Source organism: Chenopodium quinoa, unplaced genomic scaffold (genome assembly GCF_001683475.1).
Source record: "Chenopodium quinoa cultivar QQ74 unplaced genomic scaffold, ASM168347v1, whole genome shotgun sequence".
Lineage (NCBI taxonomy): Eukaryota > Viridiplantae > Streptophyta > Magnoliopsida > Caryophyllales > Amaranthaceae > Chenopodium > Chenopodium quinoa.
This window is the reverse complement of record NW_018743977.1, coordinates 1,233,285-1,295,174: the sequence shown is the minus strand read 5'-3', so window position 1 is coordinate 1,295,174 and position 61,890 is coordinate 1,233,285. Positions and strand designations below refer to the sequence as shown.

The window sequence follows — 61,890 nt, the reverse complement described above, 5'->3', positions numbered from 1 at the left end:
ATAGTACCAAAAAACACAAGTACTTACGTAATCCGTGTTAGTTCTCTCTGGCAGTGCGCGACTCCCATGTGATGACGCAACTGGAGAAACACGAGGATGAGAAAATCGGTACAGCCACTGCATGTAACCAGGACCGACCGTAGCAGCACCACCACCAAGCCTGCTGAAATGACTTAACACCACAGTGAAAGACGCACCAGGGACAAACCGAGTCCACATCACAGATGTCATCTCTGGCGGAAAGTCCATTCGATACATCTTCAAGTTCGTCGGTCTCTTCGCCTTCTCAGGCCTGATGATGGCTTGCGGAATGCCCTGGACGTATCCAAGTTGTCGAACCACTCGATCAGGCATATATGGCTCAATGATGCTACGGTACTGGATGCAGCCAATGAATAGAGTAGCAGGCACGCGCCGTGCTGGATCAACTCCGTACGGTAGCCAGTTCACCTCATTGTCAGTCAGATGATCCAACCTAGCATGAAAAGCGAGGAGGCGCTCCATGCTCTTGTTGGGGCACCCCGATCCGACATCCCAGGCAGACGCACGAGGAACAGTAAGCTCTCTGGTCAAGGTCCCCTGCTGAGGCCGAAAACAGGAAAAGTACCCGTAGATCCAAGCCTGCAGAAGCGTAAGACAACCAGCGATAGAATCGGCATCTCTTCGTGATGCTGTACCCAACTGCCGATACATATATGCTAGCACAGCAAAACCCCAGGAGTACTCAGTAATCTGAACATCCTCAACAAACAGCTCGTTGAGGAAGGAAGGATGAGTACGGTTGCCACTCTTGTCCAAAAACAGACATCCGCCAAGTACTAACCACAAGTACGCCCTGTAATGGACACTGAAGGGCCTCTGCGACTCCAAGGTCGACTCCATTATCCTCTCAGTGAGCACCCCACTACCCTGCCATACAGTTTTAGTACCCGCCTTCTCATTTAGCTCTTCCGCAGTCATATCCATGGTAATCGAGCACGCGTCCCGTAAAACGTCCGTGCTAGGAGTAGTGGAAACCATGGAACCGTCGACACGGAGCCCCAGAATATGATACACATCATGCAGCATGATCGTGATCTCCCCAAATGGCATGTGAAACATGTTCGTGTCTGGCTGCCATCTCTCAACAAAAGCAGAAATCAGGGGCCAGTCAAATCGCCGGAACATGATCCCGGGTAAGTGAGATAGACCACTGCCATCAATCAGTTCCTGGTGCTCCTGCGGAAGACGAGCGCGCCAGTTACCCAATTCAGTACACAACTGTGTCCTGCTCAAACACCGCAGAACATTTCGCTCCCGCCCAGCCCATATATATGCAGCCACGTGACCCCCAAAGCTAGAAATAACAGTACCATCCTCAGGCCCACCTGGCATCGGCTCCTGTACTACCCACGTCTCTGAGGAGCTGGTAGAAGGTTGCCCTGGCTCACTACTACCAACAAATCCCCCATGCTGAGCCCTATACACGGTACGATAATCCTGAGGGTCATACTCTGAATCTCGACTAGCATGACTAGCTCGCTCGTCGTCCTCATCGTCAGATACAGGCACTCTACCCGACGAGTACATGGGGGCGCTCCCATCTGACTGATGCTCCCCCGACCAACTACCAGCAGACCGGTACTGCTGCTCATGATGAAACGGTGCCCCGAAGGTCCTGCACCACCTAACTCCCTCCGAACTGATGCATTCAAACGTCTTGATCTTGCATGTCGAGCGCCCGAACCCTCAATCTGCATTAAATAAGTACAAAATCAGATTTCATTAATACTTACACACACAACTATGATATCAAACTTGAATCGCTAATATTCAAATTCAAAAATATCATTTCAACACTATGACAAACCAAATCAAATAAACAATAATAACAACATTACCAACGATCAATAATAACTGATAATAATTTGACAACAATAACAATAAACCAAATCAAAACAATAATAAACCACAAAATCGGCAACATTACAACACAACAACAACAACAACAATAATAACAACAATGGTAATAACAACAACAACAATAATTTCAATCCATTTTTTATCAAATTTTAATCACGAAAAAATTACATAACAACAATACATAACAATAACAACAAAAACAATATAATTATATTAGTAAAAAAAAAAAAACATATCAATAATCACGAGGAAAAAAAATTCCGAAATTAATATAAACCATAATACATAATAATTACACATAACAATAACAATAAAAACAATTAAAATTATATTACTCAAAAAAAAAATTACATATCAATAATCACACGGAAAAAAAATTCCAAAATTCATAAATAACATACACATAACAATAACAATAAAATTATATTACTCACAAACAATACAAAAATCAAAAAAACAAATCGACAAAAAAAACAAATCGACAAAAAAAAACAGAAAAACAAAAAAAAAAAAACAAATCGACCAAAAAAAAAAAAAATTAAATCCCAGAAAACCCAGACTTCCGCTTGAAATTTCCGGAAGTCTGGGGAAACATCCGGAAATTTCAGGCGGATGTGGGACTTCCGCCTGAAATTTCCGGATGTTTCCCAAGACTTCCGGAAATTTCAGGCGGAAGTCTGGGTATTTCGTAACTTTTTTTTTTCCCAAAATCTGAAACAAAAACAACGACCAACCTGCTCGCCGCCGCTAACGCCGCCCCCACGACCACCGTAAGTCATCCCAACGCGTCGCCGGTCCGCCATACCCGGATTCAACCTTCGATTGGTGTTAGTTGTTCTTTGTTTGATTTTCAAAGTTTGGGGTTTTTTTTGAAAAAAAATTTCTGATTTTTTTTTTTAAATTTCTGACTTTTTTTTTTTTACAATTTCTGACTTTTTTTTTTTTACAATTTCTGACTTTTTTTTAGAGAGAGAAAATTTTAGAGAGAGAGTGAGTGGGTTGTGAAATGACTTGTGAGTTTCGGAACTGAGATTCCCGAGTATTTATATACGAGGGGCAAATTAGGAAATTCACGTAAAAAATGCGAGCGTCACCTAGTAATTTGCGAACGACGTTTAACAACACCCTAAATCAAACCCATTCACCCTTTCACGCAACTACACAGTATACTCCGCAGGTACCTAGCGGTAATGCTTCCCCTGCTGCGACCCCATCGCGGACCTCTTGGCCACCCACCACTCCAGCCACGTCCCCTCCCACATACAGCCCACCCCCATGCGTGGTGTTCCCCCCCTTCAACCCATGCGCCCACCACCTCCCTCACCTCGAATTACCTGTAGTCACCACGGGATATATAAGTCAAACCCAAAATACAACCAAGCCAATATTGTCACTTCGGGTCCACCTCTTCACAAATCACATCTTTCGAAAAATCATAAACAGGCCTTAAATGACCATAATTGAAATGTGGCGATAAATGATGAGTATAGTGCTTTAAATAAAACAGGGACATGGGATTTGGTGCCTAGGCCTGCGGGGGTGAACATTGTCAATTGTATGTGGCTCTTTAAACATAAATACAAGTCTAATGGTGACCTTGAAAGGCAGAAAGCTCGTCTTGTATGTGATGGCAGGTCGCAGGAAATTGGTGTGGATTGTGATGAGACTTTCATTTCGGTAGTTAAACTGGCCACTATTTGTACTGTTCTCAGCTTAGCTATGGCTAAAAAGTGGTCGATTCATCGATTAGATGTCAAAAATGCCTTTTTACATGGTGATTTGCAGGAAACTGTTTATGTGCATCAACCTCCGGGTTTTGTTGATCGGAGAGCACCCTCTTATGTATGTCAGCTCCGTAAGGCTCTTTATGGTTTGAAACAAGCTCCCAGAGCTTGGTACCAACGATTTGCAAACTTTCTCATCAAATTGGGTTTTGTCATTGCTAAAAGTGACAACTCTCTCTTTCCAATAGGGTGATGATATGACATATTTGCTTCTATATGTTGATAATATTATATTAGCTACTTCATCTGTCAGGTTGCGTGCAGGGATCATATCTCAGTTGCAAACTGAGTTCCCTATGACCGATTTGGGTCCTTTGAGCTACTTTTTAGGGATTGCGGTGACCCGTACTCCCTCTTATTTGCTACTTTCACAGGAAAAGTATGCATATGAGATTTTAGAGTGTGCAGGTATGGGTTCTTGTAAACCTGCAGCTACTCCAGTTGACACTAAGTCCAAACTTAGTGCAGATGCAGGACCACCTTTTCGGGATCCTACTTTGTATCATAGTTTAGTAGGTGCTCTTCAGTGCCTCACTTTCACCAGGCCAGATATTGCCTATGCGGTACAACAAGTGTGTCTTTTTATGCATGATCCCCGAAAATCTCATTATAATGCTTTGAAACGCATTTTGCGCTATGTTCAGGGTATTATTGATTATGGCTTACATTTATATCCGTCTGCTTCTCATCGTTTGATTACTTACACTGACGCTGATTGGGGAGGTTGTCCCGATACCCGTCGTTCCACATTGGGTTATTGCTGCTTTCTTGGGGACAACCTTGTTTCTTGCTCATCTAAGCGTCAACATACTTTATCTAAATCGAGTGCAGAAGCAAAATATCGAGGCGTCACAAATGTTGTCTCTGAGGCATGTGGGCTCCGTAATCTTTTACTTGAGTTACATTGCCCTCTTCGACAGGCTACTATTGTTTATTGTGATAATGTCAGTGCCATCTGCCTTTCTGGCAACCCGGTTCAACACCAACGCACCAAACATGTGGAGATGGATATTAATTTTGTCCGAGAAAAGGTTGCTTTGGGACAAGTTCGGGTTCTGCATGTTCCTCTTAGATATCAGTTTGCGGACATTTTCACGAAAGGCTTGCCACGAGACTTATTTTTGGATTTTAGATCTAGTCTTAGCGTACGACCTCCTCCCGCTATGACTGCGGGGGTGTGATAGATATTATAGTCATGATAATATTTGTCGCAGATTAGGATAATATTATATATTTTGTATCCTTATTGTAATAGGTTTACAATAATTGTAAAACTCTATATATATTGATCAATGATACACATTCCACATTAGTGGAGTCTTCCCGAATCTAACAAAAATTACAAATGTGATCGTCCATATAACCATATTTCATTATTTTGTGATACCACGACATTCTGTTTTTAACAAAACTTCCTTAAATATTGAATGATGACTGAGGAATTACACCTATGCAAATCATTTTTTTTTTTTTTAAAGACCAAAATAAAATAAAATAAAATAAAATATCGCCGTCTGTGGGGATCGAACCCACGACCACGTGGTTAAAAGCCACGCGCTCTACCACTGAGCTAAGAAGGCTTCATGTCTTTGATCTTGTGAGTAATCCATTAAAAAATCGCATAATTCACCTTAGCGGCTTAGCCTTCGTAGTACACGCATCAAAATTTCATGGGCCGTTTGAAGATAAGTTAATACTTTAAAATGGGCCAACATAGATTAGTCCAAGCCCAATTTATTAGTCGCATCCAGCCCATAAAAGACGTGACCTCTATCAAGGTTAGCAGACTACTTCCAATAGTCCCATTTAATTAAGATAATTCATTAACTTTTAATTTCTTGCATTATTATTTAAGTTGCAATGTTTTTTTTTTTTTTTTTTTTTTTTTTTTTTTTTTACTCTATCATTAAAGAGATAAATTGAGCATTGTAACAAAACAAACAATCTTTAATAATTCATGCTTCTTTCACTTCATCTTCATCGTATGTTAAGGTGTTTTGATTTAACTATTTAAAGATTTGGTCTAAATCTTTGATTTGATTCAATCTGAACTGTTGTTCGTAATAGTTTGGTACAGTATATTCTAGTCTAACCAGAAAAATAACACATGCTCTTTCTGTTTTCTTTTGATGTACTTGTTTGCTAATGACTCTTGAAAAAGTTTAGTGAATGTAATAATAATGTGGATAAACACAAATGCTAAAAAGGTTGAAAAGTGCAAGAAAAAAGAGTATGGTACTCCATATATGTGAAGTGAACTCGTTTGCTAATGACTTATGATGCACTTTCTTCACCTTATCTGACTTGATTTCTTTTAACCTTAATTTATATAAACTTATTTGATATGCTTGTAACAAATTGAACCTAGTTGCTAAAGAGTACTCCCTCCGTTTTTTTAAGTGTCCCGTTAGGAGTTTTGGCACTATTCATTACATCTACTTTGACAATGTTTGTAAATTATTCATAAGAAAAAATATAATATTGTGGGTACTAGTCGGAATCGTCTCAATGGGTAGATTATTAATAGCCAATTGTTATAATTTGTAATTATTGATAATTAAAGGTATTATAGATCAAAGTTACATCGACATGTATGCCATACCGCTTAAAAAAAACAAAAACAGAGGGAGTCGAGTAAACCTAGACTTTTTTTTTTTTCCTTCTGTTGACCCTATTTTCATTTAATAATGGATAAGTTAATGAAGGTGAAAAATTGGAGTAAATAGGATTTGCACTTTGCAAGGAACCCCAAGTGAATGGCTGATATTGTAACACACCAAACGTCTGGATTGTACATGACCCCTATCATCTTCTTCATCATCTCTTTCCTCAAAAATTCCACTGAAAATTTATAAACATTTTCTGCCACCAGTTTAATTCCAGTATCAAACTCCATGGCAGCATCTCTTCAATCTCTTACTTGTTCTTCTCCACTTTCCCACTGCTCCTCTCACAAATCTTCTTCCAACCCAGGTATTTCCTTTTCTTTCTGTGATTTTTTCCTAGAAATTTGCAGCATTATATTATGTACTTATGCATTGCATTGCATTTTAATTTCTAGTTTTAAATTGTTTGAAATGGGAAATTTCCCAATTTTATGAGGTTGGTTGTTTTTGTTTAGGATGATTGGAGGTGGGAATTATGTATAATTGTATTTCATTGAATTTAACACAGGAACAGTAGTTTGTAGAAAATTTCTTTTTTACACACTACTCCGTATTAATTAATTTAATTAGTTGGAATACAAAAATGCAATTCAAATTCAAGATTCTGTATTTATGGCATTGGTAATTGAGGGTTTAGCTAAGTGATTAAGGTTTCACTAGATGGTTATCAAATTTTCATCTAAAACAAGTTATATGATGGAAATTTTGTTGAGAACAGAGGAAAGAAAGGTTTTAGTTTAACACTTTGTTTGGATAGAAGGAAATGGAAGGAAAAGAAGGGAAGAGAAAGGGAGGGGGACAAACTCTCTTGTTTGGATAAATGATTGGGGGAAGGAAGGGAAAGGAGAGGGAGGGATCCATTTTCCCACTCTCTTTAATAAGCATAATCCCTCCGAATTTGGAGAGATTTGGAGGGAAAATGGAGCTCACTTCCCCCTCCCTTTCTTCTCCCTTCCCTTCCTCTTCTTTCCCTCTCCTTCCTTTCCTTCCTTATTTCCTATCCAAACAAAGCGTAAATGTTTAAGTCCCATAGGTTCAAATTTATGTGAATCTATTGTAATGGGATGATGGCTGATAAGTTCATGTGGAATATTGAGGAAATTTGAGGGATTCAAATGTGCAAGTTCAGTTTGTTTGTGAGGTTGTTCTTTCTTTTGGAGGGTTTTGGATGTAATGGGTTTATTGTATACAACACACTTAGTCACCCCGAATCATGTAAATTTCGTAATTGCACAAGGATGACTTTAATATGTTTTGGGGTGGATAAGTTTGATGTATATAGTGCACGGATACACCTGTTGTATACTAGGCCTACTATTTTTGTAATGTGGAGGTGGGTGGTTTGGGCCTTTGGGGTGGGAGGTTTGAAATTCTTGTTTTGTTAAATGTTGTAGACTCTTGAGTCGTTTTACTGACAAGGCAACTATTACATAAGCGTAAAATCTCAATTCTTAATTAGTTCCTGCTAGTTGTTCTTCTGATTAAGGTTTAGAAAAATGAAAAAACTTGGCAGTGACTTTAAATATTTTTTGAATAACAATACTCTAGAGCATATGAATTTTAAGCTAGTGTTCTATCTCAATTTAATGATTAAAATTGATTTAGTTTTCTCATCTTTTAGGAATTTGTGTATTCTCTTTGGCTACTCCCCAGTGTGTACACTCTTCATTCAATGGACTTCAGTTGAGGTTGCGTCCAATGAGATGGGCATCACAAAGGTCATTTTCTGCACCGGTTGGTCAGATAGTGATGATGGTTCAACCAAAAATTCAGTTCATCCAAGGCACCGATGAACTTACGATACCAGATGTGAAATTAACCAAATCAAAGGATGGGACTAATGGCGCGGCTATATTTAGATTTGATCAGCCCTCTGTCTTTGACTCATCAAAGGAAGTTGGTGATATAACTGGGTTTTACATGATCGATGAGGAAGGTGTTCTTTCTTCCACCAGTGTGAATGCAAGGTTCGTTAATGGGAAGCCAGCAGGGATAGAAGCAAGGTACATCATGCGCACCCCCCGAGAATGGGACAGGTTCATGAGATTCATGGAACGCTATGCCAACGCTAACGGTTTGCAATTCGTCAAAAGTTAAGGCAATGTACATCCTTTTTTTCCCATAAACCCGATTTTAGCATAATTGTGTGAGTTGAGCATATCTCAAAAGCTTGAATCTTTACATTAAGATAAATGCTGCTTTGTTGGTGCTCCAAGTGTTTGATTCTGTGTCTTCTCTGACCATATTTGTGATTCTTTGAATAGATCTGATAAGGCTGGGTGAGTGACATGATTATTCTCTGTAGCTCTCTGTAAGGCATGAATTTTGAAATAATACATAATATATTTTTTAAACTCTGCATTCATTAATATAGTACCAGAATAAAGTACCAACATAAATGAAGTAACCTTGTACTTCAAAGAAATTCTATCATAAATTTGCGTCCAAAGCTCAGATAACATAAAGAACATGTTAGATTTCCTTCTGAATCAGTAGCAAGTCAGAGGAATGTACTCTGTACCCTAGAAACTGTGACATAGTAGCTTCTGCAATAAAATCATCAATGAAAAAACACATTGGTTTGTCTCTGCTAGGCGATCAAGCTAGAGAAACATCCTTCAATTATGATTTCTTGCTTACCCAAGACACTGTAATTGGGCTTCTAACCTTGTAAAGGTTTCGATGTGAGTGTACCCATATCAGTTCTCCTTGAGAAAAGCTAATCAGCTTTGCTCCTTTCTTGGATATAACATAGACTTTGTAGCCTAATGTTTGATTAATTCTTCGAAATACTAATCGCTTTGGCTTGACTACAATTCTGACTCCTTCTGGAGCTCTGACTTCCACTGAGTAAATGGAATTTGGTCTGCCCACATTAGTTACACTTCTGCTGATCACCTTAACTGTCTCCCTGCCTTTGAAAACGGGAGTAATTGAAGGGTAATTTAATTCGAACCCCCTGCTTTTCTGCAGTATCGCTTTGCAGCTTATGTTTCTGCGACTGATTGTGAAAATTTCAGATCTCATGTATCCAAGGCTGCACAAATGTGTGATGTAATCCGTTGGTCTGACGTCATAGATTAATCCTGGATCAACCGCTTTGGCAGGGTTGATATGTCCAGAACCGATTGCAAAATGGTCTGCCGGAATGTTTCCATCCATGATTGGCTTCCCAAAATGGTCAGTTGCATCTGCTGTTGTCATCATTGCAGACTTAACTGCAGCAGGGGACCAATTTGGGTGAGCAGAGTGGATAAGAGCAGCAATGCCACTGACATGAGGACAAGCCATGGAAGTTCCCGACATGACAGTAAAATTCACCCTTCTAGAATCTCCTAGAAGGCCAGAAGGGCCCAAGTTTTGGGGCCAGGCAGCTATGATGTTTACGCCTGGTGCGATCACATCTGGCTTGAGGATTGAAGGGTTGTTCAAACTTGGCCCCCTGGATGAAAAACGTGCCACGGCTGGTGCTCTTGATCTTCCTATAACAGTCCCTACAAAGTGGATCTTTGCAGTTGGTCGTTTTGTAGAGTTGATGTAACTCTTTAGTTGAACTGCTTCTGAAAAGCCAATCAAAGTAGCTGGCAAGACATGAGGATCGACTGAATCTTCCTCGAGATTTATCTCTGTGTTTGTTAGAACCATTGCAGCTCCTCCAGCTCTTTTCACAACCTCACCTTTCTCTGCTCTTCCATTTACACCTCTATCACATACCACCATTTTCCCTGCAACTTTTTCTCGAGGGAGGGACCCTTCTAGACAATATTCACTTCCCATATCGCCACCTGTTATGTAGACTACTTCAAGCTCTCTTGCAGCCCCTGAGAAATGATTCCCCGGGAACATGGACTCCCCATAGAGGTATCTCCCAGTTCCCATTCTGACAAAAGCGGGAAATCTCCTATCAAGGGTACTTGCTCCCACAGTAGTGACCCAAGGAGCCTCATTGGCAACTGAGTTTCTGGTAGGACCGTTGTTTCCTGCTGCACAGATGACAGAAATGCCTTTTTCTGCAGCATGGAAGCTACCAATTGCAACAGTGTCATCATAGAAAGGGATTGGAAATCCTCCCAAAGAAAGAGAGAGGACGTCGACACCATCTCTTATTGCTACATCCATTGCAGCCAGTATGTCAGAGCTGTAGCACCCATTAAACCAGCACACCTTGTAGATGGCAATGTGGGCTCCTGGGGCCATCCCTTGTGCAATTCCCTCCCCATTGCCAAGCAAATTCGCCATTGGGACCGGTGATCCCCCAGCCGTGGATGATGTGTGGGTCCCATGCCCAGAAGAATCACGGGCAGACACATACTCAGGGTTTATTTCTGGTGATAGTGGTGAATTAGCCACATGATGACCTTTGATAAAAAACCGAGCACCAACGAGTTTCCTGTTGCAACTCGAAGCATTGAAGTTCTGCCCTTCTTGACAAACCCCTCTCCATTTCCTAGGAGGTGCTGGCATCCCATGATCACTGAAGCTCGGGCTCTCAGGCCAAACACCAGTATCCAAGACACCAATGATCGACCCCCTCCCAAACTCGGTCCTAGACCAAGCCCCTATTCTAGGAGCATCAAGCTTTAGAAACTTGTAGGAGTAAGTAGTATGAAGCTCAAGCCTCCTATCAGGTCTAACCGCAATGACATCATGCATTCTCCTTAAGGACTCTACCTCAGAATCCGAGAGAAGAGCTGCAAAACCTTCTATTGCTGAACGATAAGAGTAAAGAAGGCGAGAAGAATGATCAGCCTCTTCCTCTAAAGACACCGTTCTCTCGAGGAAAGAGAGGTGCCAATCAAGCTTAGAAGTATAATAAGAAGCAGCAGTTTCACTTTGTGGGTGTAGTTGTACAATGTAGGTTTGGAGGGGTAAAAGGGCATTATTAAGAGAAACCAAAGAAAGTAAAAAGGTTGATAGAAAAAGCAAAGTTTTTGGTGGTGATGCCATTTTCGTGTACGTTTAAGGTTAAAACTCGTGTTGGGGTTGTGGTTCATGGTGCTTAGTGGTGGGATTCCGGGGGGTATTTAAAGGGACCGGTACGTCGAAAATTTGAAAATGGTGCAGAGAAGAATATGAAACCCGTGAAAGTACAAGGAAGAGCAGAGCTCTACCTCACGAGGATCTTTGGGAGGGAGCTGAGGTAATAATCTAGGAATTTTGCTTAGGACTTTCACGAGATATTATGGTTTGTTTTAATACCTACATGCATAAATTTGTGTTTGAAATGTTATGATAAAATGCTTCACATTAATTAATGTTGAAAATACCTGGTTTTGAATTATTGGTTGGTTTGATATGAAAGAATTCATATTGATAAAGAAAGAAGATTGAGCTTATTTATTTATTCATTTATTAAAAAGTTTTTAGTTTTTATTTTTATTTTTTATTTTGCATTTATTTTGCACGCTCTTGGAAGACATTTGCATGGCTCCTTTGGCACGTGCGGCTTGTGCCTTTACTTGGGGGACACAAATTCTTAGCTACACACAGCTAAGCTAAGCTAGCTGCACCACTGCACCCATATATGAACATATAGTAATTCAAAAATAGACATACCTTTTTTTTTTTTCCTTCTTCTTTATATCTCAACTCTCTCTCATCTTCTTTCTTACCTCTATTAATTTTCTCTCTCCTCTGTTTTCTTCTCAATCAGAAATTTTCTCTCTCCTTTTTTTTTCCCTTTTTTTATAAGTTAATTTTCTTTCTTACCTCACTTTCCTTCAATCTGTATACTTCTTTGTCCTTCTAATTCGGATATTCTCCAATTTGTCACCATTGTAGCATCCTCCATTATCATCATCATTTTCGTCACGATCGTGAAACTTGAAGTAATTTTGAGTTTTTTTTTGAAAAAAAAAATATATATATATATAAATATGTGAATGTTGTAAAATTGTTGATTTTTATCAATTTTGCATTTGTGATTCCTAATCTATTATGTTATAGATCGATAATTATTGTCTCTATATGAACCAAGATTAGATTTAAGGTGGATATTCAAATTTTTAGAATAATTACAATTGAATTTGTGTTCTGTAAATAAAAAAAATGAACATACAGTACTTTAAAATTAAACATTTTTTACAAAATGAACATTTAGTATACTAAAAATGAACATTAGTATATAAAAAATGAACATAATTTAACAATATATTTTATCTTTATTTTTTGTTAATTTTTATATACAATGAATTTGAACCTATATGAATATATGAAAATCATGTTCATTTTTAATATACTAAATATTCATAATTTTTTTTAATGCGTTTATTTGTTTACGTGTTTATTTTTTTTATATATGTATTCATATATTTTTATAAAATGTTCATTATATTAGGTATGGTCTAGCTATTCTATGATTGTATGATAAATGTTCATTTTTACCATACTAAATGTTCATATTTTTTTTTGACATGTTCATTTTTTATTACTAAAATTCATTTTTTTACGTGTTCATTTTTTTATTACTAAATGATCATTTTATTTTTACGTGTTCAATTTTTTTTTTCTTTTTTTTTTTTGACTAAATGTTACATTTTTAAAGTTGTGTCCATCAATTTTATGATTATATGATAATCACGTTCACTTTTAATATACTAAATAATCATTTTTTTTTAACATGTTCACTTTTGAATACTAAATGTTTAATTTTTTTTTTTTTTACGTGTTTATTTTTTGAAACTGAATGTTCATTTTTTTTACATACGTGTTTATAATTTTTTTTACTATATGTTCATGTTATAAGGCATGGTGCAGGCATGCAACTAGGGTGTAGCTAAGACTTATTGCTTAGGGGAAAGTAATTGATTCATACTGTTATGGGCCGTTGAGCCCTTTTAGTAAAAGTCTTGATTTTGGTACTTTTTGACATTTTTTGAAAAGAGGTTCATGAATCATGGGTTTGAAGAATAAAATGGCTCCAATTTTTAATTTCCTATGCAACAAGATGGCACGCACGGTAAGCCCAAATTTTAAATTTTTTAAAAAATATTAATTATATAAATAAAGTTTGATAAAATATACATGTCATTAGAGGTGTTATATCGCAAATTTTAAGCTGGTCCCGAGATCAACCATAGCTGGCAAGTCTTGCTCAACAAAAATGAACATTTACTAGAAAAAAAATGAGCATTTATAATATAAGAGTAAAATAAAGAGATTATGAAACTAAATGTTGTTGCTTATTCATCAATATTTTTTTAAACTTCAAGTGAAATATCTTGATTTGTTCAAATCTCTTGAATGGATATTTTGCAATTCGCTAAATTATATGATTTAATAACAATTAAATAAATCAACAATATGTTTTTTTAATTATGAACAAAATGCTAATGTCAAACATTATTAATGCTAATGTTAATTGAACATCCTTTACTATAAAAACGAACATTTTATACAATTGAACAAACACAAAAATTTGTATTAATTAAAAAAGAAAATGGACATTTATTTTATAAGAATTATTTGTCATATCGCAGGTTTTTGTTTGAGTTTACAATTTTTTTTGTAGTTATCATTTGCCGATAATCTTAGTTGCATGACCTTTGAGGAGAGAATTATTTGTCATTAAATGAGTATTAACAAAAACAAAAAAAATTCAAATATTAAAACCAAAATAATAATTAAGCACTTGCTCCGGCAAAAAAAAAAAAAAAAAAAGGGTTAAATGTCACATTTGTTAATTTTTATACCAATTTTTCATTGTTTGTTAGCTTTTATACCAATTTGTCGCCGGTGTTAATTTTTATATCAATATGTCATCAAGGTGCTAACATTATACCAATGTGGTCAATTATACTAAAACTGTAACACCCTAGAAATTCCTTTTCTTTAAAATACCCATTTTGCCTTTTTAAAATACGAAAAAGGAAAATCTAAGACATTACCGCCACCATGAAGACAACTAAGGCAAATATCAAAGACTCACACACAGTCAACTTGAAAACCATTTAAAAACAAATCAACTTGAAAAAGTCAAACCAAACGAAAGTAAAAGTCAAACTAAGTCAAACAAAGTCAACCTACAACTTGGAACCATTGTAAGCCCTTAAAACCCAATCAATATTTAAAACCTTAGCTTTAGTTTCATGATCATGATAAAATAAATAATATTTAAAGCAAATAAAACACATCATATTCCTACGAGAACTAAGCATGATTCGTTCTTCACTCATGCCCCTTCATGAATATGCTTCATCACCTGAAAAGCTTCTCTCTACTTGTCCCCACTACACACCATTAGAAATGGGTCGTCGTAGGGCCAAGGTAAAGACAAGGCCGAACAAACATACAAACACAAAATCAGCAAAGCTGAGTACATAAGCGTAATAAAACATACTAACATGCTTTCATCCTAACATCACACAACTTACCGTGTTGCACCTGTTTACAAGGATACAAAACATTCAACACCTAACTAGACCAATACCAATGTTCATTTAATTTTGGTTACACATCGAACGAGTTTCCAACCAAATCTCTGCATCAAATAAATTGAGGTAAACTACATCGGGAGCTAATCGGGTAGGCAAATGTCACATAAAGTGACTGGACGTCCTGCGCATATAAAGGAAAATACAACGTCTTATACTCCCAGTAGAAGTCATGGTTAAATATAAAACTCCATAACTCCCCCCCATATGCTCGTACTCAAGGTATATACGTTCCAAGAGTTTTGATGTGTAATCTCTTTCACTTTACGTTGCTTACATATTATTATACTTGGTGATGACTCTCAAACCATAGCACAATCAAACATTATAATTCATTCAAGCAATTAAACATACCAATTTAATTCTTAAATAATTAGAGACCATATAAATTTAACAGTTGAACCCTTTTTAATCTACCTCAGTGTCAAAGACACCTTAAACGTATAATGCGCCGCAATATCCCTCGATGTTAGAAACACCTTAAGTGCATATAAGCACCGCAATATAATTTATTCCTGTGTACTAAGACACTTAAATAGCTCAATTCCCGTGCTTAAAACATCAATAAAAATTATATGAACCATAATAAAATTCCCTTTTCATATTCCAAACCAAATTAAACATTTAGTTTAATTGAATATGCTCTCTAACATGCCAATAATAAAAGTGTGGTTTATAACCAACATGCTAACATAATTAATTCCAATCATCAATTCATCATAAATAATTCATACATCACAAATCATTCACCAACATCGATCCAATCAACAAATTCCAACCATCACCTATCATGATACTACTTAGAATTAATTAAACAAGCCTAGCATGCCTCTACATATCCACATAATTACTAAGTACGCGAACGTACCTTGAATATGATCTCAAAATCGCCACGACTAAATAAAATTACTCACTTGAAAGTCTCCTACAAACCAAAATTATAAAGAAGTATTAATACCTCTTCCACACAAATTTCCAGCAATATATACTCTCTTTAAATCACTCATAAACCCTCTAAAATAATCTGTAATTTAATTTAAAACCCTTACTTTTATTCCCAATTAATGGGTAATTAAAAAGCCTTTCAAGAAACATAATTATAGCTTGTATATAAAAATTCAAGCATTATTAAAACTTATAAAATTGATGTAATTTAGTTTAAAAACATTAATTTCAATAGTTTTAATCAACCACAATCAAATTCCAGCAATATACATTAATTTAGAAACCTAGGGTTTTCAATTTGGGACTTTTTAATTCAAAACCAAATTTGAAAATTAATATACAAAATACTTATTATTAAACATCCTAAAATCATCACAAAAACAGTTAGATCTAGGGTAGATTTAATTAAAAATAAAAAGAAAATATATATATTTTTTTTGTTCGGCCATAAACAGCACCGACACCACAGCCGGCTGCTGCCGCGCCTGCTGGTGGTGCCGCTGCTGTCACTGGCGCCTGCTGGCGGCTGCGGCGGTGGTCCGGCGGCGTGTGGTGGTGGTGTGTGGTGATTGAAAATAAAATAAAAATAAATAAATAAAGGCGAAGGGGAAAAATTAAGGGGAAAAGATGATAAGAGGAGAGAAAGAGTTTACCTTTGGGTGCACTCCACCTTAGGCATATGATTGGTATTTATACCCTCTCTCAATATCCCTCCTAATTAAAATTCCTTTACTACCCTTAATGATCCCTTTCCTAGTCAAACTAGTATTTTGACTTTCCTTAAATACCATTAACTTTAAAAATTATCTTTTTATAAAATAATATGCTCCAATATATTTAGATCATATAATAAAATATTTTCAAGATTATTAAATAATTAAAAATAAACTTTTTAATTAAAATAATTCTTTTTAGATTAATAAAACGATAAATAATTCATTTCGAATTATTTAAATACTTTAAGAAATACTTATTTAAATTAAAATACGTATAAAAATACGGGGTGTTACAAAAACTACGGTACTAAATGCAAGTAACATTTTGCCTAATTGCAGAATAAATTAAAATGTTAAAATATTTATATTCCATATTTACCCTTGTTTTAATTTAAACCCTTTCCACTTTATTATTTACCATCTAATTTGCAAACATATTTAACTTATCTAACCTTTTCATATATAATTTTATACAGATTCATAGACAATGATATATCGCACTACGGCCAATTTTTTAAGGTAGGTATATTATTGCTATAGTTTTTTATTCCGGTAAAATCTAATTTATGGCTGAACAATTGAACAAATCAAATTTCCAACTTATATGGGACACTTACCAGTCTTCCATTAAAATCACCATGAATGGTTGTATAAAAAGGGGTTGGGGACAATTGCTGACGGTTATTATCGAGTGTTCATGAAGGGTACCATGATAATTTTTCAGGGGCTAATATAGTCTACTAGGTCATATTTTCGGGGCCTAATACAAGATACCAGGTCATATTTTCGGGGCCTAATACTAGGTATTGGATCAGATTTTCGGGGCCTAATACAGGGTATCAGATTAGATTTTCGGGGCTTAATACAAGGTACCGGATTAGATTTCTGGAGCCTAATACAAGGTATAGGATCAAATTTCTAGGCCCTAATACAAGATACCATATCAGATTTCCGGGGCCTCATACATGGTACCGGATTAGATTTTGGGGCTTAACACAAGGTACTATCATTTCGTATTTCAGGGGCCTGACAATAGCTTCCAGATTTAATTTCCGAAGTATCATTTTTAGATTCTATTTTATGTACTTGTTTTATAAATTTCTTATCGTTAAACAATTTTTTGAATAGTTTTCCTTGAAAATTAAGAGAACTTCATGGGAATAGGAGAGGTAGATTTAGAGAATTGTTGGGTTGATTTTGGGGAAAACGTTATTGAAAGTGAATAGTATAAATATTGTATGTGAGGTGAAATGGAATATTGGGATTTTAAAGTTATATAAGGGTGTTTTAGTCTTTAATTATTTTTATATTAATAATAAATTTCTGCATTTAGGTTATTTTGTACTGCATTTAGTACTTATCACTGTCTTAAAAGTTTATATGTAGATATTTACCAAAATTAAATAAATTAAGGGTGCATTAAGAGATACCACTTGTCACTATGTCATGCATTTATTTTAGTATATATCTCAATCAAGTATCACATCAATGTTGAAAAATAAAGTGTCGCAGCAAAAGACAATATTTTTTATGTGTATTATTTACTCAAATATTAATTTATGATTTTGGTAGTTGTCGAACATAAATATTATTTTATAATCATATTCAATACTCCGTATTTTCTTAATAAATATTTTGACATAAAACTCGAATTATAGTGTATATAAAATTTGTTTAGATGAATTAGAAACAAATTTAAAATGATGTTTTAAATTAGTTAACACAAAGTATTGAATTGAAAGCCTCACCCGACAATTGGTGAGACACTAAAATAATCATCGGTTAAGTTAGCAAAGTTAAAAACCATTGTTGGTACAACCAGTGTGAGGTCGTCGATTGTACAACATTCTAGATTAGTCCATATTAGTTGCTATCAATCATTTCGAAATGGTTTTCACTCAGTGTGACGCCGTTTTCAATAACCGTCAGGTTGCAATAACTAAATTCTTCACGCTTTCTCGATACAACAACTACTAGCTCTTCAAATTTCTGGAAAATTGATCGCCGATAAATTTCATCAATTACAAATCAAAATAAAATCTTGGAGAGAAAAAATAAAAAAGTGTAAAAATTTACCTTAAAATGATGACAATTATATGGCGATGATAATATTCTTGATTTGATCGATGTACTAGAATAGGGCTTTATTTTTCTTAAGTTCTTCATTAATGGAGGAGGAAATTAATGTAATTATTTATATAGAAAAGAAAAAAAAGTGTTGCAGAAAAACAAAACACAAATTTATTTTTAATTTTATAAATAGTGAATAATGATAGGTTCTTATTAGTTAATATGTTTAATTAGGAATAATATTATAGTATAATAATATTATAAAAAATATTCTTCTTGTTGGCTGTTTTAGTTATTTATATGGATTATTTATTAATATATTTACATTTTAGCAATTACTAATTATCAATAATAAATTATTTCAATGACCTTATTATTGGTCATTTTAGATAGATAAACACCTATCAACTAATAAGAGGTTTACCAAACACTTTTATACAATCAGCTAATATAATCAGTTAATACAATCCGCTAGTCAAAATTAGCTTTTAAGTTTTCAATTTTTAACCAAACACAGCCAATAAAGAATGAGATATGAGAGATAAGATAGTAAATTGCGTTTACCAAAATTCTTAAACTGTATCCTTTTCGTATAATAAGATTTTAGCTATGTAACCCCTTATCATTTCTATATAATTTTCAATTACACCTTTTCTTAATACGGAGTACATACTTTCAGAAATTAGCCAAGAGGCTATCATTCCAAGATTAAATTCCAAGATTAAACAAGCAGAGCTATGGAAATTGGAAAACAAATTGACCATGTTTACTCCTAATTTGTTAATTGTTATTATGAGTAAGATTAGTATGTATGACAAATTGACAATTGACAAAAGTTGATCTCATGATACGAATATTTATGACCTGACTGATGTCCAAGGGACCAAGATGGTGCCATAAATGGTACCAAGTACTATGTGCTTAACTTGTGGTTTAAACTTCAAAGTATGGTCGTTTTTAAGCACAGCTCTAACGTTGGCCTGTTCATATTTTGTGGCTAACTCATACTCCGTATTTGGCTTTACCCACAAATTAAATATTGGCTTGGTTGATAACTTGATGCCATGCATGTTGCTGATTTTGTAGTTTGTTGAGTTGTTAATTTGTCCTAGTAACTAATATAACCCTTTTTTTTAAAGGTAGGTAAGATGAATTGGTAAAGGGCTGAAAGCATAAAACTCTTCACGGGTCAACCCATAAATATGGTAGAGTTACATTAATTTGAATAATCTGACCAAACAATATTGTGCTTGAGCCTCTAGGACTTTAGGTTGATATTTGAATATTAATCGTTTATAAGGAATAATTTAATTTAATTGATATAGTTTCGGTTTTATTATTGTGTTTATTAGATATACTATCAAAAGCATTTTCATTAATTTTCACAATTATTATTATCAATATACATTAATATACCCTTATTTTTATCATTTCTAGATACTTTCGATTCATATTTGGTACCTCACCCGAATGGCAAAATGTATCAGTCAATAAATACAAATACGCATGAGGTATTTATATTAGTATTTGTATTTATCGACTGATACATTTTGCCATTCGGGTGAGGTACCAAATATGAATCGAAAGTATCTAGAAATGATAAAAATAAGGGTATATTAATGTATATTGATAATAATAATTGTGAAAATTAATGAAAATGCTTTTGGTGAGGAACTAAATATGAATCGTTTAGAAAAAGAGGGATCCTAATTAGAGATATAAAAAATACTAGTGTCCATGTACTAATGCCACTCCCATTGCTAAGTCCACAACAAGGGCTGGTCTACGCGGTTTTGTGAGCAGTTAGTTTGTTACATCGTCTTTAATCTTTATTAATTCATGCATCCATCGTTACAAAACATTATTCTTAATTAAACATTATTGGGTAGTCTTTCTATAAATTAATCAAGCTATATGACTTTCCACTTTTTTCATAGTCGTGCACAAATGCACAATGCACATTCATCGTGCTATAATGTAGTAAAATAATATTATGCATTATCAAATTTCTCAGTTCATACCCTATACATAAGATTCTCCACCACACATATATAACCAAGCTGGTCAAATTATGACTTATGTAATACTATAAAGTAATGTAATTGTGTAATATTATATCACTATTAAAAAACAGAGGGAGTATTTTATTTTGGAACAATTTAAAATACTAAATTAAGTTGCCACTTTTAATGATTATATAAGATTGTAAGAAGTAATTATAGAGGAAGACAAAATGTAGGTACTAGGTAAGATGTAAGAACTGAGGAACGCAACGAAACAGTGTAATTAGCCGAAAATGTAGTGAGCCTAATACTTTTGGCAACCCAGCTGTGAAACTCAATTTACAACTATCAAATTAACACCAAAAATTATGGGTCAATTATAACACGTAAAGAATTAAGTTTGAATATTATGTCTAATTGAGTAATCGTGTATGTATAATTGTATAAACATGGTCCAATCATTGACCAGATTTGAGGGAAGAAAAAGGCAGAAAGCATAGTTATGTTGATGATTGAAATGCCTTAAGTTCCACTGAAAAAGGTGAAAAGTCCCACCTAACTCACTTTCATACAAGATTCCTTATTTGCTCAAAATTGCAACAATTATTTTCACATGTCCAAATCTTCATGCAGTAAAATGCACTACTTTCTTTGTACTAATATTTCTACATCACATAGCCAATCAAAATGTTAGTACATGATCAATGGTACGAAAGAAGGCAACATGTACATATCTATTCATAACCAAGTAAACCAACCAAGAAAATACTTTGTATTTTTTTATACCAATATGACAATAATAATACTACACCGTAATGATTAGAGGCATATAAATTTACACGGAGTATTCATAATAAAGAATGGGTAAAATTATTGAAGATAATCTCATATAAGTGTCAATGCTGAACCATTAAATGAAAATATAGTTCTGGCTTAGTAAAATGCATTACATAGGAATGTATGTATCATACTTTATGTATCACTACGCAAAATCGTGCAGTAGAATGTAAGTGTCCTATCGACCAACAAAATATGATGTTTGAACAATTTGAACAAGATGATATGCCTGATAATCCTAAGCGAAAAGTTCTGATGTGAAGCCACTTTTAACTCGCTAATTGAAACTTGTCCAGTTCTTCAGGGCTTCACAGTGTCAGTTGTATGATGAATCTAGCCATTAATTAGAAAGAACTACAAGGAGCTTCTCTTTCTCGATTGACTTCTTTGCTCGTTCTTCCACGAACTCTTAGCAGCTTCTGCAGAAGCACCATTTGAATCCCCTTCACCTTCTTTAGGCTTAGAGAAGAAAGGATCCCACTCGTGATATCCAACTTCTCTTTGGCCTTCGTCTAGAAGGGCATATTTCCAACTGTTTTCCTCGATAAAGTTATCATACTCTGTCCTGCCTTGAATGATGTTCTTTCTCAACCTTGTAACCTTGTTTATAACTGCCTGCACAGATACGTCGAAGGCATCTGAAAGGGTCTCTAACTTGGAGCGAGGATCAGCATATATCAAACTGGGTATGAGCTTGATAACTGCCTCTCTCATTATCTCCACCTGTTGAGGAGGTATTTGCCGTAGTGTTTCCTCAATGCTGAGATTCTTCTTACGAACATCATTCTCGGAAATGAACACAGAATAACTTGAGAAATTCTTAGGGAGATGCCATGTATATTGGGTGTATGCTGATCCAGGATGGAAAAACACAGGTATACAACCTGCCAACATTGAGTCAAAAGCTGATCTCCGAGTATATGAATCCCCTTGAGGTTGTAGACAGAATAGAGAACTCTGAAACATCTTCATAATGCTACTTGGAGAATGACACTTGCTCTCTCCAAAATCACATTCCAAAAGCTTGCACGCCTTTGTGCTCCTGCATTGATCAATTAGCTGACCTCTAATTGATTTCGGATTCCCAGGTCTAGGCGCCCCAGCAAAAGAGAAGAGATATTTTCTGTTTAGCTTCCTCATCCGATCTTGCCAATCAAACACATCAGCATCCTTTGCAGGATGGAAGTAGGTAGGATATGGTATAGCAAAGTCATTTGCATTCCAAGGGCTAGATTCTACCACCAACATAGACATGTTCTTAGCTGCAGGCAAAAATAGAAGCTTGCTACCCCAGTCATTTTCATCTTCCGATAATCGTCTGAAGTCCCAAGTGATTCTTCCTGCAACTAGAAAATGATCCCTTCCATCCATTATTTTCCACTCTGGCCTTTTCATCAGCCAATCAACCAATTCCAGTGAAGCAGCATCCCTCCTCGAAATATTATAGCCCCAAAGATACCGGGCAATATCAAACCCAGCATAAAAGGGCACAAATATCGCTGCAGCAATTGAAGAATCCTTCGTAATGCAATCATACTGCTTCATCCGATTATTGAAGATCACATCCACCGCAAACTGATTCGTTGCATACCACCCAGTTTCCGAGAACACCCCCTCTATATTCTCAAGTGGAGGACCAAGACCAGCATTGGTGGTATACTTGCACATATTAGTCCAAAGACTCAAGCTCCTACACTCCTTAAGCATATCATCATTGAACTTCGGGGGAAGATCATGAACATAAATGTACCTCCCACCACAAGGATCACTCGTATTCTCAGCCGTCATCAATGCACTCATAAACGGAAACTCTGGAGGAGATTCAACCTTAGGGACTACCTCATCCTTAGGACTAGGATCACTAGTCTTCGATCCTACATCTATTTTACGATTTCCCATAGACGAAACCTCCTCACGCTCAACCTCAACCTCATCATTACCCCCCTCATTTTCACCACCATTGCCACTCACCTCAGAGGGCTCAGACTCATCCGGTAATGACACCTTGGAGGGATCATCAATCACCTCATTCTCATTACCATCACTGGTTGACTTTACAACATTACTCGAAACCGGAACATGGGTAGGTTCAATAGGTACAGGATGAAACGATTCGATTCTAATCGGATTTGATTGCAATGAATTTGACTCATTCACAGTACTACCTCCTAAAACAACAAAATGAAAATACAACAACAAACTCCAAAACAACACACACAATGAACTCAACACACAAAGCCTTTTACTATGATTCTTTACATTCCCTTTCTCCATTTGATACGGAAATGATCCAACCGTCCAACGCCGTCTCATCACACACCCCAACACCACCTTTCACCACCAGATCCCAATCCCAAAACCCTAACTTCCCCTTTAATCAATTTACTAACACAATCCATAAAGCAACAATAAACCACTAAAATTCACCACCCAATCATCAAAACCCAGATGGGATTTCTTCACAATCAGCATAAAATTGATTCACACACTCAAAAATAGTACAAATTTGAGCAAATCAAGCAGAAATTAAACAAATTAATCACAATTTTTCAAAGGGTATCTTGAAAATTTGAAATATTTACACCATCAATGCGAGAACTTGATCAAATTCAAGCAATCAAGATGATATATAGTAAGCAGATTGAAGATAAGAGAAGAGAGAGAAAAACTTACAAATGTTCATGCAATGAAGTAAATGAAGAAGATATAAAAGTAGTAGAAAAGTAAATGAAGAAGAAAATTCCAGAAATGGCGGAGGAGAGAGAGAGAGAGAGAGAAAGAGAAAGAGGGAAGAAAATGGGAGAAGAGGCAGTGGAGAAGAGAGTATAAATATGGCGGAAGGGCGGCTCACGTTAGATTTGTGCGCCGTATGAGATGGGAATTTGTCGGTAGCCGGTGTATTCGTGGACACGTGGCAACTGACGTCAGCTATGTTGCTAATTAAGTTAATAAAACCAGTATTTTCACCGTATAGTCAAATTTTTTATTTATTCATCATATACCCTGAAAAATTTCAGATTCACCATATACTCTTGAGTTAAATACCCGTAATGACAATAAGATGGGTGAAATTTGGTTAACTATGCATCGAAACCACCTTAGATCTCTCCCCTCATCCCCGACACCACTCCTCTCCTTTCTCCAACCCCCGAAACCACTCTAAATCTCCATAATTATATCCGTATGATTGATTTTAAGGATGAGAAAACGAAATTTGGGGTGATTTTGGGGGTGAGTTAAAGGAATGTGGGTGGTTTTGGGCGTAGGGGAATGTATTTAGGGTGGTTTCGAATCATAATTAACCCTAATGACTAACGAAGTTAACAATCATTAGTTATCAAGAGTATATGGTGTATTTTTGTGAAAACTTGGGGATATATGATGAATTTAAAAAAGAATTGACTTATTCTTATTACTGTTATGATTAAAATCAAATCAAACTAAGTAGGATGATCGATTCATATTACTACAAAGTTATAAAGATCATAAGTCTGATAAGAGAATTACTTTGAGTCCAACCAAAACTTAAAAGATTTAGATAAAATTTTACCTTACGAAATTCATCAGTTGAGACGGTTATTAAGAGAATATACAGCTTTAGTCTTACATTTGCAATCGTTCACACGAAATTAAGGGTGGTAGCTAGTATTGTAATAATCTTCTAACACGAAGTATTAAGAATATATGTATGTATTTCAAGTGAGAACTAATAAGTGAACGAGAATTACCGTAAATAAGTGAACATTAACCATTAGGTGAATAGCTTAGCTTAGAATGCATCATAAGTGGTAAGTCTAGATTGTATCGGTAACGAAGGGGGGCATGATCCACAACCTAAGGAGCACTCACTAATTACTAGATTAGCATATTTTAATCAAAATCTAACCCTTAATGCATTTTCTTGTTTTGAGAGCTAGCTACCAGATTTGCATTTTGAGAGCTAGCTGGCCTCAAAAGTTGAAATTATTATGAGATGATTCAAAATTTGGGATAATATAATGACTAAATGAGTACATTAGATTTAGGATTAATTCTATCAATTCTTCCTAAGATATAATTAGTGAGTTAAACAATTTTCCTTTGACAAAAATTATTTAAAAACAACATAACCTTGCATGCAAATAAGTGTCGGCGCGTTTGTCTTAGATCTCAAAAGATAACGTAAGTAGTAATTTTGTTTGCTTCCATTAAAGAATGATGTACAAGCTGTAGCCTTATTCACAATGTTGGAATCTACTCCGAAATACTACAATACTACTGTTTCGGGGTTTTTTGATGTGTCCTGCGGGAGAGTTACAATTCCAAGAATGCCCTTCGACGCCTGTGCCTGCAAAATCACGAAGACTCCTGGGGGTAGGAGCTCCGCCTCCGACGATCAAGTTAGTAAAGATACGGGAGGTAGAATGCACGTAATGTTGAAGTTACTTCTCGCGTAATGGGAGAATTCCGCAATTAATATTGCTCGGGGTAGGTGTTTGTCTTTATGAGGAGTATTCAATGTAAGCAATAGATGTTCCCCCCCCCATTAATGAGGGTCCTTCCACTATTTATAGTGGGGAAGGGATGGTTTCCCTTTTAGGGTTTAGAGGACACGTGTCAGCAGAGGATTGGAGCCCTGCTGACCAACGGCTGGATGCCACGTGTCACTAGGCCATTGGGCCACGTGTTTAGGGTATTTTTACCCCAAACATTTGCCCCTCACTGGTGCTGACGTGGCAGGGTGCCACGTGGCGCCGGTGAAAGGTTTTTTTTTTTTTTTTTTTTTTCAACTCTTCAGATTCTTTTTGAAGGATGGAAAAGCAGAAGGCGAAGAGTCACGACTCTTCACCTTCTGGGACAAATCCTATAAATAGGAGAAGATGTCCCCCGAGCTCTCATTTACAAACTTTGCCAAATTTCTGAAAATTTGAGAGCAGCCGGCAATTTGAGAGTTGAGAGCATTCGGAGTTTGAGATTCGTTGAGAGCCACCGGTCTACAGACCGTCTGGGTCGTTGTAAGCTAGCCAAAGGTTTTCGAGAGGGTAATCAGAGAAACCCAGCCGGATTTTGAACCGCCTGCGTCTTCGCAAGCATCCCAAAGAATTTCCAGATTTTCTTCTAGGTACCGTCTCTATTCTTTCTAGCTTTTTCATGCATTTCCGTTTGAGTCTTTTACTCGCATTTTTGTTCATTGGTCCCATAAGTAGATGGACCCCTTATACCCATACCCGGAACCTAGCTGTGAACTCAGCCGGTTTATTAGTACGGCTGAGTCTAGAACTGGGTCTGCCGCCTCTGTTCTTTGGGACAACCCTTTTTCAACACCCATATCGACCGACTCTGTGTCTGTGCAGGACACAATGGCCAGAATCCGGTCTACTGCCAGAGATCCCAACTACAGAAGTGGGAGCTCAGATGAGCAGCCGCCTGAGGTCCCAGCTTCAGGCGGTGAAGTAGAGCAAGGAGAGGTAGAGCAGAGAGGCTCACCCGGGGGCGCTCCTAGCACCCCGGGTGATAGCATTTTAAACGAAGAGACTGCTCCCCTCCAGGAGACCAGAGAGCAGGTAGGCTCTGATAAGGAGGTCTCCAACTCCCCAGCCGGCTCTGATGCCGGTCACGTTCAAAGTAGCAGTAGCAGCTACTTAACCGAATCTGAGGATAGCGAGGAGGCGGAGAGGCCTTCTTGGGATAATAGGAACGATCCTCTCATGATCGTCGTCTCCTCTAAGGACCGCGAGCTCATGCGGGCTGCGCTGCCAGATTTTATCAAACGGCGGCCGCTGGGGGGTGACTATACAATAAAAATCCCGGCTGCTCTGGGAACAATATGGTGGGAGGATGGACAACCGAACGCGAACGCTTGGTTCGGGTGCTACGAGGCGGCCTTCTTGGCCGGAGTCCGCTTCCCTCTCCACGACACAATAAAAGCCATACTTAGGGGGTATGGCCTAGGTCTCTGGCAATTAACCCCCAACTCATGGGTAAATATTTTAGGGTATATCGCCGCCTGCGAGATGCAGGGCCTCAACCCCGGCTGGGAGGCGTTTGCCCACATGCATTACTTGAGTAGGAGCCCAGGCGGCTGGAGAGCCTGGTATACCTTGACCACCCAGCCCAAATACCTTATGACCTTGGACAAGCCATCCAAATGGTCGGACTGGAAGCACCGGTTCTACTTGGTTAAGGCCCCAACTACGGCAGAGAACAGAGAATTCCGGATATACAACCGGAAACCAGAACTCTTGGGGACCAAGTGTTGCCTGCCCCCTGTCCCGGAGGATGATAGAGAGACCATCCTTGACTCCGGGTTTTTTGAGTTAGTTCCTGACACCCTCTCATTCGGAGAGATAGTAAGGGTACCTAGAAACTGGGTGCCCAAACATGAATTTTTTAGGGACGAATGCTTCTTGTCCGCTTGTGGTCTAAGCAGCATGTTTAAAAAACGTATGTATTCGGAACTCAGCCGGTTTCTTTCGAACCGGATGCTTTTATTTCCTTGCTTGTTTATTATTCTAACCGTGTGCCTTCCTCTGCAGAAGAAGCCAAGGAAATGCTGCCCACCGAGAAGACACCGGCTAGGTCGGCTGCCGACATCCGGAAAGCCAATCTCGAGAAAAAACTTGCTGCCCAGGCGGCGAGGAAGGTATAACCGTCTGATCCTTCTCGTTTATTTCAATCCTTTTATCCCATAACTTATATTTTTCTCGTTTACAGGACGGGAAGCAGATGCCCCGGTCCCTTCAAAAACAGGTCAGGCCTCCGCCGACCCAACAAGAGTCTGCATCCAAGGTGCAGAAGACAGCCGACCGGCAAACTACCGGCGGCAAATCAATAAAGGTCCCAGGCGGGCCTGGATCTGCGGATGTGCTTTCTGCCATCCCATTGAGGACCGCAACCGGTCCCTCTGAAGGCCGTTCGGGCCGCCAAGGTAACTTCGACCTTACACTGCTTGACCTGCCCATGCGGGTCAAGTCTTATTCACAGTCTCGATCGCAGCCGGGGGATTCTCCAATCAGCCGGCAATCTATAGGCAGAGCATATGCGAGTTTCTCACCGTCTGTTTCTGGTGCAGATAATTCTCCCCGCTGGCCGGACGGAGCACAATATGTCCGGGCCATGCTGAAAGCCGTCCCCAGGGACGAGAAGGAGGCGATCCCTGGGATCAACTCCTTTAATGCCGACCGGGTGCTGGTCGACCTGGCCGACGTATGCTCCAACAACCATGCGGTAATTTTCTTGACGTGCATTTTTAAATATGCAGTATTAACCGGTTGTATTTTTGCAGGCTATGCTGCGCGTAGAGGGGCTCAAACGAGCTTATACCCGCAAGTCTGAAGAGGTAAGGAGAAGCAAACGGGCTGTTGATGACGCCCATAATGTTGCTGACTACTCTTTGTACATGCATGGCTTAGAATCTAAATCTATACGCATGGAACAGGCGGAGAAGACCAAGGCCCTCCAACAGCAGATTGATCAACTGAAAAACCAAGTTGACCAACTGCAGGCGTCCCTGGATGATGCCAATAAAAAGTTGGAGGAACAGAAAGAGCCCCTCCAACGGCTGAGCAAGGCGGAGACTGAAAATGGCCGCCTTGCCAAAGAGAATGAGCGCCTGCGCAAAGAGGCGGCTGCTGCCAATGAGAACTTCAAGGCCACCTTGGAGGCGGAGCAGGACAGGCTCATTGAGGAGAATGAGCTTGATTGTGCAAACCGGATGCGACGGGCGTTTTCCCTCATCCACCCGGAGGCGGACTTCACCGTCTGGGAACTCGCCTTCAAATATTCTGATCTTGCCATTCTGGCCGAGGAGGCGAATGAGCCGGGACCCGGACCCTATGACGCTTGGGTTGGGGAGGAGATTGCGCGACGGCAGGCGGAGGCTGCTGAAGAGGAAGTTGTTCCTGAAGCCGACGCAGCCGCTCACCCTGATCCAACCCAGAACCAACCGGAAGAGGACCGGGTCACTGTTCGCCTGGAGTAGCAACTACCTCCCGGCCTGCGCGCCTTGCATTATCTTGTAATAGCGCCGGATGAGATGGGCTAAGCTGTAATAATTTTTATTTTGAATATTAACATTTTCACCGGCTGAGCCGACTTTTGAATGCACTCTGTTTTTCACACTTGGCTTTTGAATGCTTTTTATGTTTCTGCACTTCAATACTAGAATTCTTGTTATTTTTTTTTTACATATTTCTGCGAGGATAACCAAAAGAACCCCGCCGGTAACACTACCGCTTGGGTCTTCGCAAACAGCAAAGAAATTTGCAAGGGTTGCCAAGAGGACCCCACCGGTAACACTGCCGTCTGGGTCTTCGCAAACTAGGCGAAGAAATTTGCAAGGGTTGCCAAGAGGACCCCACCGGTAACACTGCCGTCTGGGTCTCCGCAAACTAGGCGAAGAAATTTTCTAGGGTTGCCAAGAAGACCCCACCGGTAACACTGCCGTCTGGGTCTTCGCAAACTAGGCGAAGAAATTCCGACCCAAAACCAAACCGGATGGCGTCTGGGTAATTGCCCCTGGATAGCGGTCTGGGCCTTTGCAAGCCAGGCGGCTATCCATATGATATAGCTCGAATATACACTAAGTGCCAACATTAGATTCGGGAGCCAGTCGGTTTATACTGAATTACTGGTCGGGACTTCGCAAAAGAATCACGCCAGATTAGGATGTCCATTCACCGGTTGGGCTTTTGCAAGCATACCCCTGAATGAATTATGGCCTAGACCAAATGTTTTTAGGCCTGCTTTTAGAGAGTCAGGCGGCGGTATTGAGTACCGGCTGAATTTTGGAATCAGCCTTTAGTGGTACTTCCAAAAAGTGAGCCGGCTGCAAGTTTGGGGTTGCTAGCCTGCCCTTTTTTGGTGCGAAGGATCGTCAGGCGGATTTGTCCGCCTGTGTGATCGCTTAGAACAATTTACCACCCAAATGGGAGATGTTCTCTTCGATGAATTCACCCGTATGGGCGTCACCGGATGAAAAAATTAGTTACTGGTGCCGCTTGTGGTAGGCACAAGACATGGCGGCTGTATACAAAATTGAATATAATTCTCAAATCATTTGAAAATTTACAAAAGATGTACAATATTTAGTAGTAGTATTTTTTGAGGTTATCTACATTCCAAGTTCTAGGCAACTTTCTTCCGTCTGGAGTTTCCAGGCGGTAAGTGCCGTCTCGTACTTCTTCAAAGATCCGGTAGGGTCCCTCCCAATTTGGGGTTAATTTGCCTTGTTCATTGGCCCTACCGGTTGCCTCCATCTTGCGAAGCACAAAATCTCCTTCTTTCAAAGGTCTTTTACGAACCCGCTTGTTGTAGGCTCTAGTCATACGCAGACGGTAGATCTCATGACGCAAGGCAGCATTCCCCCTTCGCTCTGGAAGAGCGTCTAATGCCAACCGCATGGCTTCCCAGTTAGCCGCCTCATCATATAACATAATGCGTAGAGTAGGCTCATAATGTTCAATGGGAAGAACTGCTTCAGTGCCGTATGTCATGAGAAATGGGGTCTCACCGGTTGCCCCCTTTTCGGTTGTCCGGATAGCCCAAAGGACATGAGGTAATTCCTCTGCCCATAGTCCACCGGCTCTTTCTACTTTCTTCTTTATCCCGTCTGAGATCAGCTTGTTAAAAGCCTCAACTTGACCGTTTGCCTGAGGACGGCCAACGGATGCAAAACAATGGGAAATTCCTTGGTCTCCCAACCAGGTCTTCAGGACAGGCGTTTCGAACTGCGGTCCGTTGTCGAAAACCATGGACATTGGAACCCCGAACCGGGTGATGACGTTTCTCCAGATGAAAGAAATCACGTCTTTCGTTTTAATCCCTTTTACCGCCTCTGCCTCAACCCATTTGGTGAAGTAGTCTACTGCTACAAGAATGTAGCGGCGGCCGCCTGTCGCAGGCGTATAAGGTCCCAAAATGTCCATCCCCCATTTAACAAACGGAACCGGACTATGGATTGCCGTGAGATCTGTTGCCGGTTGATGTATTTACTTGGCGAATTTTTGGCACTTATCACATCTCTTTACTAGATCCATGGCATCCGCTTCAAGAGTGGGCCAGAAGTACCCTTGCCGCCTGGTTCTTCTGGCCAGGGACCTGCCGCCAATATGCGAAGCACAAAACCCCGCATGCAGGTCCTCCAAAACTTCTCTCCCCCTAGCCGGGGTTACACATTTCAAAAACGGCTGCAGGTAACCCTTCCGGAGGAGTTCCCCTTGATGCATAACAAAACCTGAAGCACGCTTCTTGAGCGCTGATGCTTCTGAAGGATCATCCGGTAAAGAACCATCCGTCAAGAAAGACCGGATGGGATCCATCCAAGTAGCACTTCTGTCCAGGACTCCAATGGGATCATTCTGAATACTTCGTTTTTCAATGACTTCCCAAAAGACCGTCCTAGGTGAATCACAGGAGGCTGATGATGCCAACTTTGAGAGGGCATCCGCCTGATTGTTTTCAGACCGGGGCACCTGTCGCAGATGAAATTCATCGAAGGACCCAGCCTCTTCCTTAACCGCCTGCAAATATTTGATCATAGCCGGATGGGTGGCTTCGTAGTCACCAAGGTATTGGCTAACGATCAGCTGTGAATCTGAGCAGGCGTCAACCTTTCTTGCACCGGCTGCCTTACACATGCGCAATCCGGCTAGTAGAGCTTCATACTCTGCCTCATTGTTGGAGGCTTGGAACTTAAGCCGTAGTGCATATTCAAACTTATCCCTTTCCGGGGAATGACAGATAACACCTGCACCACAGCCGTTCACCGTAGAGCTGCCGTCTACAAATAACTTCCAGACCTGATCAGGATTTTCCAGTTGCACCGGCCTAGTCATCCCGACAATGAAGTCGGCAAACGCCTGACCTTTCACTGCCCGCCTGGGTTCAAAAGTTATCTCAAGGCTTTGTATTTCAACAGCCCACTTGATCATTCTACCGGATGACTCTATAGCAGTCATTGTGCGCTTGAGCGGCTGATCTGTGTATACCACAACCGGATGTGCCAAAAAATAAGGCTTCAACCACTTGACTGCTATGAATAAGGCCAACCCAAATTTTTCGATCATGGGGTACCGGAGCTCAGCATTTTTAAGGACATGGCTAAGTACATGTACAGAACCTCACTAAGGGCGTGATCAGAGACGGCTAAGTACATGTACAGAACCTCCCGGGGTAGGGGGCTCACTAGCCTTGGCAAAGAATGCAAGTGCTGCTTAAGCCTCTGGAATGCCACCTCTGCTTCTTCACCCCATTCAAACCTTGACCTCTTCCTGATTGCCTGGAAGAAATAGAGGCACTTGTCACCTGACCGGCTGAGGAACCTCCCCAATGCCGCCAGGCAACCGGTCAACTTCTGGACCTCTTTTACAGTGCGGGGAGACTTCATGTCAATTACCGCCTGTATTTTTTCCGGATTAGCTTCAATGCCTCTTTGGTCAATCAAGAATCCGAGAAACTTCCCAGACTCAACACCAAATACGCATTTCTTTGGGTTAAGCATGACCCGGTGCCGCCTGAGTGTGGTGAAGGTTTCTCGCAGGTCTGCTAGGTGATCCGTCTGTAGCTTGGATTTGACTATCATGTCATCGATATACGCCTCTACATTCCTGCCAATCTGGTTGATAAAAACGGTGTTTATCATGCGCTGGAATGTAGCCGGTGCATTCTTCAACCCAAACGGCATCACCGTATAGCAGAATAACCCCTGATCAGTGACGAAAGCCGTCTTCTCCTGATCTTTCTTCCAGAGGGGTATTTGATGGAAGCCGGAATAGGCATCCATAAAGCTCATTAGCGCATGGCCGGCTGTTGAGTCGACTAGGCTGTCAATCTTTGGAAGCGGGTAGCTATCTTTTGGGCATGCTTTGTTCAGATCTGTGTAATCCACACACATCCGCCAAGTACCGTTCGGCTTCTTTACTAGAACGACATTTGCCACCCAATCCGGGTAGTAGCATTGCCTAATGAACCCAGCATCCAACAGCTTTTTGACCTCATCCGCTGCCGCTTGAGATCTTTCTCCACCATGATCCCTCTTTTTCTGCCTAACCGGCTGCTTTTTGGGATCTACGGCTAACTTGTGGACAGCAAGATCCGGGCTGACGCCTGGCATCTCTTCCACTTCAAAGGCAAAGATGTCTTTGAATTCCTTCAGCAGCTGGAGCAAGCCTTCTCCCAACCGTTCGAAGGCTACCGTCCCGACCTTGACTGTTCTTTCGGGACGGCTGTCATCTAGGATGACATCAAGGCAGTCACCAGCCGGCTGAGGTCGTTGGTCATCTGACCTTTCCCCGGCTAGTGATTGCTATTTCTCCTTTTTGACGGGTGCCAGTTGGTCCGCCTTTCTTTTCTTACCGGCTGCCCTTGGAGCCGGGACTGCTGGGTCGCAGTTATCAATATTTATGGGCTCACCCTGGCCGGCTGCACCCATAGTTGTCTTGACGTCAGAGAGATAGCACTCTCTTGCCGTCTTCTGGTCCCCGCTTAGGGCACCGACTGTACCATCATCCTTTTGAAACTTGACCAACATGAGGGACGGGATGATGACAGCCTTAGATGCGTTGAGGGTAGGACGGCCAAATATCATGTTGTAGGCGGACAGCTCCTCCACAACTAAAAACTTGACTATCATGTGGCGTCCTTGCCCCTTTTCACCCAGCCGGATCGGAAGATCTATGCTTCCGACCGGATGCACTACTCCACCCCCAAAACCGACTAGTGGGTGAGGAGCCTGGTGCATGTTACCGGATGTGTACTTGAGCTTGGTCAAGCACTGATAACTAATTAGGTCAGACGAGCTCCCGGTGTCTATTAAGACCCGGCCAACCTTCTGGTTGGCAACCTTGCATTCGATGACGATGGGGTCATCATGAGGCCGCCTGACCTTGCCCCGGTCCTTTTCAGAAATAAGGACCTCAGGGAAGATGTCTTTCGACGCCTGGCCCTCATCCACTGAGTTGACCAGCTTCCTGATGTTGTCTTTGGTGCCCCGGATGGTGGGACCCCCTCCGGCAAAACCGCCTGCTATGGTGAAGATGGTCTCTTCAACCGTCTCGGAGTTTACTGGGCCGGTTTTTGCCGCCTGCCCTTTCTTGACCTGGGTATTACCCTTAGCCTTGGGTAGGTAGGATTTTAGGGCCCCCTCATCTGCCAGACGGTCCAATAGCCGCCTGAGGCTATAGCAGCCATTGGTGTCGTGGCCAACATCCTCGTGGTATTGGCAATACTTGCTCTTGTCCCGTTTATTCACGGGGCTTTTCATTTCAGCCGGTTTGTCGAGAGACATCCGGTCTTTGATTTCCAGGAGGATGGTGGAGCAATCTTTTGTGAACTCGTATTTGGGGACATACGGTTCTGACTTCCGCCTGATATTCTGGGCCGGCTGTCCTGATCGGTCAGCTGCCCAGACCCCTTTTCTCTTTTCTTCCTTTCTTGCCGGCTGATGCTGTTGCCGGCTCTCTTTTTTGTCAGACTTTTTAGAATCTGACGGCTGCTTGACAGCACAAAGCTCCGTCGCCTGTATATAGGCTTCAGCTTCAATTAACGCCTCTTGGAGGGTAACAACCCTCTTCCGGACGAGGTCAAACTTAAAGGTCGACCCATCCTTCAGACCTCGAAAGAAGTCTGTATAGGCCACTTCGTCTGATAGTCCTGGAATCTGAATTTTCATCAGATTGAACCGTCTGACGTATGACCGGAGGCCCTCCCGGTCGCCCTGCTGTATTGCCCCTAGGTCGAGGCTAGTCTTTTTGGCAGGAATATTCATTGAGAAATTTGACGTAAACAAGTACGCCAAAGTTCGAAAGCTGTTGATGCAACCGGCTGGTAGGTTACCAAACCACCGCTGGGCTATGCCCTTGAGGGTAGCCGGGAAGCATCGACACCAGACGGCATCCTCTAACCCCTGAAGGTACATGAGGTTAGAGTAGGCCATTAGATGGTCTTCTGGGTTGGTGGTGCCGTCATAGGCCCCCACCAAAACATTCTTGATCTTAGGCGGCTGTGCCGCCTGGGTTATCTCGGGTGAGAACGCCGTTGGCTGTTCCCCCAAATTTAGCAGGCGCAGCTGCCAGTCCGTGGGTTGGTACGGCTGCTGCGCTTGCCCACCGAAAAGACCCGGTGACATAAAAGGGGATCCACCCAACCCATTCGGTGTGCCGAATAAGCCAGGCTGGATCACTTTGGGTCCAGACCGGGCAGAAGCTTCGCCCGTCTGGCTCCCAGGGTTCGTTCCCGTACGCCTGTGTGAGACGTCATGGAAACTGTCCGGGAAGGTCGACGTTGAGGCCGACGCAGACGCCTGACCTCGCTTCTCTTGGAGAAATGTGCGGGCGTCTGAGAATGTTTTCTTGGAGCCATCCGGCTGTACGTGCCGGATGGCCTTTCGCAGCTCCCCTTGAGGAAAACGGAGTCTGCTTGGATCAAACCTTAAGCCCTCCCCCTCCTTTGGCTTGGGATGAGGGGTAGGAACTCGTTCTTTGACCGCCTTCTTTCCAGAAGGCTTCTTGGCCGGCTGACCCTTCTTTGGAGTAGCTGACCGGATGAGGCTCTTGATCTCACCCTTGAAACTATTCATGAAAGACATGAGTTCGTTTCTTGTAACGGGAGCTGAGCCCTCCACCGTCTGGGCAATTCCAGCCGGTTGCCCGGCTGGGTTGCTGGGAGCAGCTTGGCTGATTTCCCGTTCTCTTCTATCTTTAGCACGAGGGTGCTTCGTTCTGAAAGACCCATCCGGGGCCACATATGTTTCAATTTCGTCTCCACTTTCATGGTCCGTCTGGACCTCAGGCTCGACCACAGGCCGTTTGCCCTGATTCGGTGACACAGTATCAGAAGTCATCTTAGAAGTACTCTCCCCACAGACGGCGCCAAATGTTTCGGGGTTTTTTGATGTGTCCTGCGGGAGAGTTACAATTCCAAGAATGCCCTTCGACGCCTGTGCCTGCAAAATCACGAAGACTCCTGGGGGTAGGAGCTCCGCCTCCGACGATCAAGTTAGTAAAGATACGGGAGGTAGAATGCACGTAATGTTGAAGTTACTTCTCGCGTAATGGGAGAATTCCGCAATTAATATTGCTCGGGGTAGGTGTTTGTCTTTATGAGGAGTATTCAATGTAAGCAATAGATGTTCCCCCCCCCATTAATGAGGGTCCTTCCACTATTTATAGTGGGGAAGGGATGGTTTCCCTTTTAGGGTTTAGAGGACACGTGTCAGCAGAGGATTGGAGCCCTGCTGACCAACGGCTGGATGCCACGTGTTTAGGGTATTTTTACCCCAAACAACTACTATGCACCGTTTGATTTTTTAATAAGGTCAAATTTCATATAATTTGACCATATATATACAAGTACTTTTTTAATTTTGGAGAATTATGTAAGATCAAATATAATACGTACATAGTATAAAGTACGAAGTATTAAAATTATCATATTAAATTTTGTTTGAATTTTTTCTATATGATATTAATCATATAACTATCTTTTCAAGTTTTTACTAATTCCGTTCAAAATATTTTTGATGACAAGCAACATGTAAAATGGTGCAAGATTAAAAGAATGCTAAGTGGCGCAAGATAGAGAAGCTAGAAAATAGGTTTTCGAACAAGGGAAGATTGAAAAACTATTAGCTTAGCAAATTTGGAGCAGATTAAGTCAAAACAACTAACTTAATGGCAATGTGAATTTTGATTATTTTGAAATTAGGTCAACTAGAGTAATTTAAGTGGTATCAAATTAAAGTCATGTGTGCATCTACATACAAAAACTACTAAAATTATAAGGAATGTTTCTATATTTCAATAACAAGTGAAGCCAATTGATCTAGTAAGCTAAGCCACAAAGTCATTCCACCAATGTCGAATTTATCAATATATGACGTATTTTATATATATATGCAATTCATCTAATAGAGAATTAGAAGTTGGACAGTAAAAGCCCTTGCAAATTACACATGCATGTCGCGTTGTTATGAATTAAATTCTCATCTACCTTATAGAAGGGTGGTGTATAGTGTAAGGAATATGGAAATTTTGTTGTCCAATAAGAAAAAGTATTATATTGTTGTATAAGTCATTCAATAGTCACTGTGAGAAGCTAGCATACAAACATAGACCATCATCATGAAACTCCCAAAGATGATGCATAAATTAACCTAGAGGAAGTGGCACGTTGCTTCCTAAATTGCCCATCATCTGAATTGAGAGAATCAAGGACCCAACCCCAACAACTGGCATTTCTCTGCATTGATTTTTTTTAAAAAAAAAAAAAAAAAAAAAAAAAAAGAAAAAAAAAAAGGAAAGTTCATTGTTCATAGACTCTTATACTATAATTAATTAACAATACATGTATTTATTTACACAATAATACAAATGTAAAACTATTCTAGTAAGCTCTCAATTACTCCGTACTAGCTAAATCATTGACTTTTGAATGTTCAACTTTCTTCCCACAATCTTATATAGCAATAATTTTGTGATTTAAAATTATGTTTGAGAATAAATATATTTTTGTAAGATATTTTTAGAAGTCTAGAATTGGAAATGTTTTGTTCATTTAAAGAATTATGAGGGTGTTTTGGCCAGTAGGGATACCCTAAAAAAGTGGGAGCAATCTTTATATATTGAATATTTTGATATGTGTCTATGCCTCTATTGCACGCAATAATAATACAAATTCAGAAATTCTATATCAATTATTAGGTGAAGAATGCATGACATTTTTAAATAAGCAAGTTGATTATTGATTATGTTATTATAAAACAAACAAGGAAGAAAGAATAGCACATACTAATGTGATATTTTGACATTTTAAATTATAAACATGTATGTTTAATTTGGAATTAAGTTATAAAAATAAGTTCAAACACGCTACAGCCTAACAGAGTATTAATATTTGCCACCTACCAAACATGTTGTTAAGATTCCCAATGAAAATTAATAAGATCTTATATCAAACATCTATTTTTCATATATTGTGATAAAATTTTCTCGATCTTATTTTCTGAAAAATGTTAATTTTGACTTAGTTGGAAAATGATTCATTCACATTAGGTTTATTGTTAGGTATTGCCCTAATATAAAAATTTGGGTTAAGGTAGATCAGATCGAATAATCCCATCAACTTAATCAAATTTAGCCATAAAATCCTAAGGTGATCAGTTCGAGTATTATCAATTTCAAATCAAATCAATCTTAGATTCTTAGGTACATATATATGTAGGATTGCTTATAAATTTAAAACCAAATTAAAGCGGAATGATTATCGGAAATAATATGAAAATTAAAAAGAAGGTAAATACAAGAGCCCTATTTCTATTTTGCATGCATTATTTATACAAGTACATGAAGAATTTGTTAAGCCAAATCAACCAAACAAATCAAGTAGTCTCAAACATGGGGCCAAAGTAAACATGAGCATGAAGCTACTCTTGCCTCAATTATTGAGTACATACCACACAAAGCACTGACATATTTAATGCTTACTGTTTCACCTTTTTTTTTTTTTTTTTTTTTTTTTTTGAAACACTTACTGTTTCACCTTATTAATATGGAATACCAGTTTGATTAGGCAAAGTATTGATTGGGTATATATTTATTTTCTTTTTTAGATTCTAGGAGCTTAAGTGGCATCCCTCAAGGAATCAAGGTGAGCAATCACAACCCCTTATTAAGAAAATTTGGAAGATTTCATAAAAGAAAGAAATTATGAGGATAAACTTTATTGGATCCAACTCTATTATTTTGAATGTGGAAGCTGACACATTAAAAAGTGTAAAAGAATGCTCTTTCTGTGAGATTAAACATCCTATATATGAAGGAGACAATCTTTACATCATCTACACTATCAAACGACTATGGAAGATCCCTCAGAAAATAATTTACAACACAATTGTTGATGTTGAGAAAGATATTAAGAAGTTTGAGTTACACATTGTTTGAGAAGCAAATTAAACGATAGATTTCATGACTAATTATGGTCATATTCACTCTTGGTTTCTTCAATCCCATCCAAAATGGAATTATAAATATTTTTTGGATCTTCAAAATGTAACTGAAGACTATCAAAAATGGTTATATAAACCCAGAATAGCATAATCATACATAATTTCTAACCCAACAGTTTCATATTGAGGCATTGAAGTATAGAACAATAAACAAACAAACAAACAAAAATGAAGTGCTATTTTCGCCGTAATATCACCTTTCTCTTCCTCTTTTTTGCAATGATATGATCAAAATACTAGAAACCTATGTCTCAAAAGCACGAAGTTGACAAACTTGAGCGCGATTGGAGGCGTTCTCATGATTTTCCCCCATTAAGCAGAGGGAGAAGAAGGGAGACAAGAAGAAGAAAAGCAAAAAGAAAAACAGCACTGAACCCAAACCTGTGGAAAATTGTACTCATGTCCACTTTGCTGTTTTTATCTCTCTCCCACGCAACATCCCCGAATGAAACGCCAAGCCCAGGGTCACCCATCTTCACCTCACTCCCAACCAAAATGGAGTTATTCACTCCCTGAACATTGTTGCTTACATATACATTGATACTACAGCTATCAGGCAGCTCCTTCGGTTTGCTCTGACGTACATTCATCACTGCACCAACATTGCTTCCCTCCACATTAACGCGATCAAAGCTGACATGATCGCCCTCTTCTCGACTCATTATATTCTTAAGCAGTTTCAGTATGTCTTCGTTCAATTTGCCATCTACTTCCTTACAATGTTTGAAGCTCTTCATACTGTGTTTTTCTTAACTAGTTTCGTTTGGCATTTTTTTTTATACAAAATGGGAATTCTAGCTTCTCCTTAACATAAATCGGAGGCTCCACTGTCCACTTTATTGCCACTACAAGTAAGCCAACATTCCCTAAGAATGACTTGATCAACACTCAATACATAAAGACTGAAAGTTGGAAGGCTGTTTACACTCCTACAGACTATTATACTTCGTATTACTATTAGAAATTCTGTATCCACTTCTTAAAGATTGAAGCAGTTTTGCTACAATGAATTGCTACGGTAGTACATCTGGTCTCTAGTCCTTCATTGCCAATGCATTTCTAAAGGTCGAAACAGTTTCATTACGTATCTAGACTTCAAACCACCTCTACGTAGAAATCAAGACCGTGTATGATTTCAATCTCCTTAGTCCTTACAGTGTATTTCAATGAATAAATTAGAATGAAACAAGAGTTAAGGGACCATTTTCGATTGTTTTAAAATGTAATGGAATGGGGTGAAAGGATGGAAAGAAAGTCGAAGAGATCCAATTATCTTCTAGTAACCAAATCTTCACCATGTTCAAAAGGTTGAGAAGAAAATAAAGCAACTCCCTCCATCCTTCACATCCCTCAGTTTCTTCTGCTAATTAAACTCTTTGTTTGATTGGTTGAATTAAGGAAAAGAAAGAGAAGGGGAATTAAGAAGAAAATAGTGAAAGAACTTGTATTTTATTGTTGAATCTGATATTAGAAAGATGTAATTGAATAAACAAGCACGGAAGGGAAATCAGAGAAATTACACAAACAAGAGAAGAAAAGAATTTTACTAGCCACAAGACTATTATTCATTTCGTACAAAGGCTTTATTTAGGGCAAAGCTGGTTCTCTTCACTATGGTCAACTGCTCAAGTACCCATGAAGGCCGTGATGGAACCTGAACACTCCGATATAGGTATGGAACAGGACTCTTCATATTGGATCAGAAGCATGGACATCTAATGAGTTCCCAGATCTGAGTCACATACAGTAGGAGTTGCATGTACAAGCGACCACAAATCCAGTGAGTTTTTCAACCAAAAGCTACCATTTGTTATAGTGTCGAACACTCCAAAATAAAAGGTAAAGAACAAGGACAATGTAAAGCGGAGAGAACATCGGGCACAGGATATTCTGAATTAAAAGACAAAACTGTTCACCCGATATAAATCAGCCTCAGCAATTCAAACTAGCAAAGGCTTCAAAAAATACAGATGATGAGAACATTTCTCAAGATTATACAACCCTGAATGACAGAATAATCATGTTTATTATTTCTTCTTTGTTTCTTGACAGCAGGCATTTCAACCTTGATTAGACCTATAATGGCAACACTAAAGATGGTCAGCACTCAAAAATTGTACTGTCCCGTCGCCCAATATAACTAACGGAATATCACATGAGAAGAAATGTTGAAAAAGTAATGCCTGCGATACTCATCCAGCATACATGAAAATGTGAATTCATCACATACCTATTACAAAGATACCAGTAGGAACAAGAACTTCCAGCAAGATTAATGAACTTGATCAGAAATATTATTGCCAAGGCTCAGGAGTAACTTTTTCACTGATTGTAGACCCAAATTGTGGCCCACCCTTCCGGTAACATGCCAGATACTCAACAGGATATCCTCTGAGCTTGTGTGGGGCAATATCAAGATCCGCAAACGTTAAAGCTGTGAAATCATTGACCAAATTTCAATATTGTGGACCTTGTGGTCACTTAAAATAGCTGAAGAAGAATTGCTAGACCCTACACTTAAATTGAATATACTAACCCTTATCTGATACAACTGTATCTCCAGATTGGGCATGGATCTGATCCAGATTGAATATTGCTGGAGATGGTAAGGGAAATGGAACTTTGTTGATCAAGAGATCTCGAGGAGAGGAAATGGCCTGCATTACAAAAAATTTGTCACTACCACAAAAGGCACTAGACATCTTTTACTTCTTTTCTCAAAAAGAAACAACCATCTCATACAAGTAAAAACTAAGAATAAAGTAAGATGCATTAATACATAGCAAAGGATAATTCTCCTCAAAACTATCAATAGGTAGATATAGTCCATTCACTAGTACTTAAAATGGGCCAAGATTCTGAGTACTATGAATTACTGGTCTATTAGCAGCACAACAATTACTAACCTACACAGTCAACAAGGAAGCAAACATGCCATGGAGTAATTGTTTACCTTTGCAATTGGCACAGGAATTTTCACATACCGGGGCCATTCACGAATCGTTTCAAACATAAGTTCTGCCTGTAAGAGACAAGACTTCAGTTAGAATCCAAGCAGTTGAACTTATGAAGCACTACAAAGCTTCAATGTATTACCAATTCATGCACTGTATAGACATCTGGCCCTCCAAGTTCGTAAGTGTTTCCCATGCTAGAGCCATCATCTTTCAAAGATGCAACAATTGCACCGGCAACATCGATCACATAAACAGGTTGTATTCTGGAGAGCAACAAAAGAAGCAAACAAATTACAAGTAATACAAGTGCCAAAAAAAAAAAAAAATAAATAAATAAATAAAACCCTTCGCCAAATAACCCCCACTCTCTCTCTCTCTCTCTCTTAATCAAAAAGGGAAAAAGGGGGAGGAGAGAATATTGCAACAAAACAAGTTCAAGATCAATTCCAGACATACTTATTTGATCCATCCCCAATAAGGGGAAGAAAGCTATACTTCTTCACAAACTGTGCCCAGGTATTAAGAATCCGATCCTCAGTACCAATCATAGTAGCAGGCCTCAATATAGTAGCCTGCAGATTATGTAGACACATGTTAATCCTGTTATTATGCAAAATGCTCCCTACATATTGTTTGCCATTCACCAAAAAGCGAATCCATGCCAGTAATTGCAAGATGTGCAAGAACATAGAAACTAGTGAAACACATCAAAACATAATTGATGTAGAATCTAGAAACTTTGTTAGTATGACCTTTTTGCATATTTGTTACATGAAAGAGCAAATCCAGACAAGACAATCTACAGCCCAGGATAATATTAGTTTCACACGAGTACCCCAGAACTTTAAAAAAGACTCATCATCAGAATTCAAAAGATTTTGCAAAATAGATAAGCTTCATTGACAGTTAATTCTACATTCATAACCACCGACCCAAAAGGTCTTTAATATTGAGTAATACTCCGGCTAGCAAAACACACTGAAAGAGATAAAACAGACTTACTCCTGGCAGTTCTCTCAAAACAGCTTCCTCTGCTGCAGCCTTAGCTTTAAGCATCCTGGATTCTGAAGTTGGAGATGCCCCAAGGCAAGAAACTTGAATAAATCTCGTAATGCCACCATGTTCCTTAGCAATCTGCAGAACAAAATATATATTAGCACAAACAGAAGAGACTTGCTGACATAAAGTACAGTTCTCATACATGTAAACATAAAAGTCCGTCCTTGGGAGCGTAGTAAAATGTCAAAGCATAGAGCTTATGCATTTGAGTATAAGAATTAACATAAAACTTTAAGAGGGACACACTGGAATAAAATCATGAGGGAGCTCAATAATAGAGCTCCCAGCCACAGGGTTAGGACTGGAGTTTAATTGGCGTCATCCGAACACAATAATTAAAAGGGCACATTGTGTTTTATACTTTATTTCAACCTTGTGTCCAATTTACAGCCTGGGTTTCCCACTAGGTTCCTATTCCCCTCAAAGAAATTAGCAGATCCTCAAAGCCCTTTGACTTCCTAATTAAAAAAGCGGGGATGGGTGAGTACAATGGCTTTAGTAATCACTATCATATTTGTAATTTATTTTTTTGGGATATGATTTAGTAACTACTGTTATAATTCAATCAAATGTGATCATCTCTGCACGCTAAATTTAGGAAAGGGAGGCTTACGAACATATTCCACATAATTTAATTAATTCGTCAATCCTTGAGAGAATGGGTTTACTTTGCAAATGAAGGGGGTTCATTTTGTTGTTAGTCAACAAGCAGCAAACAGATCTCTTTACAAGATCTTATGGGTTCCGCTAGAGCAGAGGTGCTCCTCTTCTTTTCATTCCTGTGATGGAGTCTTAAGGTTGAAATAGGTAAAATGGATGTATATGCATTATAAAAATAAAAATCTTGACAGCTCATTTATATCCATCTATTCACTGACGATACTTAAATATGTAGCCAACTTGACTAGAACAACTTGAATCTCTTGAGATGCGGTCCCCTGATTCATTTAGTAATGCTAAACTTGGTCAATTTACAAAAGTGTAAATTCTAATAAATAATGTTCTGAACTAAAGAATTGTTAGCTATTTTCTTGGAGTAGGCTGGAGGCATTTTCATCAACTTATTTAGTCTTCCACCAGCTGCTTTTTTCAATTGCAGAATCCAATTAGGAGTCACTAAAGACTTCCCAGTTTTGTATGAAAACAAATTCTCAAGTCATGCAAGGGTAAATATATCCCTGATAATATACAGTATGCCTGTTTACTTAATGTTCATGTTTATCATCCGAATAGTGTAGCTTTGAAGCTAGAAATAAATATGATTTCTACAGGAATTTCATTGGATTAACTACTTAACTGGTACAGAGTGTGTATCCCAAGCATGCTGTTGGCCTCAGTCTTGAGATTTGTATACACTCAAGTAAGTTTGTCATAAATTTATTTTATAGTATCAAACCATAAGTACATAAATTTACAATATTCACCATCATGATCAGCTTTAAATATATATATAAGTGAAACTTGAACTTGTGAATTATTTAGTGAAGTTACAAATTAAACAGCTATGTGCAAGTGTAACAAGTTCAGAATCTGGACATTATTCGGAATAACTTTACACCAAATGGACAAGTCAGCCTAAGCCAAAGTTTAGCCAGAATTTTAATGTAAAAAATGAAGCTAATCCAGGAAATTTTGAAATTCAACTTGAAACACCTTGATTAAGATAGGCAGTTCATGTGAACAATAGACTGTACATAGTGCAGAATGCGTAAATAGATAACCAACCTGAGCAAGCTGTTCAGCCATGTGTTGATTGACCTCCTCAAAGCTGTAATTTCTTGTTTCATATTCCCTCCCTGCCAAAATTTATGTAATTAGAATACGAAAACCCAGCATTTCAAAATAGCATTTAAAAGTAAAGAAAAGAACATTACCAATAAGATTGATCACAACATTGGCCTTTGCCATCACTGCTTTGATTGAGCTTTCATCTCTTGGATCATACTTCATAGGTACAATCTGAAAGGAATAGCATGCATCAGGGGCCCACTTTAAATTGCAATTGCAACCAATACTCAAATTTCAATATAGAAACTTACCTGCCCAAGATCACCCATCAATTTGAGATGACGAGGGGAATCCTCAGAACCTCGAAAAGGAACCAAAACTTGACTCCCCATTTTAGCTGCAGTAAACTAGGATGTTGTCAGAACATGAACCGTATACTGAAAAGGGAAACAGGAGAGAGAGGATCCTTCTGGAGTTCAAAAGAAGGTAAAATAGCTAGGACAAACAACCCTTGTATAAATTACTAAATGAGATATGTGTCTGACTCTCCCAGAAAACGATGGATGCAGCTAGATAAATAATCCAGCAGATAGGAGGGAAGCAAGGAAAAAAATTATAACGGACACTTGTTAGCGACAAAGATTTGTTCAATTTGACATTGCGAACAAACCAAAAGATATGTCAGAAAATAATGAGCGAGTCTACATATCATTGACCACTTAGAGAGAGGAGTGAGTAACTTAACCGAGAGGGGATGAAAATGAGTGAGAACTTGAAATTCATTCTTCACCACCATCTTTATTTTCCTTATATGTGTGACAGACTATATAATCCCATAGTATTAAAGTTATCCCTCCACGATACACATAAAAATTTCTCAGCAGAATTCATGACCAACCGTTCCTGCAGGTGCCTCCAAGCCCTCCATGCGTTTCTACTAAAGCTTGTTCAAATCTAATCCTATGGCTTTAAATTTACCATTGATGAGTAAGTTGCCTTCTAACGTATGTCCTACCCTCTACAACATGATCTCCTGGTAAGCCAGCCAATACTCTGTATAATCCATCTAATAAGTTAGCATCCCTGCTCCTTGGGTGTTGAAATGACAGTCCACATAGAAGTTTTTGGATCTTTTTTTTCATGAGAGTATAAAGCTTTATACTCTCAAGGGTGTTAGCATCATGAGAGTATAAAAGCTGAAGTTTTTAGAACTTATTTTGTATTTCCAAGGTGATGTCAACCCTCATCACCTGTGATACCATACCCATCAAATAAAATAAGTGGCTCATGACGATATTAAATTCAATAGCCATATCACCAAAACCAATTCAAAAGTTTGACACTTTTAACCATGCCTCATCTTTAGGTCAAACATTTTCCATATTTGATTGCTCATACAAATCTAAAGCCCGTATTTGACTTGAAGCATCACAGTTCAAAAATGTATGACATAAAATTAAAAGAAACTGAAAATGATACCACTAGAACAATTCAAACCAATAGTTTGTGAAAGTTTTGTAACTTGACTCACCAAGTTGCTGTACAAGGTAACGTCCTAGAAACCCAGTTGATCCAAAAACTGTTGCAACAATGCCACTGCAAGACACCAACATGAACAATTTTACACAGATATCCTAACTTGCTTAGCTAAGCTGAATAATTAAAACTTCTTGATATATGGCAACAAATAAGAGCATACACCTTGGTAACTTCCACAGAAATGGAAAATTGAGCCGTTAAAATAAGCAGATTCAGTTTCAAGAATGTAGAAAGCAGAAAAACAAAAAACTAAAGATTTCAGTCTAGCGCCTATACGACAGCCTTGGTGATTTAATAAGCATCCATGTGACCTTTTAAAAGGTGAGATCTGTGCATTTTGCATAGCCTTTCTAATATTCTTCTCCCTTCCCTACATTAGTTTCTCGTGTTGTCATCAACTCATTTCTCTCTTTTACTAAAAGAAACTTAATGCATATTAAGTGCCCAAGGAGCTATGTAAACCAGAATCATGGCGAAGATAGAAGTATTGAGCATCTAGCTTATGGTTATTCTCATTTCTGCTCATAGAGACCTTTAAAACTATAGCAAAAGGAGGAATTACCCTGGAATACTCTCTCATAAGCCATAGAGGCCTTAAGTTTCAGTCTTCTTTCAGGAGATCCATACCGAGAGAGTGATGGACTCGTAAAACTGTAAGCAAAATATCTATCATAGATGCATAAGTCAAAAGGTTTCCTAATTGGAATATTAGTCAGAACAGCACATCGGCTCAATTACTTCAATATCTAATGAGCTTCAAGAGCAGCTCATGTCTGATAGAAACATATACAGGTAGTATAGAAAAACTGGATTCCAAAACTTCAATTATACCCTAATGGATCTCCTAGTGTTAAAACTTCTTTCTTACGCTTTCTCAAAACCCCTTTCATTTAGGCCCTGTTTGGTTAGATGTAAAACACTTTCAATGAAAAAACGGTTTTCATGGAATACATATTTTCAAGAAAAACCACAATTGCAAATTAGTTTTCCTTTGTCCGGTTTCATCAAAAAAAGTTATAAACAAATTAAAATAAGGGGTGGAAATGGGGATGAAAGGAAAGTAAAAGGAGGTAAGGAGGAGGGAAGGAAAATGTGACTTCCCTTGTTTTAAAAAGGATAATGTTTTCCACCCCTTCACAAACCAAACAAAGGAAAATGAGAAAAAAAATGGGAAAATTATTTTCCATGAAAACATTTTACATCAAACCAAAAAGAGCCTTAAATAGAAGAATAAGCTTGAAGTTTAATGATTAATGAACAAGAAACTGAAATTTGATAAATTCCATCTAGCAAGTATAAAGCACTTGTGCAGAATCTGAACATTCATGCAAGGCAAGTCTACAAACCCAAACATCTCACAATGTCATAAAGCTTAATTACAAAAAGCTACGCTCCACAGCTCCATAACTCCCACTCAGCAACAGTACTAAGTTCATCTAGTTGACACCAAGCAGCTGAAGATAAGTTACTAATGGCCAAATGCTTAATATTGGTTCAGCAAAAAGGCATTAAAAACACTAAAAGTTACTCTGCATTAATAGCCAACACCTCATTGAGCTCAAAATTTACCACCCATCTTTAAAGTTACAACAAGACTTTCTAGTTCACTTTCTCTAAAACATCATGTCCAGAAACATTCACCTCCAAATCTCTGATAGCACTCCAAAGCTCAGCTTAAAGATGTTCTTCTAGAGTGACCAAACAACTAAACTCTTGGAAAGAGTAATACAAAAATCTACCACCTTTTACTCACTGTCTCACCTTGCCTTTTAACAATTATCAACTACATTAAGTTACTAACGATACGAAACTTCAGAACAGTCATCTTTCCAGTTTTACACTATAATCAATCATAAATTAGTAATCGCCTTTTCTTCTTATAAGACCCCGAGAGCAAAAGCAGGTTAGTGGCAAACTAGCAATTCTTTTCCAATGAAATAACAACAGAATCCAGCAATGTTTGAGCATAAAGAACACAAACACACAACCGAAAAAAAAGGCCACAACAGATCACTTTCTATTAATTCACCACCTCCGAACCCGATTAAACTCTCGACTCAAACAGGTTCTTCCTCAAGGCATTAATTTCTATAAGTTCAGAATACAAAATGAAATGCTTACAAATTATAAATTAGGGAAGCTACATTTTCAACAGATGAATTCATACAAATAGCACCTTCAATTACTTGATAAATTCAATAAATTAAAGTTGAAGATGATATAAATTTACCTAACAGATGATCTTCCACCAGTTCCCTTTCTAACTAGGGGCCCACCACCTTTAGTGGCGACAGTAGATCCATACCTCGATTGATCAGCACCATAACCTAAATCCCAAACAATCATCAATCATCATTTCAAAAACAAACAACGCGAAATTGAAAAAAAACCCTAGAAATGTCAAAACTTTGCAATACCCAGAAATATTGGAAATTAGAAAATGTAAGAGGAGAGAGAAAGAGAGATTACGAGGATCAGAAAGAGGGTAAAGAGACTTGAGAGATGAAATTGAAGGAGAAGTCTTGAAAGATTGGTGGGACAATCGCCTGGAAATCGACTGCATTTTGTCTCCGATGAAAGGAGAGAGAAAGAGGAAGATGAAGAGGGTTAGCAGCTGATGCAATTCACTGGGCGCAGTGCGGAGCAATAGAGGTGGAGAGAGAGAAAGGGAGTCGTTGCTCGTTTGAGTGGATTATTGAGGGTGGGGGATCCGATCATGGGAACGAACTCGAGCCCATAATGAGTTTGTTTCCGAGGTGGCAAATGTATTGTTTGGATCGGATTAGGTTAGTTGGGACTTTTGGTGTATGTGCGAGGTTGAATCGAGATAAGGTGGATTTATGAGAATTAGGGGTTGAACTCTTAAATACAAGATTTAGAGAATCACAAAAGACAATGATGTAGACGAGATTTGATGACACGTATTGGGTACTACTACATCAAAATTTTAACCAATTAAGATACTTGGTATGCTTGGGTTAAGTATGATATGGTCATATGGGTGGGGTGAATGTGTAGGGTAATCAAAACATTCAAAATCTACAACATGTTTAGATGAATTGGAATTGTTAAGTTGGGTACAAGTTGCATTAGGTTCAAACTTGGCAAAAGTTGACTTTACTTAAATTGGTATGAACCTGATCATTAAAAAATTGGGAGAAACTAACTTGAAACTTTGAAAGCCATTGAAAATTTCATAAGAATACAATTTAAATCCGAAAATTTGAGATTATTGAGCTAAAACTCGATTGTTCCTCTACATATAGCTTGAAAACAAACACAACTTGTAAATCAACTTTAAGCCAATCCAAACAATTACTGAAACAATAGATGCAAATTCTGTAAAAACAATTCAACCCAAATTGACTATTTTATAAGATTAATTGTGGCACATCCAATATGATATATATGTCATTAATGTTAATGTGAACATTGTAATATTGATGTACCAAGTGTTTAATCTTGGCTTTTTGGGTTTTTTTTTTTTTTTTTTTTTTTTGACAACCAATTTCAAATTGTTAGAAAGTAATTGTTCAAGGTTTTTAAATTTCATCCAATTTAAAAATTAACACTGTTCTATGTACTTGTTCAACCTCCTTAACTTGGTGCTTTGTATTAAGGTTAATACTGTTCTATGTAATTTTGTAGTTATATAGAAAGTTAAAAATGAAACTAATTAACATATACCATATGAAGTATTAATATAATGCTGACTATATTTCAACGCTTTCTTAAGTTCAACACTGGCTTCATATACAACTATCTATTAGGGAAGATGAGCCTCTTGACAGGTTTTAGGTCATTTAGCCTAACTATTACGGTCTTTCAGGATGAACCTCCAATCCTCAATACCTCACTATGGTTCATTCTACTCGTGTATTATCAACTACTCAAGCTTCATTCTAGTTATCTCATTTCTCTTACGTGAACATATTAGAGCTATATGTTATAGGCCCCTATAAGAGCTGATTATTTTCAGTTGTAGATTGAACTTGATAGCCTATATTAAAAGCTTAAACTTGTAATCTAAGCTCCAATAAGTACGAATGAATTCCAATAGGTTTAATTTTGAGACAAGATTGGTTGAATTCCAATAAGTTTAGATAAGCATTAGACCTTTAGGCCCTGTTTTTTTGGACTGAATAAATCTGGATTGAATTGAATGAAAATTGTATAGATAATTTGGACTAAGCTGGACTAAACTAAAAAAACCAAGTCTGAAGAACAGGGCTTAGTCACTCTTCGAAAAAGCTTTTCTGCAGGAGTCCAGGTGCTTGGCCAGAATATTTGTAATCCAACAAGCTAAAACTGCAAAACCAGCAAGAAGATGAAATACCATAGTGCAAAATGATTTATCATTAAAAAGAACTGACTTTACAAATCATGAGGTTGTATTATTTTACAGGAAGTGGGAGCGTGGGATCAGCAATAATAGTCTGTTTGAGGCTCTACATATTTATAGACAAAAAGGATCAGAGCAGCTGCTTCTTCATCAGCATGCATGGGTTACGATTTCTTGTAATCCGAATCGTTTATTCTTCTCTGGTTTCAGATAGTTATTATCTCTGAATCCTGTTCAACCCCATCTTCCATCAACTCTTAATTGGGCAGGAAATCCCAAGTCACGCCCTTGTAAACACATAGGGCAATCTTGTTCTTCAAAACTGGAGGATATCTTAGCCCAGAAATGGGATTGAGAATTATGGAGTTCTGACCTCCTTTCTCACTTGTCCATTGGCCGAGGGGCTGCAGCTCGGTAGGCACAGAAACAATCAGTTTCTTTCAAGGTTGGCCTGAAACAGAACAGGTTCCATCTTGGCCTGAAATCGGCTTCTACTAATGAAAATTATATACTGCTTGACCTTGATGTATATTCTCCTACCAACATAGAAAACACAGATGACTTGTTTTCCATCAACCGTGCAGGACTGTCAAACTCAGCCACTCGACCTGCAATGATTTACAACAGTAGATGAATTTTGAGTGGACATGCAAACGTTCCAATTGCGAGTAATTATTGTACCATCACAATTAATGAAAATATATAATCATGAAAATTCTCTAGAAACTTCTCAAATTCACAATATTATCAGCCAGTATGTGTTAAAAATTTTGCTGATGCACAAAAATAGAATATTGTCTTTTATTCTTCTCTGAAAGTAAACTTTTAAGAACAATTTCTCAATGTACACTTCATGCTCCTGAAGTCCTGACGTCAGGAGAGTGTATAAGGCCAAACAAAACCTATACTATAAATTTAAGCAGCACCACAAAATGAGTGGTTACACCCCTACACTCACTCAACTAAACATCGATCACCCTGACACTCCAGCTGTTTAGCCCTATCATTCCACAATATTATCCTAAGAATATGAAAGGTATTCTGAATTTATGACGATTATGATTTACGAACATGCAAGCAGATGTAAGAAAAATAACTGTAGAAAAGCCTTTGTTCGGTAAGGGGGAGGATTGTATGTGGAACTTATTCGTTAGGATTGGAAAAAAGATTATAATGCACGCAATTACAAAGTATCCCCGATTCGCATTTTTGAGAGACAAAAGAATGGGTCAACAAAAGGGCCAAAAAAAAAAGATCTGAAACGAATAGTAATTGTACACGAAAGATTTCAGACTCACCATCACTGAGGACCAACACAAAATCACTGTCCATGACTGTTGGTATTCTATGCGCTATGGTCACAACTGTGCAATCCTTGAACTCAGCTCTTATCAAACTCTGGATAAGATTGTCTGTCGCTGTATCAACAGAAGCAGTGGCTTCATCAAGAACAAGTATCCTTGCTTGCTTAAGCAAAGCACGGCCCAAAGAAACAAGTTGTCGTTGTCCCACACTCCAATTTTCTCCATTTTCAAGCACTACATGTATAGCAAAACCAAATGTGGTTTTAAAAAAGGCCAACAATAATAATATAAAATAGAGAAGTACAGATCATAGGCACTCTCATGTATGTGACGACAGACCTGGCGAATCAAGCTTTTCGCCTCTTAGACGAATAAGGGCTCCAAGCTGCGATTTATCAAGTGCCTGCACCAAAATAAGATGCAAGTAATTAGTACAGCACACAAGTATAAACAAAACCAGGAAGTTTCAGATTGCTACTCTCAAATCTACATAATAATATAAAGCAACCAGGGAAGATGCTAACTATGGTCCTAGAAATGAAATTGAACTGGAAGCTGGGAAGAAAAAAAAAAAAAAAAATCTATCTATATAAAAGAGGAGCTATTCAAGAGCACCACATGAGAGTGCCATGCATAGGGAGAGGGGGGAGGGGGGGGGGTGACTTCAGACAATTACCTCCCAAATTTCCTGATCAGAGTGTTCTTCAAGAGGATCAAGATTGCCCCTGATGGTACCTTCAAATAAGGAAGGGTCTTGTGGAATGATACTCAAACGGCTTCGGAGATCATGAAGCCCAATCGTGCTGATATCAATGTTGTCAATGATGATCTTTCCAGCAACAGGTTCAACCATTCGGAAAAGTGACTGAATTAATGTTGACTTTCCACTTCCAGTACGCCCAACAATGCCAATCCTCTTCCCACCAGGAAATGTGCAAGTCAAATCGTGAAGAACAGAAGGAAGGTTCTCTTTATATCGCACCTGTCAGAAGAAGAGTCAACAGAAAGGACTCATATAACTTATTATTATTGACCACCTTCACACAAATATAATGTGTAATAGTGATAAGGAAGCAACTTTAGAGTGGTATTCTGTAAGCAAGTAAAGATAAACAACTGCAAACCTTCAGATCTATCAGTTCAATAGTCCCAATTTCTGGCCATGCAGCTGGAGGTCGACAGCTCTCAATAACTGGTGGTGCTTCACTTGGGATTTCAGAATACTGATTAATCCTTTCTATGGAAATGATTTTGTTTTCAAGTTTGCAGAAGCTAAGTATCCATCGTGATAGACGTGCGTTCAAATTTAAGCCATAGGTCACAGCAAGGCCCGCCATACCTATCAGAAAAAAGGAAACAAATTAGCATTGTAGATATTATGTCATCTCACTAAGGAGGCAAGAAGCCCGAGTCTAGAGCCATAGTCAATCAGCCAGGGACCAAATGGTGATTCTCCACCTTTACAAGTCATAATAGGCACTATAGAAGTAGGCGTTATTCTAATTCTATATTTATTCTTATAAACATTGCTTAGTTAATAATTTAGCTAGCTTCTGTTCCTAAAGTTAATCTCGGTTTATAAAATGTGCCCTAACTTATCCTCCAGAATCAAATTCTAAGTCGAACAAAAAGCCTAATGAAGATGCATTAGTATTCTCCACTGCTATAACAACTTGCAGATAAAATTTCATCGAATAGGTGTTCTAAACCTATATTACATCCAAATTCCAAACTACAAAGAATTCTTGAAATTTCCAAACAACTACTTAGTTGTACGTACTTGGATCAATGGTTCCCCTTGGGAAGCTCACGAGCAGAACCATGCAGAAAGCAAAGACAAATGTGGAAAGCAACTCCATACGCAGGCAAAGCCATTCAATGGCAGAAATGCTGCAGAAAAATGGCCTGGAAAAACAATCAAGAAGATAAAGATTCTTCTTCATAAAGCGTTTTTCCTGCCCAAATCCTCTTATAGTGGCAGCTCCAGCAATTGACTCGCCAAAAAGATGGATAACTGGAGATTTTTGGATGCTTACAATGCGAACCAATTCCCGTGATGAAGCCATGTAGTATTTCTGCAGTTAGATATAGTATAAGAGCATATACTCCAAAAATTGTACCACATAAGAATTCAGCATATGGTAAATGACTGCTTCAAATAAGAATATTAATCACAATATACATAAAGTTAGTCTCAGAATCAAATAAAACATAAATTTTAAGTGTGATAATCGGGATCAAAATGTATTAGTGTCACTCTATCTTGGGATCTGTTACAATACATGTTAGACTCTCCAAATAAGTGTCTTAGACTAGTTAATTTACAAAGTGTCCTTAAGTCCACTCCTTCACCTCCAGTCACCCCACACAATGACACTAATATCCCCCAACATAGACAGGATGAGAGAGTCTCATAATCATGGAGATTCCAGACAGCTTGAAAATTCAAGTTCTTAGGCCAAATTTAGACACAATGCATTACCTGCAACCACAAGCAAATAATAGCCATTGGAACAACAAGAAGCAACACTTGCCAGGTAACTTTCATCATTACACCAACTATGCCAAGAAGTTGTATCGTTGTTGAAGCAAATCCACCGAGCCTGAAAGGAATATCCAGATCTACAACACTTTGATCAACGGAAACCTGACAGGTCATAAAAAAGCTTGTGAGACTAAATGCAACAAAAAGGAAGCAAGATTAAGATAAAAAGTACAAAAGGAAACATCCAAAGTTAAAATGTAAGGAAATGAGAGAGAGAGAGAGGGGGGGGGGGGCCTCAGGCACTGGTAGAGAGCTTACACGATTAAGTATCCGTCCAGCTGGAGTAGAGTCGAAAAATGACATAGGTGCTCGAAAAATACACCTAAGCATCTTTATGAACAACTTCTGAGCAGCTTCCAGCCCAAAGGTTGCCACTAAAAGAGCCCTCACAAATACAAACCAAGAGCTTCCAAATGCAAGCGCCATGTAAACAACAAGAAGAGTTACATTACTCGTCTTAGGAGTATCCCCTACTGTTTGTGGGTTTGCCCAGGCCATCCACCAACTGCTGGCTATTTGCAAAACTTGAAATAGAGTTTGTGCAAGGATGATGAGTGGAATTAACAATCCTTTATAGGCTGCCGCCATATATGACAAATACACCTTCATACTGACTTTACCTCTTTCCCTCTCCTCATCTTGAACAAGCTGTTTTTTCCTTGCTCGCTTTGCTTTCTTTTTCTCTTTAATTGCTTTTAGGTCAGGAGAAGACATGCTTGCCTGTACTTCCTTTACTAAACTACCTTTACAACTACTAGTTTCATGATCGATGTCACCAAAGTCATTCTGTGGGCTAGAACCCTCATCCGAATCTTCAGATGAGTGATGACCTAAGTCCATTGCTTCAATAGCCTCATTGTGAGCAAATACCAGGGAGTTAAAATCCGTGCCAGCTTGCAAAAGATCATCATATTTCCCTGCCTGTACTATGCGTCCTTCTCTAAGTACCTACAACGATTGAGGAATGCATCATGATAACATAAACCACAAAAAATCTTTTTCCTATTCATATATACATTCTAAAACACAAAATAAATGCAAAATACTAGATTATGAAGGTGAATCAAGAGCCCAACTTGCAAAGAAAAATATGGAAAGAATAGGCATATAATAATTAGGCAAGCCCACAAACTAGTAATAAGAACAATATTGGGAATGCAATGTTAAACGAAAAGGTATCTTTGCCGCTCAACAATAAAGTTTCCTTAAAATCTAAAACACATGGATGTATTCAGAACTTCAGCTATATAGATTCTTGGCAAAGGAACAGTATCATCAGTCCAAATTAGCTAGCCTTTAATAAGTTAAAGTTTTATGCTAGTTGTCAATGACCTAAGGCAACTCTCCCCTAAAAAGTAATGAGGTCAACACAAGTCCCATCTATGTACCCCCGCAGTGTCAAATTACACGCCCCATTTGTTTTTGTTTTTTTTGTCTCCAAGACACAAATTGAACATTAATATCATGAATTGTGTTTAAATTAAATTGATTAAAAAAAAAAAGTTGATACGCTGAAAATACACATTTAAGGTGCCTAAGACCCCACTTGATTATGTTTTTACTTGTATAATACTTCCTCCTATCTTTGATAATTGCAACATGTTTAGTTTCACACTTTCCAAAGCACATCTTACACCATTGACAACTCTAATTATAAAGTGAAAATTATAAAAGTTGATATAACGAAAGTATATATCGAGACAAATCAAGAACGATCCCACAAAGTTATACTTTTCCTAACATATAAATCATAAATGACGGATTCAAAGACGTGTGTGAATAGTGTAAAATTTCAATGTTGCGAGTAAAAAAGAACAGAGAAAGTAGCAGGAAAAAATTGGTCAATATTGATGAACTTTGACGTTCAATAGGCAAATGGAGCAACTAATTTGAAATAGAGGTTAGAATTTTTCACTTGATGTATAACAATAAACATTTTTAAGACAAAGTATTGCAAATTATTGTTGCAAGTTGAATGTCTAGTTGACTCCCAGACTAAATGACCTTTCAAGGGAAAAATACCTCTAATTCATAACAATGAGATTTCATGCAGAGAGGAACTTATATCTCAAATAAAACAAAGGAACAGAAGCCTATAACGAATAGTAATATCTTCCAAATATTTCAAAGAGCTCAAAACTATTAAGTGACTACTCCCTCTGTCCCTTAATTAGATGCCTACTTCTCTTTATTATGTGAGTAATAAATGCTAGAAATAGGTATCTAATAAAGGGACGGAGGGAGTACTTTACTATACTGCTAGACCTGAAAAGGTAGCAGTTTTGCATATGCAAATTGCAAAGACAATATTAGAACCACAACGAAGGCAGCTGTAAAAAAATATAGACATAAACCAATATGAATGTCATACCAATATCAGGTCAACAGAGGGCAAAAAATCAACTTGATGTGTCACAAAAATCACAGTCTTTGAAGCCAGAGCTGTCAGTATAAATTCCTGCAATGGAATTTTTTTGTCAGAAAATCTCATTTAATAGAAGTTCAAAGCAAAATTACTCCAAAGTATCTACAACCTTGTACAAAAAAGATGCAGTCTGAGCATCTACAGCGCTAAAGGGATCGTCAAGCAAATAGATATCAGCATCCTGATATAGGGCCCTGGCAAGCTGCACCCTCTGCTTCTGGCCACCACTTAGGTTGATACCTCTGTCTCCAATGATGGTTTGATCTCCATGTGAAAGATTTTCTAGATCCTTCTTCAATGCACAGGAATTAATAACACTCTTATACTTTGGTTTATCCATTGGGCTTCCAAAAAGGATATTATCTTCTATAGTTCCAGATTGAATCCATGCTGATTGAGATACATAAGCTGCAGAACCACATACTCTGACCTGGGTAACAATCATGTAAGCACAGTTAGAGAAGAGTCATTACTACTCATATATAAGAACTTCATTAACTAACTACTCTAAGGAATTTTTAGTTTTTTAATCAAAATCAAATACTGGACTCACTTCACCAGAGAGTCTGGGTATCTCTCCAAGGATGCAAGACAGAAAACTTGATTTTCCAGCTCCAACAATTCCACAAACAGCCACAAGCATCCCTTTTTCAACCTTCATTTCAATCCCTGACAAAGTGGTTCTCATAGAAGAAGGATCCCAGCAGAATTTTCCATCCTTAATTTCAATGGCAGTATCAGAAGATCCCCTTGGTAGTATCGTGGTCGCATCTCCTTGGATTTCTTCGTCCAGAAGAAATTTAGAAAGACGATCAAGAGAAACTTTTGTCTGGGCCATCATTGACACAAGATCTGGGAAATTTCTCAGCGGCTCTTGGAGAATCCTAAAAGTGGCAAGAGCAGAAAGAACACTTCCTGCAGTCAGCTCACCACCCAACAAAATGCAAGTAGCAAAAGTAACTACAGCCACAAATATGGGAGAGCCCCAAAACATGAATGTGATAAAGGCTTGAGAATAAAGTGCTTTTCTTAGCCACTTGAACTCAACATTTCTCATCTCCTCAAGTATATGTTCGTACTTGTCCTCCCAAGCATGCAACTTCAAAATCCTCATGTTCTTCAAACACTCTGAGGTCGCCCTCATTCTATCATCCTTGGCAGACATTAGCTTGTCTTGATATTCTTCTTGCACTCGCGCTATAGGTACCGTAACAACAATGGATACAATTGTGGCTACCAATGTAGCCAAAGAAGCTATTCCTACATTCTTGTAGAGAATTGCCAAAGCAAGGATAATTTGCATTGGTAGCATCCATATGTCATGAAGATACCAGGAGTAATCCCCCACTCTCTGGACATCAACTGCCATGTAATTCACAATCTCTCCACTAGTATGACTTTGCCGGGCCGAGTTTGACAACTTAAGCCCTTTTCTGTACACCATAGCAGTCAGAGCTGACCTCACATGCATACCTAAAATGTCAACTCCAATGTACCATTGACGAGTAGAAAAAGTCTCTACCAACTTAGCTGAAAAGAATATCCCAGCAAGAATATAACCCTCATGGGGAAAGGTCTCTATCCCTCCCAAGTAATCAACAAAATAGCTAATCATGTACGGACCAACGTACGAAACCAGCGTTGTCAATCCAGCAAATACAGCATTGCAAGCTGCCTCCCTCCAAAACGACTTAAGGATCGCCCAAGCCAATGAAGGCTGCTTCCCTCCAAAACAACTTTCAGACTTCAATTTCTCCCAATTCGAGTTCAAAATTTTGTAATTCGCCTTAGAACGGTCTTTAGGTGCTAGAAGAGGAATGTCTTTCAAATCAAGAGGCCTCTTGGCACCAAGGGAAAGAAGTGAATTCAACCATGAAATAGTTGCTAAGCTAAAAATCCCAGCCCCACTATAAGAAGTAACCCTTAAACACCCTGCTTCTTCTTCGAGCAACGGCTCTTGAAGATCAGAGTTCCCAACAATCTGTATCCCACTACAACCCCTAATTGCTAAAAAGCAAAGGAACCCAAGTGCAGGAGTTGCAACAAAATTCCCCACAACATGGGCAGACAAACGATTCGACCCCTCTTTGACCAAACCTCGGCCATCAAAGTACAAATTACACACACAAACAACAAATGATGCAAACCACCAAACCCTAAGCAACATAGGAAAACTCTCAGAAGGCCTAAATTTACAATGAAGTGTCAAAAGGCACATCACTAACCAAGCTAAAACCTGAGTTGCAGGCCAACATATATCCACCCAACTGCCTACATTTCCATGAGATGCCTCCCTAATAACTTCTACCCCATCAAATCCTAACAAAACTACTTGTACTAGCAACACATAGAAGCAACTCAACACAGTCAATTTATACCCAATACCCACTACAATTTCACTCAATTCATAGTCTAACCCACCTCGAACCGGGGTCAAATTCGAGTTCGAATCATTCTTAATCAACCTGATACTGCCAATACAAGTATTGAATTGCCTTGCAGACACCATTAACAGAAAAACAAGCAAAAAGGCCAAATTTATGCAGATTGACAGCAGTTCTAGTATAGGAATACCCAGAACATCTCTAGGCAAACTCTCATTTGCCATTAATAACATTGCTAATTGGGGATTCAACAATGAATATGATTGAACAACTGGGTTTTATTATTATTATTATTATTATTATTATTATTATTATTATTATGATTATACTAATACCCAGAACTGGAAACTTTGATCAATCAATATTGAAGTCGGTGAAAAAGGAGAGAGACTGAGAAATAAGAAATTATTCAAAATTTAAGGGCATTTCGCCATCTGGGTATTGAGCTCAAAAAGGAAGACAGCTCATAGAAGAACAGAACAACACGGACCACATGAAAACAAACGGATTGTCTACCATACCCAGAAATGTGAAGAGAGAGAAAATAATAATAACCCCACCAAATTTCAAAAACCCAGAAATTTGTACTTAACTTGGATTGAAAATCAGAAAATATCATCAAAATTAACCCAAAAATATGATCTGGGTATATCTTCAATCAATTGTTCACTGAGACTCGAAACAAGTTTAATTTGTGTCACTCTGCAAAATTGCTACTCTGTAAAAAAGTTTCTGGCACAAAAAAGCGACAAAAGAAGAAGAAAAAGAGATCTCTTTCAAATTTTCTTCTCTTACTTTGAAGTGGGTCTGGGTTTTTTTGCAGTCCCACCTAATTTTGTTGTTGTTTTTATGTGAAAATCGTTGGTTTCACCGCCGTTGCTGCCGTGTGATGATCGAACTTTGCATTTGTATTGTGCACAAGGTATTTTTCGGGTGTTTTCTCAGTGTTAGCATGTGCTTTTCTTTTGTCTAGTTTTGTTGTACTTTTATAGAGGTTTACCCCCACTTCAATTAGCTTAATGTCAATCCAATAATGTCCAAAATTTTGATTTTTAAATGCTAGGGTGAACGATCCCATTAGATTTTACGATCTTTCTCGCATGTTAGTTAGTCCAACTTTATAGTTTAGGCTCTTCGTTTGATAATGTTTTGTTTCTTAATGTTTTAAACATTTACTATTTGCAAACGAATTATGGAAAAAAGGATAGAGGGTTCAAAAAAAAAAGGAGTGTATATAAAAAAATGTAAGTATTGTGAGGTAAGACAAATAATGTAGTATAATAAATTTGCCAAAAGTAAGAGAAAGTAAACATGTTATTGAAATGCACATAAAAAAAAATAAAAAAAAAAATAAAAAGTGTTCAACGATAATAGGTACCATTCGTTTGATAATGTTTTGTTTCATAATGTTTTAAACATTTACTATTTGCACACGAATTACGGAAAAAGGGAGAGGGGGTTAAAAATAAAAGACGAGTATATGTAAGAAAATATAAGTATTGTGAGGTAAAACAAATAATGTAGTATAATAAATTTGCCAAAAATGAGAGAAAGTAAACATGTTATGTATTCCCTTCGTCCCATTATTTCGTGCCTGTATTTCTTTTTGAGTGTCCTAAAATGTTGTACCTATTTCTAAATATAGCACGTAATCATTATTTATTTTTTATCTTTCCCATACAAAATACACATATACACAAAAAATCATTACTTACTTTTTTCTTTTTTTCATACAATATTCTCTATTTTTTATTATTCTCATACTATATTCTCTATTTTATATCTTTTCAATAGAATATTTCCCTACTTTTACCATCTCTTTAATTACCGTATTATTTGAAAAATAGGCTTAAAATTATGGGACGGAGGGAGTACATATTATTAAAATGCACGAAAAAAAGTGCTTAATGGTAATAGGTACAATTCTTATTTCTTACGTCAAATACTTTGACCTTGTAACTTAATTTACAACTTTATTTTTTTTTATTACAATTTTATGGTACATTGCACTTTCTTATAGTCTGTATTCCTTTAAATTTTATGTAGGACTATCCCATATGTAGAGACACTAGAGAACAATGTATTATATTATCATTTTTATTACAAGGCATATTTTACTAAGGTCTCAACTTGAATGAAGGCAATAGACTTGAAAGATAAAGGTACCTAAACTACATGTCTGAAATAAGATTATACTGTTCAATCAAAGTTTAAACTCCCGTAGGGTAAAAATTAATCAGTCATTATCATTGTTTTTCTCTCATCGCTTTTA

General features: G+C 38.3%; 7 protein-coding genes and 1 non-coding gene across 8 annotated transcripts in view; 2 read left to right on the top strand and 6 right to left on the bottom strand.

Moving 5' to 3' along the window:
* Nucleotides 1-1,569, bottom strand: part of LOC110689856 (protein MAIN-LIKE 1-like) — a 1,735-nt gene extending 166 nt beyond the window's left edge. The window contains exon 1 of the mRNA XM_021866689.1: nucleotides 28-1,569. Within this exon, the coding sequence (XP_021722381.1) occupies nucleotides 28-1,569 (1,542 nt within the window). The remainder of the gene's footprint in view (nucleotides 1-27) is intronic.
* Nucleotides 1,570-5,194: 3,625 nt separating this feature from the next.
* TRNAK-UUU lies at nucleotides 5,195-5,266 on the bottom strand. The gene has a single exon. It is a non-coding gene; the product is annotated as a tRNA-Lys (tRNA).
* Nucleotides 5,267-6,423: 1,157 nt separating this feature from the next.
* On the top strand, nucleotides 6,424-8,688 carry LOC110689703 (photosystem II reaction center Psb28 protein-like). Its single transcript, XM_021866482.1, has 2 exons — nucleotides 6,424-6,659; nucleotides 7,974-8,688. The coding sequence occupies exons 1-2, from the start codon at nucleotides 6,581-6,583 to the stop codon at nucleotides 8,447-8,449; spliced, it is 555 nt and encodes a 184-aa protein (XP_021722174.1). The 5' UTR covers nucleotides 6,424-6,580; the 3' UTR covers nucleotides 8,450-8,688.
* LOC110689702 (subtilisin-like protease SBT1.2) lies at nucleotides 8,469-11,981 on the bottom strand. Its single transcript, XM_021866481.1, has one exon. The coding sequence runs from the start codon at nucleotides 11,297-11,299 to the stop codon at nucleotides 8,975-8,977; it is 2,325 nt and encodes a 774-aa protein (XP_021722173.1). The 5' UTR covers nucleotides 11,300-11,981; the 3' UTR covers nucleotides 8,469-8,974.
* A 9,407-nt stretch (nucleotides 11,982-21,388) lies between these two features.
* On the bottom strand, nucleotides 21,389-24,150 carry LOC110689701 (xyloglucan galactosyltransferase MUR3-like). The gene has a single exon (XM_021866480.1). It carries the CDS (start codon nucleotides 23,666-23,668, stop codon nucleotides 21,710-21,712), a length of 1,959 nt encoding a protein of 652 aa, XP_021722172.1. The 5' UTR covers nucleotides 23,669-24,150; the 3' UTR covers nucleotides 21,389-21,709.
* A 4,357-nt stretch (nucleotides 24,151-28,507) lies between these two features.
* LOC110689855 (tropomyosin-like) lies at nucleotides 28,508-29,315 on the top strand. Its single transcript, XM_021866688.1, has 2 exons — nucleotides 28,508-28,540; nucleotides 28,620-29,315. The coding sequence occupies exon 2, from the start codon at nucleotides 28,623-28,625 to the stop codon at nucleotides 29,313-29,315; it is 693 nt and encodes a 230-aa protein (XP_021722380.1). The 5' UTR covers nucleotides 28,508-28,540; nucleotides 28,620-28,622.
* An 11,536-nt stretch (nucleotides 29,316-40,851) lies between these two features.
* Nucleotides 40,852-49,337, bottom strand: LOC110689700 (NADH dehydrogenase [ubiquinone] 1 alpha subcomplex subunit 9, mitochondrial-like). Its single transcript, XM_021866479.1, has 13 exons — nucleotides 49,088-49,337; nucleotides 48,849-48,945; nucleotides 46,611-46,675; nucleotides 45,391-45,476; nucleotides 45,226-45,310; nucleotides 45,077-45,147; nucleotides 43,295-43,426; nucleotides 42,749-42,864; nucleotides 42,432-42,555; nucleotides 42,289-42,357; nucleotides 41,872-41,992; nucleotides 41,566-41,769; nucleotides 40,852-41,411 (listed from the first exon to the last, which is right to left on the bottom strand). Exons 1-12 carry the CDS (start codon nucleotides 49,179-49,181, stop codon nucleotides 41,630-41,632), a joined length of 1,200 nt encoding a protein of 399 aa, XP_021722171.1. The 5' UTR covers nucleotides 49,182-49,337; the 3' UTR covers nucleotides 40,852-41,411; nucleotides 41,566-41,629.
* A 1,609-nt stretch (nucleotides 49,338-50,946) lies between these two features.
* LOC110689699 (ABC transporter C family member 5-like) lies at nucleotides 50,947-60,685 on the bottom strand. The gene is made up of 11 exons (XM_021866478.1): nucleotides 57,788-60,685; nucleotides 57,344-57,664; nucleotides 57,181-57,267; nucleotides 55,068-55,757; nucleotides 54,747-54,911; nucleotides 54,045-54,339; nucleotides 53,389-53,603; nucleotides 52,941-53,246; nucleotides 52,604-52,667; nucleotides 52,259-52,498; nucleotides 50,947-51,568 (listed from the first exon to the last, which is right to left on the bottom strand). Exons 1-11 carry the CDS (start codon nucleotides 59,849-59,851, stop codon nucleotides 51,465-51,467), a joined length of 4,551 nt encoding a protein of 1,516 aa, XP_021722170.1. The 5' UTR covers nucleotides 59,852-60,685; the 3' UTR covers nucleotides 50,947-51,464.
* Between the last annotated feature and the right edge of the window lie 1,205 nt (nucleotides 60,686-61,890).

Excerpts from the sequence above, each read along its gene's own strand:
- LOC110689703 (XM_021866482.1), top strand. The coding sequence starts at position 6,581 with ATGGCAGCATCTCTTCAATCTCTTACTTGTTCTTCTCCACTTTCCCAC. Across the intron at positions 6,660-7,973 it reads CAAATCTTCTTCCAACCCAG|GAATTTGTGTATTCTCTTTG; the intron begins GTATTTCCTTTT and ends CTCATCTTTTAG.
- LOC110689702 (XM_021866481.1), bottom strand. The coding sequence starts at position 11,299 with ATGGCATCACCACCAAAAACTTTGCTTTTTCTATCAACCTTTTTACTT.
- LOC110689701 (XM_021866480.1), bottom strand. The coding sequence starts at position 23,668 with ATGAGACGGCGTTGGACGGTTGGATCATTTCCGTATCAAATGGAGAAA.
- LOC110689855 (XM_021866688.1), top strand. The coding sequence starts at position 28,623 with ATGCTGCGCGTAGAGGGGCTCAAACGAGCTTATACCCGCAAGTCTGAA.
- LOC110689700 (XM_021866479.1), bottom strand. The coding sequence starts at position 49,181 with ATGCAGTCGATTTCCAGGCGATTGTCCCACCAATCTTTCAAGACTTCT. Across the intron at positions 48,946-49,087 it reads TTACCCTCTTTCTGATCCTC|GTTATGGTGCTGATCAATCG; the intron begins GTAATCTCTCTT and ends TTTGGGATTTAG. Across the intron at positions 41,770-41,871 it reads TACAGTTGTATCAGATAAGG|CTTTAACGTTTGCGGATCTT; the intron begins GTTAGTATATTC and ends ATGATTTCACAG.
- LOC110689699 (XM_021866478.1), bottom strand. The coding sequence starts at position 59,851 with ATGTTATTAATGGCAAATGAGAGTTTGCCTAGAGATGTTCTGGGTATT. Across the intron at positions 54,340-54,746 it reads TTATTTGCTTGTGGTTGCAG|AAATACTACATGGCTTCATC; the intron begins GTAATGCATTGT and ends ATCTAACTGCAG. Across the intron at positions 53,247-53,388 it reads TTGAACTGATAGATCTGAAG|GTGCGATATAAAGAGAACCT; the intron begins GTTTGCAGTTGT and ends TTCTTCTGACAG.